Raw genomic sequence first — 72089 nt, forward strand, 5'->3', positions numbered from 1 at the left:
TCTTCGCATTCAAATGAAAAACCGGCATTCCATGTGTTTTGCAAATGATCGGAAATAGAAACATCTGAAAATGAATTTTTCAGAGACGAAACAGAATTGACAGAATCGTGGAAGATGTAGGGATAAAGTGGATGAGGTGCAGACAGAAGGAGGCCATCCTTTGCCGTAGTTTCTTATTCAGACTCCCACACATACTCATCAAAAATAATAATGCAGGTTGGATGTTCAACTCCAATTCTGTCCAAAACTTGATCCTCATGAACATCACATGTGGGATCTGAGACAGATGAAAAAAACACACCGAAATCCGGAGGATAAAAGGGATTGAAGGACGAAGGATGAGTAGGTAAGACCACATGAAAATTATCGGCGTTACAGTCCAAATCTACGCAGAAATCATGAGCAGGTAGGGTAGGAGGAGATGGTGATAGATCAACAGGTGGATTCTCAACTTCTCCCACCTCAACCAGCGAAGCTAGAGTTGTTCGATGAGAAGGGGACGAGGGTCTCTTGGGACAACAACCTTGTGTGTCTTAGATTTAGAATCTCCAACACCGAAGTATGTTAAGAGATGCTCGAAAGATTCTAACTCATGTGGATTCTAAAAAATGTGAACAAGATATTAAAATATTTCATCCAAAAATTCCTCGTCAACTTCATCTTCAGGAAATTCATAACAATAGTGAAGAAAATGATCATGAAAATCTTGAAGAGATTCGTCAGGTGATTTTCGTAATTTTAAAATGTTTCGATTAAGGGAATTATAGTTGTAAAGAATGAAAGTGCATCTTAATTCTCTAAGCATGTGATCAAAAGAGTGTATAGAGGTTGCAGGCAATGTGTGACACCATTGCTTTGCATGCCCTTCGAACGTGAAAGTGAACAACCCATAGGGAATATCATCAGACAATACATCATGTCTATCACAGAAGTTAGCAAAGGCAACTGGGTGCCTAAACAAGGTTTTTCCATCCTTTCCATTGAACTTATTCTGGACAAGTCATCTAGAATGCTCGTCGGCACTTCAAAATCAACAATGTGAGAAAAACATGCGAGGACTATGATTTGGAAAGAAATCACGAAATATGTGCAGAAATTCAAAATAGACTTCAAGGGCTCAACTTGTCATTTGTCCCTCCTTCTAGTGCCAGAAATGTTGACGGTGTTGGACTTGCCAACAGTTAGGGTATCTCCCCGATATGAAGTCCAAACTAGACCTCAAACTATTTTGAGTAGGAGTCCCAGCAGTGGGTGGTAGTGTAATTCCTTGACCGTGGTAGCACGCAGAGGTAAGGATGATAACTTTTGGTGAGAGCAAGTGTGTGACTCTGCGGAGAGTCAAGTGCGATGCATGAAGGTTCTAACACACGGAGGTGAAAAGGAAGTGTGCCCCTTAGAAGCCTATAAGAGTACGCAGATTGAAAGAAACACATGAGCATAATGACATCATAGGCTAAAATGTTGAATAACACACAAATTAAAATGATGAGTTAATCCAACAATACGCATTCAACAAGATTCGTACAATTGTATACAAAGTCGTTCATAAGCAAATGCATAAGTTAAACAACATACATTTCCAACGCAACTAGAATAGTCCAACTACATTAACAACATATGCATGAAAGCGTGATGGCTCTTATATTATTATTATAAGTGAAAGTTCCATCCATACATACACCATTGAAGACCACTAGTCCCAATAGGTGAACATTACAGTCAAGAACACCTGCTCCTCCAAAGAAGTATACTTGCTCTACATTATGGAGAAGCCAAGACTCTTCACAATACTACCAAGCCTCTTCTAAGCCTAAGCCTAGCCAAAATCTTGGCTCCCAAAAGCCCATTCTATGAGTTATGAGGTTCTATTTATAACAAAGGGTGGGGTGACCCTTGACATTCCCCTTTGTGACTCTTTGACTACCCTCATGACTCTTCAACTTCTTTACAAGTAACTCATTACATAACATGATGACCTTTCACATTCCACTAATGATACTTGGAATTTCACTTGCAACATATTTACAAATAATATTACATTTCCACATGTACCCATGTAATACAAAATAGGCTAGAGACCAGCTAACAAGACAAAACACTATGATTCTGAAGTTTGAGGAAAGAACAACTCGGCAACCTTCATTTGGTGCTTCTCGGTCACATATTGATGCCAATCTTGGTACTATATGATGGTGTCCCCAAACTGTTTGATGGTGTCTTTCTGAAAGCGGACCCTTGCCCCCATGGCATCCAAGTATATGGTCTTGGAACCTATATCCAACTTGTTCTGAAGCATGTGTAACATGATATTGACCTTGACAGGACCACTGATGTACTTCTGCATGTTGTGTGCATTTAGCTCCAAGTCTTACCTCGTGGCCTCTTGTCTTAGTTGATCCATGTACATCATCAATCTCTAGTCAGACTTGGTTCTTGGTTTTAGCATCGGTGAGGGAACCGGTTGATGGGATCATGTGCTTTCTCACCATGACATTCAAACTATTGTACAATGGCACATATGAGACTTGTATGTTGCTAATGAATGGGGTGAGTTGCTTGTAGTTCTGGATCAACATCCAGACCTTTTCCTTCTCCATCTCTACCCATGGCTTCATCTTCTTTACTAACTCAAGTGGGGCCCCTTTGTACCGTATTCTCCACTCGTGTACATGGGTGATGGCAACATGTATGTTCTTGAGAGTTTGAACAAACTCTTTTCTCCGCCACTGTAGGCCATGCACATTGACAACTGCTTTATGCACGGTGAAAAATCTATCATAGAGCTTCCGCCTGGTACCTTCAAGTGTTGATACTTCAGAAATTATCATTGTCATCATTTCCCCCATTGCGTAAATTTCATTTTGTGTTGATGCTTGGAGTTTTTCTACCTCTTGCCTCACAGCTTGCAAGTTATTTTCTAGTTGTTCATTCTCAGCCGTCAAGTACTTAACATTTGAGCTTGTTGCTCCTACACAGGCCAAGTTTTCTTTGGCAAGGGCAGTTGGATTCTTCCTAGTGTCTAGCACTATCACCCTTTCCTTGATGAATGCAGGTGGTGAATGATTATCCTGAAAGTGCTTCCTCCATACCTGTACAATCTTCTTTTGTAGCTCAACAAAGGATAGATTGTACACATCCATGACTGGATCATCATCAAGTAGAACAATATATCCATGCTTGCACAAGACTGGTTCTGACACTGGAGGTGGTGGAGACTGAGAGATGACCTCTGGTGCTCTCGAGATAAAGTCACTGTCTTCATTATGTGGCGCTTGTTCTAACTCCATGTATGTCACCTCAATCAATTACTCAATCTGCTGAGAAAGCTCCAAATCCTACATCTATTAACCCTCTTCCTCAACTATTGATTGTTCTTACTCATCAACCTGTATGGGCATTGTTTGCTCTGTCATCACGCCTTTCCTTTTCTCCTCTTCCTTCTTCTTCTTCTCTTCTCTTTCTCTCATCCTCAGCTCTTGTTATTCCTTCAACTTCTTCTCTGTCTCTTGCAGCTTTAGTTCTGCTTCCTACGACCTCTACTTTTCTCTCTTCCTTCGCTCTACTCTCTTTATTCGTTACTCCCTTTTTGCTTCCATTGCCAAATTTTCCTTCTCCAAGATAGGATTTTCCTTCATTTGGTAGCTTTTCTCTCCCTTTGGGTCCTCGACAACCTTCCTCTTTCCCTTGTCCTTCACTAGTTTCATATTGCTTATGTTGTTGTTGCTTCTTGGGATGCTACTATCTATAGAGTAGCCTTCCAAGTTGTTTCTATACTGACTGACTCATGGATTTTGGATACATTGTAACAATACCTCCAAGGGTCCTCCTCGGGACAATGACATGCCCCATGGATCCATGGAAAGTACACTCTCGCATAGCGGTCCTTGCAAATACTGTGGGGATCATACGGATTAAAGTCTCGGGTACTAAACTTGAATTTCATTATCTCCTTAGCCTCAACATCTACATATTTCAAGCTCTTAATCTCGTATAATCTGATCCACAAAGGAAGAGTGGGCCATGGTGATTTCTTCTTCCTATGTAGTCCTGCTGACAACCTGTGGAGAGGTGATATGAAACTTCTTGCATGATTAGATTGTCAGTGGCATACCTTGCTAGAAAATGTGGAGACTTCTCTCCACCAAACACTCCGATGAAGGTGCCTCCTGGTGAGGCATACCAATCTTGCAATGTTTACTATCACCTCCATTGCTTCTTGGGATAAGCAAGGTGGATCCTGCTCAAAGATAAGCTTATACAACGAGATGATAAAATGGTCAACTAGCCTTTCCATCACTCATCGATAGTTGTAGTTGGAAAGAAACTTAAAATAGAGGTTGAGAATAGTCTCTTTTGGTGTCCATGTCCATCTCATGCCAGGGAACTAATGTTGGGCACAAATTCAATCTAGTAAGTATGCTAACATATAAAACCTTGCTTGCTCATTCTTAGGCAGATTTTGGGCATTAGCCACATGGATCTTCAACTGATGAGCCAACAAATATGACCAGTTGAATGGATTCCCATCACTCACCAACTAGTCCAGTAAGACTACCCACCCTTCACGGAAGGATTTTTTTTTTTCTCTTGACCATATATTCTACAGGAAAAGATGATCAAGAACTGGTAAGCCTTTTTAAGGGACTTCATCTTGTAAACATGAATGGGTGTTTGTCTAAACTTTGATGGATTTCTCACCTAGCGCTTGACAATGTCTCTAGTGTTCACATGGCTATCAGCTGCATAGGAAAGTGAGTCCATGTGCTTCATTGGATTAGGAAAGTGATACATATGTTGAAAGTTCTTTGGCCTGAAGGTGGCAAGCTCTATCACGTTGGCACTGCTCAATGTTATATTTTGTTCATCTGTGTGTGAGACAAACCAATTGATGATGTCTACACGTGGGAAGACGAGATACATGCTGAAACCTTGTATAAGTTTGGCCACTGGATATTGAGATAAACATGTCGGTCCTCTAAGTCTTCCTTGAATTTCTTTGCAAAAGTATCTTTGATTTGCTGCCATTTCAATGTTGTACCTTTCTCAATGAATAACTAAGTATCCGGATAAAATGGAAAAAGATGAATCAAATATAAATTTGATTGTTGTCTTTCAGTTAATTAGTTTGAAATTTTAGGTCAAGCGAACAGAATTGGTAGGCATCAATCGATCCGTGGAACGTATCAAATCTTTCACATATAAGTTCATTATGAGATGAGCCCACTCATCTCACAATGATATAAAATCATTTCGGACAGATCTATTGCCGAGTAGAGATCTATTTGTAACGGGGCAGAAAGCAGCTTCTTTTGGGTCGCTGTCCACATAATTTCTAGACAAGGGGTAATAGTTTCTTTCTTTTGTCCCAACCCAACAGACTTCTTTATTCTATTGTTTGTTCCAGAACGCATTCCATGAAATATGTGTAATCTATAAAATAGTGGGGTAGATTAAAGCAAACGTTGGTCCAGATGTAGATCTAATATGCATAGCCGGTAGATTGCATTTTTGTGATATGTTACCAGAACGGAACTAGAGTCAAGGAAGAGTGTTTGTCCCAATATGAAAATCTTGGGTCTCAAAAACCATGTGATGATCTTAGGTGAAGAAAGAGAACGAACCAAAGGTTTGCCTTTAGCTAGGATGGATCAACTCCAGAGAATTTCTCTGCCCAGGTATTCGGAATATCCGTCGTACTTGCCACTTCTATGGTTCAAAAATAGGCTCGATTTACCGCACATAACTTATTGTAGAGAATCCTAGTTGATCAAGATCTTCGCCCCGATATTTAGCAAAGGGATAGATACATCCGGGATTTTCGATTGAACGGAAATTTTGTTCAACCCCAACGGGATGCGTTGTGTTTGGATGGAGCTAAAAGTCACATGTCCGATCGATACCTTGACTGCTCTATGGATTGCTTGGAACATATGATATTCAAGAGAACTCTCGAATTTTTTGAAGAACTAGCGATAAAAAAAAATGTTTATACGTTGGAAGCTCATGGCTTGACCAGGCTTGACCTTACCTGACCTAACCCTGACCATCCACAACAAGGAAGCGATATTGATGAACGCTCCTCAACAACCAGAGGGAAGCAATTACTAGCATTGATTCCCAGCCTTTGCTCCTTATTTCGTACCTTGCTTTTCTGTCTCAGTTAGCAGTGCCTTATCTGTTACCAGTGCTCATTCTTAATCGGTGTGATATCGAGCAGTAGGGCTCCTTCCTCATGGGGCAAGTATCAATCAATCAAAATAATGGGGCGTATGTAGTTGTAGGCGTGACTTACTTCCATAATGGTTTCCACCTAACTTACCGATACAGACACTGAGGTACTACTACACTTAGAGCTACACCATGCCTACACACATGGATTGCCAGGAGGTACGTGACACTCATAAGCCGTAGTAGCCAGTTGGCAGTATGACTCTAAGGTCAGCATGAACCTATAGTCAATTGGGAGCTCTACTCAGTCAGCATCAAGCTCTGGTCGGTGGTGAATGAATGAAGCTCTAGTCCGTGTATATTCGTACATTACCTGTTCTCCGTGACCAGGAAGGATTTGTACGCACCTATTGGAGATGATCCCCCGTGCCCCGTAGGTGTTCATACCAAGTTATCCGTGATCGAATGCCAGTCGGCGATCTATACCTATCTACCGATCTATACCGATACTCAGTATGATACTAACGTTATTTTCAATAAAAGAAAGATATTATTTTAAATGAAATAAAGATGTTATTTTCAAGCATACACGTTATGTTCAATTAAAGACAGACGTTCATGGGGGTACTTCTCTCGTTTGGCGGAAATATCTTCTTTATTTATCTCAGGTATGTTGGCTGGGGGTATTTTCCTTCTTCTCGGCCATTGATGTGGTCCTTCTCTCATGGGTATCCACTAATGGGTAACTTAACTCAGGGAGATCCTTTGATGTGTTCCTTTTATCGTGGTCTATCGGTAAGGGTACTTGGGATGGGTGTAGAAAGAAGGGGAATGGACTTTCAGTGTATAACCTCTTCCTGACTGTTCCGATACGACCAGCAGAATGTCATTGTGCTCTTCGTGCCGACTTGGGTGAACATCACTATATAAAATCTGTTGGCACCTTGTCTACAATGTGTGTGAGTTTGGGGAATGGGCACTACACCTCACCTACTTACCCCTGGCCGCTCCTCCTTCGGGCCAGCAACAGTAGCAGCATTCAGTTCTCTATCTGTTGAACTCAATCTATTTCATTTGGAGAAAGATAACCACCCGAATCGGGATACCATCAATTGGAACTATAACTATATAAAGTTCTGGCCTGGTCCGAATCTGGCAGGCAATTGATAAAATCAATATCTGATAAGAATTCTAAGCTTGCATTATATATGTCATTATACTAAAATTGGCTCGGCAACTTTGAAAAATAGGTGCAGCAAAGATCATGCATCGGTTCCAAAACATCCAAGAAAGCATTGACACCTGAAATCGAGTGCATTAACAAGCGGCATTGACTTCTGGGGTCACTTCTATCGGAAGATGTGGCAGTTGTTTTTGGAGTTTGGAGTTTGGAGTAGGGGAGTGTGGAGTTGTAGGTTGGGGTAGGGCCTTATCTGTGGATGTAACCTCTTATTGGGCCATGAGAAGGGGAGCTTATCGGGACGAGAGCTGGGAATGTTGGGGCCTTGAGAGGGGGAGTTTCTTAGGCCGTTAGAAGGGGAGTTTAGGGGTATGAGAGCTGTTGGGTATGATCGGGACATGAGATGCGGATATGATGGGTACCTTAGCTAAGATCAAGTAAGAAATCTAATTAGTCTGTTAATGAAGGGGATGTTAAATTGGGAATGATGTGGACGCCTCTCTCGGAAGATGTATCAGTTGGAACGCCTATTTTGGAAGACTCATCAATTGCCTTTGTCCACACCTTCCCGACCAGCCTAATCAGAAGACTAATAAATTATAAATCAAATCCGTAGAACTTAATTTAGATGCTTGTAAGTAAAAAACATGTGTTCTTACTGTCTCTATTCAAGTAGGCAAGCCAAGTAGCCCAGTCAAGGTAGGAACTCCTGCTCTGTAGGGGGGCCGAGGTGAAAGGGTCTAGGGATGTGATTCCGTCGATTTCGGGGTTGAGTTGTAAAAAGAGGTCAGGGGCTATTGTTCCGTCGATTCATAGAGCAATTTCCTCTCCCTTATGGTTGAGCCTACTTGCGCATCCTGAAAAGCCAATTTGAATGAAAAAGAACTTCATTTGAGTATCTCTGATGATCCAACTCCTTGAACCTCCTAAAAACCAATTTTGTATAAATCAAAATATTGAATTAGGTGGTTTTGTGAAAACTGTTCCAAGGCAACTTGTTGCCTGGTCCAAATCTGTAGGCAATAAACAAAGATCTATCCAAGCTGGACACCTCCCTCCCTGACTGTCATTACCTGACTTGCATGAATGAAACCATGTGTCTGTTTATGATCTTGAGGTGGATTGTAAGTAATGCATTATAAATGAAAATGCAACTCCAGCAGCGGTAAGTGAATTCGAGGTAGAGCTCGAGGTATAGAGTCAAGGGTTGAGGAAGAGGTATAGTTCTAGGGCTACGGTTCCATCAATTTGATCTATATTTGGCAGGATGGATTCATACGCTTGCCTGGGAGGGAAGGAAGGAACTACTTGCCCGCTCTGATGAATGAGATTCCAAGCATCATTATATACGTCATTTCTGAATTATATAAGTCATTTCTAAATTATCTACGTGCTTTCATCATTATATATGTCATTTTAGACCATGAAAGGTCTGGAGGGCTTGCGCTTCTGAGGGCAAGGTACGTTAGTGACTCGACCAACGCCTTTTAGTTACTTATTTGAGAGGGGCACCCAATAAGTAAAATGAACCCGCTTGCTTGACGTTAGGAGGGCAAGGAACTGACTGAACCTAAACTACCACATGCTCATATATAACTAACTACAACCATACCCCTCCTATTTATTCTCTGGCGGCTTCATAAAATAGAGATGTGCACCTCGGCGAGATGGCGTAATTACATATATAAAACACTCTGCTTTGACTCATTTGACTCATTCCCTTCAATTTACTTATTGGGTGACCCCTATCAAATAAGTAACTAAAAAAGTCACTAACGTACCTAATTGATAGCTCAGCTTCTCAGAGATCGAAGTCAGTAAGGTACGTAGTCGCTTGTCCGCACCGGGCAAGGTCCGGCAGGGCTTGCTTGATATTAGGAAAGCAAGGACCCATTAGGGGGCTCACTATTCATATGGTGAGGGTGAGCCTGCCGAACTCTCGACCAATGCCCCCCCACCCAATAAGTAAATTGAAACGTAGTGCTTGCTTGACGTTAGGAAAGCAAGGACCTGTTAGGGGGCTCACTATTCATATGGTGACGGTGAGCCTGCCGAACTCTCGACTAAAGGCCGCCCCAAATTCACTTATAAGGAGAGGGGTCCCAATATAATATAAGGCCGCCATCGGGAGCGCTCAAACCTCCACCTCCTCTCCTTATCAGTCAAGCCTGCTTGTGCATCCTGAAAATGCTATAATAGGAGGGTGAGGCAACGAACGCTCGACCACCGGGAGAGGTCAATTTCTTGAAGAAGAAAGAAGTTATTTCGTCATGAGTTCACGTGAAAAGATAAAGCACCTAGATTTGAACCAGGATTTCCCACCCCGATGAGGGGGGTGTCTTTCCATTGAGACGATGCCTTAATTGGCAGACCCTCAGGGGGGTCTTTATAGGCAACTTAAGTATAGGACTTAAGAGAAAGGAAATGACCGCCTCTCTGATCAAGACTTTACGTGCCCAGGTCAGGTAAAGTCTTGATCTCACCAAAGAACTGGTCTGGCTCTTCCATAATATTGAGTAAGCCAGCCCAGAACCTCAAAGTGGGAAGGGCCCGCCGCCACTCCCTTCCTCCCCCCCAGGAAGTATAGATGGATAGGCCCGCCTATTCCTCCAGGGGCCTTAAGAGACAGATGAAGCAGAAGTTTTCATCTACGTCACTCCATAGAAATCTAATAAATCTCATTTGCTCCCCTTTCCCTCTCCCATAGGTCGAGAGTTCGACAGGCTCACCCTCATCCATATGATGGATGAGCGATAAATCCCTCACCATCGAAATAGTGAGTGATGTTAGCGCTTGGAATTCACCTAGGCTGAGATAGACAAACTCTCAAGGCTACATCAAACCATTTTACCTCGTAGCTAGCCCTACGAGGTATGAGAAGGCTCTCTCGGGTCAGATTTGATAGATCTTTCAATATGATTAGGCTGACCAATTAAGAATAAAGATTTTAGGCTAGTAAATTGATAGGGGGGTTGATTTAATGATTTTTGGGGTTTTTGGTGGCAATTGGAGGGAGTGCAATTCAGGGTGCGGGGATTGAGCACAGTTTTTGCAGGGGGATCTTTGGGGCAAGGTAGGAGTGGGCGCTGATGCCTTAATCTGAGATGGATGATCAAGGATGATAGAGGAGGAGCTAAAGAGGGAAAACAACCATTTTGAATCCTCTCTAGACAGTAGAAAACATAAATATTGAACAAACTAAAAAGCTGAGCATGTCAAAGCATGAATTCAAACTTTACCACTTCATCTGTCCAATTAGAAGCAAAAGAGAGATGTGGAATACATAAACAAACTTACAAGAACATGTAGAGAACACACCATCAACACATCAATCCACAAGAATCCACAATGATGTCTGCAAAACCCTGGCCTTCCTTTCCTTAAATTGCAGAAATAGATGTACAATACACAATAAAAACTTTCTCCCACAAGAGTCCAACCATGAAAATGAGAAGGAGAGAGCATAATATAGACCATCTAACTCCTTTCCCCACCTCTAGGGGTCGAGCTCAGCTTCCTAGGTGCAGTTTGAACTAATTCTAAATTAAGCACTAGATAATAGGCAGTCCAACAACTTGCCTCTATTACTTAGCTAACTGATTCATGCATTAATTATTCACTTTTTACATCAAGGAAGCTTCTAGAAGGGTAAAGAGAGATAAAATCTATCAAATTTCCATGAAAATATTACATTTATCCATCATCTACAAGTAAAAATGGTCAACCATAGTCAAAACAGTGTTTTTTGACAAAAAAGGTCAATTCTGGTAAAGTTGGCTCGAATGGTCACGCCCCCTGTTCAAATGGTCGCACCCCTTTGCAGCTACTTTTGAGTGGGTTCCACTGATCCAAATCAGGTGCAAGATGGCTCATTGGAAAGATTGGTCTGTCTACTTTCCATCCCAAGTGGAATTTCTGAATTTGGAGTTGTTTTGCCCCCTCAAAAACCATTTCTCCCAAGGTCACTTTCTGCAACTCAAAAAGTGGGCAGAAAGTCATTTTTTTGATGTATTTTGAGCTTTTGGAGGCTCAAATCTCAAAATCAGGCTTCTCCCAAGTATTGGTAATTTTTCTCTTTGCATGCCCTTTCCAAAAATGCCAAGTTTTCAAAATTCCGAGCAGTCCTCCAAAATGGTCTCACCCGGGGTGAGACCATTCCAATGGCCAAAACCTGTAAATTGCACAAAAAATTCACAAATGACAAAATTTTCTCCAAATTTCTTGAAATTTGGGCTGGGAGTCCCCAATCAAGTACCATGATCAGTCAAAGAGGCTTTGGCCAAAGTTTGGAGTGGATCGGGCGTTTTCCTTCGTTTTTGTGCTTTAGCCAACCGTCCTTGGAGCACCTTCGTTCTCGCCGGTATTTTTGACATTTCTCTCAAACCATGACACCTGTGTAAAAAGTGAAAGAGGTTTTTCTTCCTTGGCATGTTGTGGACAAAAACCTCTCTCAGTTTTGCAAAATTAATCTTTGATTTCTCAGAAACAGCTTTTGAGTGCAACTTGTCCCGATGTGTGAAACAAGGGATTTTGTCGAAATGGAGCGAAATGAAGGGGATAGGGGGCTTCTAAATTCTTGGGGAAATTTTTGGGAGTGCGGAGGGATGTTAGGAAGCAGGGGAAAGTGGAATCTCAGAGATTGAGTGAGGGGAAGGGGTCGAAAAGGGAAAAACACAGGTCAAACCTAGAAAATTGCCAGGTTGTAGCTAGAAACTAGGGTTTGTGCAAAAATGAGGAATTTGGCGGATCTAAGGGATGGGAAGTGTTTGATAAGGTACTTTAAGGATAGGGGAAGGTGTATGAACATCAGGAAACAAGTTTTGCCGGTGATTTGACCATCCAAGAGAAATTGCCTTCAAAACCCTAGGAGAGGGGAATGAGCTTGCCAAGGCACAACTGAAGCATGAAAAAGATGTAAAATGACTCATTAGACACTGACATGATAATGACAACCCTCTGAATGATGATAGGCTCAGCTGAATGATGACATGGACTGACATTTGGGCAAACCCTAGACCTAATGCCTAGTGACCAAATTTTGCTTGAAGACTCACTGAAATGACAAAATTTGACCTTGACACTCCAAAATCACTTTGTAAGAGCACATTTGATCATTGGAGGAAGGTTGGAAAGGCTGACACTAACAAGTGACTCTGTCCCTCTCCTTAACAGTCGAGCCGATGGCGGCCTTATTAGTCGAGCGTGCTACGCACCCTGCCGGTCCTCACCATCGGAATGGTGAGCCCCTACCGGGCCTCTCCTCTCCCTTATGGTCGAGCACCTAAAGGTGATGGCGGCCTTAACAGTCGAGCCGATGGCGGCCTTATTAGTCAAGTGTGCAACGCACCCTGCCGGTTCTCACCATTGGAATGATGAGCCCCTACCGGGCCTCTCCTTAGCAGTCGCGCCCCTCTTCTTAACAGTCGAGCGTGCTTACGCACCCTGTTGGTCCTCACCCTGTCGGGGGCATGATGGCTGCCCGTTGGTAGAGACTGAAATGGGGGCATGATGGCGGCCTTAACAGTCGAGACTGAAATGGGGGCTTGATGACGGCCTGTTGGTCGAGACTGAAATGGGGCATGATGGCGGCCCGTTGGCCGAGCCATTCTTCCTCTCCCTCACCATATGACAAGTACTTATCTCCTTGATATTTATGCGAAACTAAAGTCAACGAAATCATACGAGTTAATATAGATTTATTAGGGCCTTCGATCCACATAAGTCTTACGGTCTTTACCTGCCTGAGAGAGGGGGGGAACCACCTTACTGGATAATAGTAGACTGCCCGAGTGTCAATGATAGGGTAGGCGTGGAGAGCTTTTTTCGGGGAAACTTGCAAGTACAGTTTGGGGGGAGGCGGATGTACCCGAACAAGGGCTAGGCTTCGACCCAACCTTATGAGTATTCAGACTATAACAGTTCCGATGAACAGTCACCAACTTTTGACAGTTATACGATTCTAGAGGATGATTTAGAATTGGGTCAATCACGTTTATTAGAAGTGGACAATCGAGTGGTTGTACCAGCCAAAACTCCTCTATGTATGATTGTAACGTCTGCTGATATACTTCATAGTTGGGTTGTACCTCCCTTAGGTGTCAAATGTGGTGTTGTACCCGGTCGTTTGAATCAGACTTCCATTTTGGTGCAACGAGAAGGAGTTTGCCACGGTCAGTGCAGTGAGATTCGTGGAACCAATCATGCCTCTACGCATGCGCCCGGATACATAAGCCGACTGCTAAGCCCACTCTGGCTCAGCCGCACCTTCTCGAACAGGCCAATTCGGTTCAGGTGCGAGCTACCTAAGGAGCTATTATAGCGATATCGTGGCTAGAGCAGTAGGGAATAGAGGAGCCTCTCTAGCTAGTAAGAAATGAAATAATAAGGGGGGGGGCCTCCGGTGGAGTGGAGCGTAGGAGATGGTTAGGACAACGAACTCGAAACGTGGAGCCTGAACCGAAGCCCGAGGATATAGCGATTAGTGGGCCAGCCAATAGCGCCCCGCCGCAGTCAGTGGCATTACCTTCCGCGACACTCACTTGAGGAACCTCATAATTTGTTACGGCAACTACGATCGATAGTGAGTGAAAGAACCCTAAGCTGAGCTAGCTCGGGCTTTAGGGGAAATATAGGGCGCTAAGGTCACATAAATTTGACCGGCCTTACGCATAGCGAAGCTTACCTGAGGCTCAGGTGTCTTGAGCATAACGAAGACATTTATTTATTCCCCTCAAAGAGCGAGCATATTGAAGGCCAGATCAGGCGCATAGCTCAGGATAAGCATAGCGGCATAGCCCTTACCTTCTCAGGTAACTTACCTGAGCATAGCAAAGGTAGATCTTACCTGAGCTCTGCTCAGGGCTCTCATTCATTTTCGGCCTTACCGTCGCCGCTATGCTTAATTGATAACCTGATGTTATGCCTTCTCGCAGGGATAACACAAATTCACACACGCTCGCGCAAGGACCTAAATTCCCATTAGGAGGTTGAACCAAGGACCTGTGGAAGTCGGGGCTACCCCGTCCCCATGGCAACCAGTGTCTTGAGGGAGGAGTTCAGAGGCCTTCTAGTAGCACGGACCTATGCCTCTCTAGGTCATGCGAAAGAGGATAGTCCAGGATCGTACTGTTCCTCTACAGACAGAGACAACAAACGCACGGATTTGTACCTCTACGCGCAAGCAAGCTAATCTCATTAGAAAGAAAAACACCACTCAAGAAGTAAAACCAGATCTGTAAAGGTATTGCTATTAGGAGGGAAATGGTAGAATGATGAGTGCTTAGTGTAGCTGAAATGAATGATGATTTGATCCGGCCCGGCTTTCTTTGTTCTTCCTCCTACTTCTGTAAAACCCGATCAATAGGCGGGTCATGGATGCGGGCCGTCAATAACCGGCGGGTCATGGATGCTGGGTCGTCGAGCAATTATAGGCTAACTAAGTTACGGCTTCCCGCCCCTATATTCCATATCCCATATCTCTGGATACACAGATGCAAGATCAAAGCCAAAGAATTCTCGCTGCTCCCTCCGGAAGAGAAGTGATTTCGCCTCTACGTATACAAAGCATGGCCTAGGTCAGTCTTATAGTAGCCTCTGAGTTTACGATGGCTAGCTTTGGAATTATGTCTTTCGAGGTATCGGGTTCATTATAATGGATGTTGGGGCTTTCTATTAAGGTGATCCAAGTTGGGGGACCCTCTTATCGAACCAATCTATTCTTTTTGCTTGCTTAGATTTAGATATACCGAGCCCCCCTCCGCTGGCCAGCCAATGCAACAGTCTATCTTCGTAATCATAACGGGTCGATCCTCCATTTTTTTCGTTTTAGCAACTCATCCTACTCCCTCCTCAATAGCTTCCCACGCACGACAGAGGAAGGAACCAACCCGAGCGCTTTGTGGAGGACCAGGACGATTATCCCTGTGAACCCAATTGATAGCTTACGAGTTTACGTCCATCCCTGGTCAGGTACAGTTCCCTTTATGTTCCTCGCCACCCTTCCTTGTAGCCATCACCCGAATTCGCGCAAGTGTATCTGCATCCCAGGCTTTACGAGGAATGACTTCTCGCGACCAGGCACAATCCCTACACCTAGGAGCACCCTTTCCCGCGTATCCATATAATACTCGAGTAGGCGCGTTGAGGTTTGACGTGTGAGGTACCCATCGAAGCGGAGTACCCCACAATCCCAAGAAATAGATAGATGTCTGTTATCTGACGGGTTCGACCGGAAATGCTATGCCTACGCACAAGACTACCCTTCTTCCCGAGAGCTTCGCGAGGACTACTCAATTTGACGACGACGGACGATCCGCCCGTAGGGGGTTTACTGCACAAGGCTCCTGCAGAGGGTGGGTACCCCAGCGAATATAAGATGCTCAGCTCCGCACAACATAGGGATTAGCACGCTTTCGGGAAGAACATGAAATAGTGAAAGATCCAGCATGCGAGACACGACGAACATGAGAAATTCGCGAATTGGAAATGCTATAACATACTCTTTCCCATAACTTTCCGTACTGGACCAACCTACTGAAATGCAAATAGGGATTAAAAATGTGGTCAATACCACAGAGAATGGGGGATACCATCTATACCCATGTACAAATTGATGTTTTCATAAGGAAGCCATCGAATGGTTCCCACAAATTGGGATTCGGCCGTAGGAGAATCAAATTGTATCTTGGGAACAGGGGGGTACGAGAAAGTGAGAAGAGAGGCGCACAGACCAATGAATCGTATCAGTCATATTCTTGAATTTGGAATGGAAAGAGGAATAATGCTCCCCAGCACGGGACCTAGAATAGGACCACTTAGATCGGAATAGCATTCACGAAAAGGTAGTAACATACGAATTGAACATTGAAGGGATTAGTTGGCAATAAAGAAAGATGAGGTGCCTAGTTTCAATAAGAGTCTATCAGTGCAGTGCAAGTCAGCTGAACACCGTTGATAAGGGGAAGAAGAGGGAAGGCTTTTCCGGGAACTCATACCCACCCTGTCCCTTATCAATATGTCCTCCCTCCTGCTCCATCTCCCCTGCCCGAAGCTGCTATGGGCATATGTCATTATGCATTTCTGCCGTAATTACACTTTAGCGGACAACGCTCCTATGGGCATATGTCATTATGCATTCATGAATTATAGCAGTAATTACGGCATGACTCGATATATGTCATTTCGCTTTAGCAGACAATGCATATATGGGCATATGTCATTATGCATGAATGAATGAGATATGTGTCATACCAGATTCGATCGATAGAGAGTGAATGCATATATGGGCATATGTCATTATGCATTCATTCGTTATATACGTAATTACGCTTGAGCACTTAGCATGATTAGACAGGAAAGGAATTCGGTTTGGAAGGCAGGGTTCATATAATATATGCCCGGTGTTGATCTGCTGCCGTTGCGGGTGCTGCTGTTCCGGCTGTTGGTTCTGGTGGTTCGTGCTAATGATGGTGCCTGCCGTCATTACTGCTTCCAAGGCTGGTGCCACGGTTGTTGCTTGCATAGGGCTGGCTGTCAACACTTCTTCTGTCGGTGGGGACCGCCTTTGGGGGTTTGAGGGTGCTCCCTCCCCCTGGCACGGAACTGGGCGGGGGTCAATATTGGTTGGAGGCTTTCCCCCCCGCTTATTGGCTCGGTCATCAATAAACAGCATAAAGACGTTAGGTGCTGAGGGTCATTAGGCATAAATACATAGATAATAATAGATATACTTATCCCTGCGATCCCGATTCTGTTAGGTTTCCTGAAGAACATGGTTAGCATAGTTCTCTTAGTTCCATTAAACGGGTGGTTATCATCCCAACTTGTCCGAGCCGGGATACCCGATTACTCCATATGGATGGCCCGAGAACGTATCCGCAACTTGGTCTGATCATTGACTTGATCTGCTTTCCTCCCATCATTTCCGCTAGGTTGTTCTAGGGAGGGCTCGGGGCCCGATGGTGGCTTAGATAGCTGAGATAAGTCAAGCTGAACCATTCATTCATCGAGTGCTATATTACATATGTTATTTCGCAAGCAACAACCTATGTATGATGGCAGCCCCCTTGTCAGTCGAGCTGGGACTCACATAGTCGGTGGGCTTCAGGTCAATTGGGTCTGACGCTTGACGGAGCGGCCAACCCCCCACTCACCCTTCCTATATACAATGGATAGCTATCGAGTGTTTGGCCGGTGTTATTCATTGATTGATTAGCAAGAAAGTGAAGTTGGGCAATCAGGGCGACGATAGGACACCTCGAAGGAACACCGGGTACAAAATGAGATTCTATTCCTTGCCCCTGGAGGGACAAGCGGCTTCGCACCTTTATTTGCGGGATTGATTGGCAAAGTACGAGGCCTCGGAAAGAACCCTAGCTTTTCGAGCGATTCTGTATCTATTCGAGCGCGCGCGTTGACCCCCTAAACCTGTAGAGCGTGGATTACTCACTCTGATCCCGCGTTTCCTATAGATTCGATCTCTTCTGCGTGAAATTCTCATATATAGACTCATGGATGCAGCATTGTTGGCCATCTCCGTATCATGTGTTTCGTGCCTTCGTCATCATAGGGGTCGAGTGTTATAACTTGGTCCCGTCCGCGTGCTCGCTCACTCTACAATTATTGTATGGAGCCTCATTATGACTTATGCTTCTGTTTTCGCTGATTTACTAGACAAGGAGTATTCTTGTTGCAGACACTTTAGATCATATCCGGAGATGGGGCCCAAGTGAATTCATTCCGATATCTATCGAGTAGTAGGGGGCGGGATTGAAAGGCAAGTCCGATCTGTGCTCTGCGGGAATATCTCGAAGTGTACTTCCTACCGACCCACCTGAGCGTTCAGATCCCGATTCAATGAAACTAAGTTAGGGGTTGAATGCAATGCGCATCTTTATATGTGCACATCTGAGAATGGACGCGCACATGGGCGGGAAAGCCTATATGTGTGTGTGTGTGTGTGTGTGTGATAGCCTTCCATAAGCTCAAGGCATGCGCGACAGCATCAGTCCCTCCCAGAACAGAAGAAAAGATCCGACTGGCAGCTCGTGTTCCGATTCGACTCGAAGACGCCTGCCTAGCGTCTTAGTACATTAACAGGCCCTCTCAGGTGATCGGTGCAAATATCATTAGGAAAGAACTTGGAAAAGCGATGCAGGGATCAATAAAGACCGACCAACCATTAGAGATCAATCACGTACCAAACGCGGCTACCTTTCCGACCGATCAATAGAGTCAATCATACACGCAGGTGAGCGAAGCGTATCGAGAGGATCAATTGGGCATGGCAGAGGCACGAATTATGGGAATTTGTCGTTGTACCGAATTCATAGTACTACAGGGGGGCTTCCTGGAAATGGAGGGTTAAGGCTCTCTTGCATATAATATGAAAGGTTCTCTCCCGTCACACGTCTCACTAATTGACCGCTTGCGATGAGTGCCAGGTAAGAATGAAAATGTAGGCGAGCGCTGGCCGGGGCTAATACTGGTTGGTATCGATGTATAAAATCACAGTCAATCAACGTAGGGGTTATGTATCGCGTCTTCCACCATGCAATTATCACCTACTTGGAATGAACATACAAACTAATCATCAGTAGGGAACAACCGCGGCCAGCAATACCATAACCTCTAGCAGACCACCTAGTCACCTGCAAGGGATGCACCCGTAGGCGGTGACCCTACCAACAACTCCATAATGAAAGCGAAATTGTCAACACTGGAGGATGCGTAAGCAGGCTCGACCATAAGCCCCCCCACCCAATAAGTAAATTGAAACTCGACCGTGATATTCGAAGGTTTACTGCGCTCTTCATCTGCTACGCTTGTCTTAGCTCAGACCTTGGTCGTCGTAGTAGCTTGTATTTTCATCCGTAGTAGCTGATAGTAGCCCAGAACCTCCAAGTAGCTTGTCTTTTCTTCAACCCTTCGACGATCCCGTGGAGTTGTCCCTAAATCTTGAATAGAATCTATTTTACACTTTGGTGGGTGACTACACTTTCTAGGCGCTTGGGCGTTACTACACTTTAGGCACACAACACTCCCCATAGCAACACACAGAAGCACCACTCATCGGGCCGGGGACAGGCGAGCAGGTGAAACACGAACAGACCGACCAAACTAGGCTTAGCAAGCAATCACCGGACCCAGGCTGATATATTATGAACATTGAATTCACTGATAGATCAAGATTGCTAGATCACTTTGGGCACGATTATTAACCCTTTCTCCGCTATTCGGGAGCTCGGGGCAAAGCTGATTGGTGTTCGCTGATCGAGGTTTGATTGTAGTTAGATACGAGAATTCGGCATCGTTCTGATCCCTTCGCATCCGTCACCAAATTCAAGAAGGCGAGGGCACGGGGGCAGGGAGAGCGGGAACGGGACAAAGCCAAGTTAGGGCGATAGGAACGGGGGAATACATAGATATGGGACGGGTAGGGGTACAAGGCGAGGGGAGGACGGGGGGTACGAGCCGCTAACGGGACCGACCCACCAAGTCCAAGAGCCAGAGCATGCTATTATTCCGAACTGCACATATTGGAGTTGAAACAAATAAGTGAGTCTGTATACCAGATGGTGCCCAGACTTTCAACAACTATTCCTGAAGAGGGCCCTTACCCTTTATATCTCATGTGCACTGGGGCACCTGAGGAAATTGAGCTAAAGTTTTGGGAATACCTGGATAATGTAATCTCAGATCCCTAAGTACTTGCATTTCCAAATCCGGCTCGAGTGAGGGAGCAAAAAAGTCAATTGGTAGCTGAAGGTCCTATGGATGGGCATTCAATTGATGAGAAACCAGCATCTTATATTATATGACGGAAATTGATGATTGATACTGTTAGATAGAAGGTGTGTAACAAGGGGTGGGGAAGACGCTGCATGTTGAATCAAAAGGATGAAAGTTCAAATTGGGGAAAGCTCTCAAGCCATAACTTATACATCTGCAAAGAAAGTAAAGCAGCATATTGAAGATGAATTGATAAAAATGAGAAGATGATGCCAAGTGAAAAGATTTCTTAAAAAAAAAACTTGTTTTGTCTTTACGATAAAGTTCAACAGCTTCCAGTTCATCCCAGCTAGTTCAACAATTTCAAACACAAATTCTGAGGGAGGCAGCCTTCCTTCGATCTCTGAATACAGGCCCTTAAAAGCCACTACAAAACCTGAGCAGGGGTGCTTTACTCAAATGAAAACCCGGTTCTTACGGAGTGCTTAAAATGGGAACAACACTCCCTAGATTTCTGAGGTGAATCAGAAATAGGTCTTCCGTGGATCAGAACAACCCAGAAGATCTCTGAATACTAGCCCTCAAAAGCTAAGAACTTCCCAGGCTATAAGGTTATTACGGGATCCTTCTATTTAGAAAGTCTTTAGAACAAGATCCCCCTTCTTATGATTTCTGAGGTGATATCAATAAAGATAGGTCTTTAGGGTGGGCTTTGAAGTTCACCCTTTGATCTCTGAATAATGAAATCAGCTCATCTAAGAGCTTTCTGGGGGGGTCCGTTTCTCTCTGTTTCTCGGTTCAAAACAATGTATTCGCCCCGGAATCAAACGTACTTCATGCCTTCTGTATGCTCTTCCGGATAAGACATAACACTGAGCCATACCAGAGTGAACAAGGAAGAGTCTCAGAGGGTTGGTTGTCCATGGCTCAACTTGTTGGGACATGCCCAGTATGGCACTTCAATAAAGTTGAAGAGAGCTAGCTATTTACTTAATATATATTCTAGCTCGGAAAAGCAAGCATTTGAACAAGGCTAGTCCCTGATGGGTCAACGAAGCAAGCCTTCCGACTCCGGCGGTTAGGAAGTCGTTACTTAGTTGTTCGCCGACAGCCTACTCAATCAAGGTAAGCCGACCGTTCCAGTCTGGGAAGGTTACCGGAGTAGCTCTTCCTTCTGATATTTCCAAATTGATGCTCCGTCTCGGGGAATCATTTACTAGGTTCACAGATCAGTTGGTCATATGGGCAAGAAGGTGATTCAATGTATGCAAACAGCACGAGAACCCCTGTTGACCGGTGCCAAGGAGGGTGTCAGTATACCAGGAGGGGAATCCGATGAATGGCCAAGCCTGGATAGGGAACTAATTGCCCATAGAACCGAAACCACCCCAAGGGGCGTGTTACTCCTAAACTTGCCCAGAAGAAAAAGAAAGTAGAGATGATCCCTCCTTGATGGCGGAAACACTTCCAGAAGCACTTTGTGAGTTCAGCTTTAGTCCTCTTTTAACCAGGAAGCACAACAGCTTTGAATGAGAAGAGATAAGAAGAAACCACCTTAAGGGGAGGTCTGCCCATCTATAGGGGATTTGATGGGCCTTACTCAGCGAAAAGAGGACCTTCTAAATAGTCTAATTTGGATAATCGGAATAGATAGATCTTGGGGAATCTGGCTTGCTTAGATAAAGATCTCATAAGTAAGTTATAGGTCCCCCTTAGCCCTAAATAAAGGGTTTTTATTTTTCCCGAATTCAAGTCCTCGACCGAAGGAAGAGACCTTCTTGACTACTTCCTGGGTATTCCCGGCTAGAGTTAGGTCAGATCTCAACCAGAGGGCCAGATCTTAAGTAAGTGCTTTACCTTATGGGATATTAGTTATAGATAGTGCTTTCCCTATAGGAGATACCTTATTCCCATCTTGGCCTGAAATATCCTCCATACAGGGGCCAACAGAAGAGGCTTGGAAATGGGCATAATAGTGCCTGCCTGTTTTGGACCCTGAATAGGGAGTGATTTATCTGAGCTAATCTTCCTTCTCTTTAGGCAGGATATTCGATATGACTCCCATACCTTCAGGGGAAAGGTAAATATGAGTTCTCGACCAAAGGCCCGGTAGGGACTCACTATTCATATGGTGAGGGATAGCCCATAAATGAAATATATGTGCTCGACCAGAGGAAGAAACCTTATTGCCCTCCTTCTCTTTAGTAAGGAGATGAGCTTGGAATTCCATGCCCTAAAGGCAAGGTAAAATGGACCAGATATCCTTCTCATTGACACAGCATGGAACTGTAACAATCCCCATATGCGCGTCCCATCTCCAAGTCCACAATCGGCAGACACCCGCTTTGCTTTACATGCTCCTAGATGATCACCTACATGCTCCCAATACATACGTCCACCAGCGTCTCCAGACACATTACCCTTACCCCAAACTCCTACCTTAGGCACATGAACAACCCCAACTCGATCAATAGCACGATCCAAACTCCGCAAACCACACATAAACCTACCTCACCCATATATTTGCAAGTCACCTGATGCAAGAACAAAGACTTCTATTTCCTCAATCGGGACTTCTCCACGGTTCAAGATTGATTGGCTTAGAAGCATAACTGTCTCCACGATGTCTCAAGCGAGCTACGGCCCAACCATGCTAACAAGTGCAAATCACCACCGGTCAAGTGCGAAAGGCTTCGGGGACCACGCTAACGGTCAAGTGTCGCTACTCTCTATTACTCTATCAAATGCCATTTGAGGAGCTCGCCAGTAATCCCAATAACATAATCACCCTCCAAAACGTCTATAGACGACGCAAAAAGGTTCTGTTTTCTCTCTATTGGTTCTACCCTCTCTAGCTATGGATCTTTTCTGTAAATACGCACTTAAGAGCAAATCATAGCGGCAAGACATGGTAAAGCATAGCAGCAATACGCACTTACCAGCGTAGTAGCATAGCGCACCTGTATGGTTCTGTATGGATCTGTATGGGTATCTCTTCACTCTTGATTGATTCACTCAATATGGATCTGTATGGTTGGTTCTTAAGCATAGCAGCCGAAAAAGCATAGCAGCAATACATGGTTGTGGTTGGTTCTGTGCAGAAAGCGTAGCAGCAATACGCACTTGAGAGCATTGCAGGAAGACATGGTTCTGTATGGATATTGATTATGATGCTACGGTCAAGCAAGGGGACCACGCTATCAAGTGTAACCTATCAAGCCAGTGCAAATGGAAAAGCTAACATATATAATGTGGCAAATGGATAGATCTGGACAACCGCATGCACATATATAATGTGGCAAATGGGTCGATAGAGATTGGGAAAAGAATCTCTATAGTAAGGAAGAATAAGGCACTCCTTCCACGATGTACGAGCCGGGGGCGAAATGAAGAAGCAAGCGAAAAGGAAGCATAAATCAATATTGAGCAAATTACTTGCATCGAAATGAAAATGGACTGAACCAACTGTGCTGCGAGGGGGAGGAAACATGATGGAAGTAGAAAGAGGCGCTGTTGAAGGACCTTGGGAAGGGGGTGAAGGACGCATCTGCAATGGAAAGAGGGGGATGACCGATCGAACTGATTGATAACCAACATCAATTCGAATGGAAGCGAAGGATGCGTAAGCAGGCTTGACCACCGGGAAAGGATGCGCAAGCAGGCTCAACTGATAAGGAGAGGATGCATAAGCAAGCTCGACTGTTAAGGAGAGGACCGGCAGGGGCTCGACTGATAAGGCCGCCATCGTGAGTAAGCGAACTCTCGACTAGTTATAAGTAGTATTGTTCTTGGCTAACTAGAAAGTCTGAGCTATTGTACTATGTTTAGTCTGAGCTTCATGTTTATCCCACTGCTCCAAGATTAGCTCTTACCATTGCTTACTTCCTGCTTTGTTCGTATTTTGGTGGCTTAGTATGGGCTTACTATATTAAGATGACTAATGATGTCCATTGTTTCTATGTTATTAGTGCTTACATTGTGTCCACCTATCATAATAAGTCTAATGGATTCCCCTTAGTTCTAGTGAACACGGTTAATCATATCCTTTGACTCGGTTGTGGTTTATCTAATCTAGTATCATACTAGTCTAAATCCCATTGGGTTGACTACTATTACTAATATATATATATTACAAGTTAACTAACCAGTGCCTTCAAGTTATTTTCTCTTTAAGAAATAAAATTGTGTTTGCTTAAAATGAAGTGAAATGATTTCAAATGGAAAGCCAAAGTAATCCTAAAAAGTGAAACAATAAATTTTTAGCACAAGATATTATAAATGTTTTTAAAATGAATAAGTCTACAAATCAAAGCATGGAAACTATCTTGCTCAAAAGGATACAAAAAGAACTCAAATGTTAGACCAAGATGCAATTAAGTTTGCAACCCAAAATAATAGTACTTAAAAGTGAAATTAACCATTCATGACAATATGCAATTAAACCAAAAGATAAGTCAATTTCCAAGTAGAAGAAAATTAAACTTGTTGCAAAATTAAAAGAGATTACAATGTTTGTATCCAAAGTGCCTCTTGAAATAAGATTTACATGTGAGACTTTAAACCATAAAGATAGCAAGAACTTTGCAAATAAAGAAAATGTGATGGAATTTTGTTCTTGGTTTATTTTATTAATTAGTGCTAAGGCAAAGTTACAATTGAATTCTAGTCCTTAGACCTCATCCTCACCTAAATATTTGGATCTCACAGTAAGGAGTCAATAGAGGTAGAGGGCCCCTAAAAGTTTATTCAACCAACTTAAGTTGGAGGTAAGTTTTAGTGATACTTGGGGCATGTAAATAAATTAACCAAACAATGAGAATTAATTTCGACTTCAAATGTACTTGCTTGACATGAAATATAGCATTACTTTATGGGGGGAATTTTTCCAAATACTTGTTGCATTTGAAATGTATTTAATGGTGAAGCATAAGTAAATTTGGAACTATGTTCAAGCCAAACAAGATCAAGTAAAAAGTGCTTGCACGCAAAAAATCTGAACTTGTTATGGATTTAAAACATGTAGTAAATTAAATTAAAGTGCATACAAAATGAGTGTGATGCATGTTGTGTTAATTTCCCACTTAGATTATATGCATGCAAAATGAAATAAACCAACAAAGTCAAACCCACGCTCCCAAAATCAGAAATTTTATTAGTTGTTATAAGAAGGAAAAGACAATGAAGTCTTCTCTAAAATCCAAGGAAAGTCTTAATAAATTGACATCAAACCATAGACCTTTCGTCGCTGAAAATTTACGCAATTTGAGACCCACAAAAGCTCAACAAAATGCAGATTTTTTGAAGACGGAGAAGAGAAGATAAGTCTCCTCTATGGCCACGGCCAAGAGAGATAAAGAGATGGAGAAAATTAACTCCGCCTCCCTCAAGAAGAACATGGTCTTATCCAAGATGAATTCAGCTTAAAGGTGGAAGTAATCGCTAAATCTGATCCTCAAGTTCCTGCATGCAAACTTGTAAGTAATTTTCTGATGATGAATCCTGCAAGTAGTTGCAAGAGAACATGTTAGAAACAATCTACAACAACAAATGTTAGCTCAAAATAATTACAAAGTATGTTACAAAACTAATCTACAAGAGGCTAGGCCAAAGAGTATGAGAAAGCTCTCCCCTTTGACTAGCCATGACTTAGCTCTTTCAAATAGTCAGATATTGATAAATGAAGTACAATATGTAAAAATAATTTTTTCCAAGTTTGATATTTTGGTGCAAGAAATAAAAGTTTTAAGAAACTTGAAAGAATCCCTGCAAGACACAAATAAGATATAGATGAGACTTTGGAATTCAAAACATGCAGGTTCTCCTTGAATATTTTTCAAGAATGGGTTGGTTCCTCTAAGAATTTCCCCTCACGCTTGAAAATATTGACCAAATAATGATTCATCTACAAAAACTTCACCACAAATCATTAAATTGACATGAAATTAAATAAGTGCAGTGGAAAAAATTCTTAGAGATACATATTATCCACTAGAAGATTTATTTTCCTAAAGCAAATAATTAATTTTTATGCTAAAATGAGATAGTTGCATACTAACAAGACTTGAAACAAGCATGAAAGAAACATTGACATAAGAAAATAAATAGAAGCATAAAAATAAGTCAAGAATTTACCACACATGAAAGGAGAAGATCACCATCATGCTTTACCCCAAAGGCTGTTGTATTATATTGCAAGAAGTGAATACAATCTTGCAGAGTCTCCTCAAGCACAATAGCTCGTATCACATGATACATATGAGAGCACATAGCCTCATTATATAGACAGTTAGGAGCAAATCCCAAGGAATAATGCATGTGAGAACTGAACTTGGATCAAATCCCAAGGAAAGATAAGTCAAGTTCGATGTGGAGAAGATAGAGACAGAGCAAAATCGAATTCCATATGTGCACATCAAGGGAAATTGAATTCCATATATGGCATAGTAAGCTCATCCATGAGTGAATACAAGTACCATAATAAATCTAGTAAAAAAATGCAAACTCGAACTAAGTGATGCCACATATGTAGATGATCCCAAGATAGCTCTGCGTAGGTCCCCGGAAACTGCGTGATTCCTCCATGTGCAACTCATAGTTGGGCCAAGTGAAACTCGTAATCCTTAAGAGTGGAGTGCTAAGCGTAGAAGAACCTAAGATAACTGTGAGATGAGGCCCCACCTAATCTTCAGTCCAAATATACCATAGAATATTCCTTTTGTGCATGAGATCCTCTAATATATTTGATTTTCCACATGTGCAACTACTGCTTTATCTCTCGAAACTTCGATTTTATGAAGTAATGGTGTATTTATGATGTAGTGTGCTCAGTCATCTTCCACATGTCCATTGACTCAGCTCTTTGACTTAGGATAATTTCTAAGTCATTTCCACGTTATTTTGTCACATGGAATAATTTATTTCTCTCTATTTTATTTAATTCTAACCTAATTAAAAGCCACAATTTCCACTAAACTTAGGAAATGTGGGTTTTGAGGGTCCAAAACACATTATTAACCCCTCAAAGTGTGTCATAGTAAAAATTTGAGGGTGAGAGGTATAATTTTTATTGCTCATAATCCATACAAATTCTTTAGACTACACTTTTTACAATTTAAATACAATTTTATTTACGATTTTTGACCTGCGGGAAATCTAAAAAATTAAAAAATAACTACCTAGACCTAACCAAATTCCACGAAATTTTTTGTGTGATCTAGTATGGTAATATATATCAACTCTAGACACTAATATGTGTTAGGGGCTCAACCTTCAAACTTTCACCCCAGATTTAGGGTAAAAAGTGAGTGAAAAAACACAAAAAATTACCCGCCTCTAAAACATAAGGGATAATTAACCAGATAAAAGGAACACTCCAAGGTGTACTCATTTTCTGATCGATTCCTAACATCTTAGGCCTGTTACAGACTCAAAACTCATCATTACTAGTATCACTTATTACAATTCCCCACAAGGTGTGGAATTTGGGTATAAGAAAGATTATGAGAAGATAGAAGTAGAGTTAAAAAACTATGTTGATTGATGACATCTGATGGTACAAGTGTCCTCTAGATCATGATTGGGCATGGATTCTTTCAAATAATCTCAAGTGTCATCCCAGTGGTCAACAGGTTGACTATTTTTGACTCAAGGAAGAAGGACCTCGGCAAGGAAGCTTTGTGTCTTGGTCTTGGAGTGGAAAACAGGTCAAGGGTCTTGGTCTTAGTATTCGTCAATTGGAGCCTCTATAAGAAGAATAATTTGTTCGGGTTTTCCTCTCAAGTGGGAGAGGTTTTGGCCGTGGTTGATAGCTTATATAATCTATGTCTCTTGTCTCTTTATGGTTTATGCATTGGTAGTTGTTTGATGCATAAGAACACTATAATAATCTAAGTAAAATAAGATCCTAATCTAAGTAAAAAACATTCACAAGTAGTTATCTAAAGTAAAGAAATCATCTAATGTTAATGCCCTAGTATTCTCAACATGGTATTAGAGCTAAGGTGAATAATTCAAGGAAGGGAATTTTGTCAAGAGACACTTAAGGATTAAATCTCTAGGAAGGCATCAAAGAAAAGATCATCTTGAAGTCAATATCTACAAAGGAAGCATCATAACCCTAGATCAAAGAAGATGTCTACAAAGAAGTATTAGGATCATGATCAAGAAAATAAGGCCAAATCCCTAAATCTACTCAAGCTTAATACTATTCATCCAAAGAAAGCTAGATCAAAAGGCGTCCTCATCAAGATTCTAAGGCGATCTCTCTCTCAAGCAAGATCCCTAACATTGAAGACATCATCAGGAAGTCATCATCGATATTCATCAACAAAGACTCTGTAATGATGCCTCCCCTCATATATGACCACTTTCACCAGCTACCTGGGGTAAACATGAGATGAGGGGCTACAATGACAAGACTCAACCTCCTAGGTGACCTTAAGGAAGTGGAATTGACGGAAACCCATAACACAGACCTTCTATACCTGCTACAAGATTCCCAGAAGAGTTCCCAATCATCCCCATGACCAGTCCCTAGGTCCCATTGATATTTTAGACCATTAAACCCATGGACACTCCCTTGATATGGACAAGGGTATGTCTGGGAGGCTCCTGTCACTCCCATAGCAAGGCATGGGTGTGTCTGGGGACTTTTCTCCTCAATCATGTGCTTGCAACTCTGAGATTTATGCCACTTTTCAAGCCCAGAATCCAGGTCATTTCCCCGAAACCCCAATAGCTTTCAGAATCAATAATTTACATGACAATAAGAGTTGTAAGCCAAAAATTGGCTCTAGGACTAGGCCTGACCATCCCTAACTGAGACTGACATTCTGTCAAACACTTGGCATCAATGCAATCTACATGACATGAATACAAGATAGAGCATAAATGACTGATAACTCATATGAGACTTGAAAAAAAGGATCACCACCCTCTTCCCTTAACTGTTTTGACATCAACTAGGTCTTGCATCCATTATTCTTTCAGTTAGGGTAAATACATGAAATAGCCATGACTATAACCAATCATCCAACCATGCTTATTACCAACACTAAACCATGTAAATAATAATGAGATAACAACCATTATAATAACAAGTACAAAATAAATAGAACTTAGCTTTTATTAAACATAGGTAAGACCTAACCAGGTCCGGGACTTCCACGTACCACCTGACCATAGACATGACTGAACCAAATCTTTCTTTCATCTAGTCACCCCTGTGCCATATTCCAAGCATGAATATGGTATCTCATGGATAAACCAATCCAAAAACAACCAAGGGAATCCAGAGGTTAAACCACCTCCACCCTCACAAAACTATGATCTCACCAAACCGGCACCGAGACCACAAAACCAAACCGAGCTTGGAATGCCTTCGGACTCCATTAATATCCTTGAGGAATTTTATATTTCCTTGTCTCTCAGACTTTACCGCAACCCTCACCAGATCACTAGGCCCTAAACTAAGACTCCACCCTTAGGCTTTACCGTGTATCCTACCAAAACTGGTCAAGGGATTCCTAGGCCTTTATGAATTTTCCTGAGACCGCCTTCGCCCCAGATTCCAAAACCATCCGGCAATTCCGAAGCTCAAAATCGAGAAACAATCCCATCACACCATGGCTAACCAGAAAAAGGCAATGCAAGGTTGAAAACCACTGTCATAACTTGACAAGGCCATGCCACCAACAGTTAGAGAACCAAATACCAACATGCAAAGCCATGCATGTCAAAACCAGCTAGGAAATTACACATGCGATATGTTACTTGCAAGTATTCTTGTTGAAGTTGCTTGATCCTGATCTTCCTTGCTTGCTCTTTGTTTTCCTTGTTCTTCCTTTGCTTACTTTCCCTTCTTTTCTCCAAAGCTAGAATGCTCCAAGAAAACTCTAAGTGTCCAAGAGTGAGAGAGAGAGAGCTCCAAAACTGAATTGACAAAAAGTTACAAACTGATCCTAAGAAGCCTTTTTATTAATGAGGGCTTGTTGTAGTGAAAACACAACACCTTCATTTTGTTCTATCATAATAGACATGGGGACCCTTTTTGCATTGTATGTAGAATTTGAGTGTGATTACTTCATTTCAAGTCTAGTTTTTCTTTTATCTACACTTGTTTTATTTTTATATTTCACCTAAGTTTGATTAAGTTTGTTTGTTAATAAAATTTGTAAATAACTTTTTGTTTTAAAAATCTTCCATTAATAAAACATAGCCCCTGAGACCAAGATCTTCATATTATTATTAGTGCCTATATTTTCCAATTAGTGGCTTTGACTTATATTATAAAGCGGATGTGTTCTTTTTTATAAAGTGGCTGCGACATATCGGAATGATAATAGAAGATCCCTTTCTAAATCCCTGATATCATAAGTCCTGGCCCCATTTATCAGTGGTTGTAGTTTATTGGACGGAGGACGGTTACACAACATTTTGTCATTGTCCCTGTACTCCCCGTCTACGATCTTGGAGGACCTCTACAGTGTACCTGACATGCTTTCCTATCATGAAGAAACTCCCATTGTGTCCCTCTTCATGAGCAAAATAATTCCATTTTGTATCATTTCCCAAAATTCTTCTGTGTCCTCCTCGCGCCGATATGTAGGGATTACAACTATCCCTAGCACTGATCAGATCGACTGAGCCCTTTCTCAGTCGCGTCGATCCTCTTTTGGAAAGTTTTTTAAATATGGAGCTGAAGCTTCCAGCTCTAGAAGCTTCATAACGGAAGTTTGGTAAATGGTTAGGCCGGATGGAGTCGAGGAGGTCAATTTGGGCTCCTTTCCCCTATTAGGATGGAACTAATCCAAGAGATAAGGCCTTCTCCCATGAGAAGAGGAACCATCTCCCCTCCATCCAAGCTATATAAACCTCTCTTTTTCCCAAGCACAAGTTAGCTTTTAGTCCTAATTAAGTTCTGGCTGAAGTTTTGATTTTGGAGTAGTCAACAAGCTACCCATAGTTTGTAGCTTTCTAGCTTGTGTTTAAGGGAGAATTGTGAGTTTGGTTTGGTGTGAAGACTAAAGGGAAGAGCCTTGAGACTACCATTTTTGAGGCTATCCATGAGATGTTATCAGAAGTATGTGGGAACCTGGATATGTCAGAGGAGAACAGCAACGTCAAGACATCATTTGTAATCTCTTCTTGAACTAATATAGATGCAACTATCAATTGATTTCCTACATGAAATGTCATCTCACATATTTATGGCTTAATGTTTCTTAACCTGTTAAGTAGGTTGAATGCAATTTGTATGTTATTACGTTTGTTGTTTGTTTTTGTTGACTTGTTTCAGGTGTTCGAAGGAAGGAAACGGAAGATATTTGGAGCGAGGAAGCAAGGTCGTCACCAAGCAGAATAGCGTACTAAGAGGTGGGCCCTCTTATTTTATTCTACCTTAAGGAGATCTTCCATTTATTGTTTTTTTGTGTCTAGACCCGCTCTCTCGGGCTAGAGTAATTGTTTGTGTCCGCACTTAGAATTTACTTGCATCACCAATTGGCGACTCTACTGGGGAAGCCAATCCTTCTGTTTGCTTGTTTGTAATTTCATGGTTTTGTGTGAACTTTTCTAGTATCGCCATTTCCCTTTAGTCTTGTTTGCTTTTCCTGGTTTACTGCTTTAGGTTTGAAATTTACAGTAGCAAGTCTGGTCTTAGCCTTTAATTTTTTAATTTTTTTTCCTTGCATCCTCGATCAGCGCACTTATTTTCTTAATAGTCGCGTCGATCAACGCAAATTGCTCAAAAACATTCGTGCCGACCCCTTTGTGGCACTTGTTGTTAGTTTGGCAGTCGCGCCGATGCCTATAGGTAAAGATTATGGTTTTTCCTAGATCTCGGCTAGTGTGTCTTGCTCTCTCGATTTCTGCCTCTAAGCTTGTTTAGCATGTGTTCTCCCTGACTGGAAAGCTTCATTAGCTTGGTTTGTGTGCTTGTTTGGTTTAGCCCACCCTCTGATGTGTTAAGCCTGGCCCTGTGTGAAGTTCTTTTTTATTTTTTCTTTGAATCCCTCGATCAACGCTACTTGTAGCCTGGCCAATCACATCGATCAGCCCATTAGTTCTAGTTGTAGTCTGGCCAATCATGTCGATCGTGCTGATCAGTGCTAGTTGTCAGTTAGGTAGTAGTGTTGGTCTCTAAGTTAAGAAAAAATCAGAATTTCCCCCATTCCAGTGCCATTGTGTCTTGACCCTCAGACTCTCTTCTTCCGCCCAAAAGTAACTAGGATGCTTTGTTTGTTGGTTTTGATTGATTGATTGGCTTGAAGTTTCATTGCTTGATTTTTTTGAGTTTGTTGGATGGTTTCTATGACCCAAGGGAATCTAGGTCAATTACCGTTCATTTGTTTGTTAACTCATTATGTCAAGTTTCTAATTTGCTGCTTCATTTAATCCATCTTTCAGTCGCAACATCTTCATTGCTTCATTTTCAATTCAATGAGTGAAAGAGTCGCGTTTGTTCTCTTATTTCAAGTGTCTCTTTTCTCTTTGCGAGCATAGATTACATTGCTTGGTTTGTCAATTAAATAATTTGTGTATTTGGTTTATGTGATTCAGGTAAGAAGTTGCTTTTAGTTTCATTTATCATGCTTTGGATTTGATTGATGCTTGTTCGTTCAGAATTATGAAAATTTTCATTAAAAGTGCTTTATGTGAAAGATTCATTTTGCATTTTATGAAAAGAAGAACATCATTCTAGTTTACTTAAGCGAAAATATTGCATTGGTAGCGTCATTAAGAAGCTATAATTGCATCATCATAAGCATTGGAAATGAAATGAAACTTATTTTGTTGTTAAGGGGAGATTCAGTGCATTTAGGAGATTTATTAGAGAAAGACTTCATTCTTTGATTGTTGCATTGATTTTGTGTTACCTATCTCTCAATTAGCGTTAAATTTCATTGAAGACAAATATCTCTTCTCTCACATAGCTGCATGTAGGATTTTTGTGAGATGACAGCGGTAGGGCCTTGTAACTGAAACCTAATTCAAGATCAACTGTTAAAATCTATTGAATTAACCTAAGGAAGCATTGAAAATTAATGCTCACATTTAATGGTCTAGGCTAGAGACGTGTTTCGGCGTCTTTAAACCTAGCAACTGTCGTTCGCTTCGGCATTAGACAACACTAGTACGGACTTTTGCTCCCGATACCGTCATGTATATAAAGGGAGACCCCACTAGGTTTGTGATCCTTTATCCATTGGAAGCCGAGTCTGCCACCTTGTAAACATGATACACTAAACACAACATTCGGGGAGATTGCCTGCCTGTACTTCTCGGTTCGTTCGGAGTTATTTTGTAGTTCATAGTTACCTGGTAATCCTTATGCCTAGAGTACCCTTAGTAGTCATTTGTTATCTTTACTGACTCTTTAAATTTGAAAAGATCATCGAGCACTTGTCCTTTCGAGCCCGTTAATTTTGAAAGCGACTAGAGTCACCTTTCGTCCTTTTCTCGACTCTTAAAATATGAAAAGGAAAAGTTTTGTTTCAGTATCTTAAAATTAATTGCCCACAAAATATTCCTGGTTAAAGTTATTTTCCTTATTGTTTCTTTAAAAGTTGATTCCAATGGCAACATTCCCAGAGTGTACCAGTCAAGGGTTCCCCTCCGATGGGAATCCTACTCCTTTTCCTTCTTTTGGAAATGTTGGTCCTCCTTATATGGAAACATTGTCCCTCCCCAGGTTAACCATTGGTTTACCTATCTGGTTATTTTCGACCTCGGTGGTCCCGAGTGTCCTGACTCTTGTGCAAATGTCTCCTTCATTTGAATCACATCACGTTGATTCTAAAGTTGACCTCTCACCTTCTTCCTCTATTTCTTCACCTTCCTCTTCTACTTTTCCTAGTGAAAGTTTCAAATCTAGTAACTAGGAGGCTAAGAAGAAGAAGTCAAATAAGTGAGAGGCCAATCGTGCAACTATTGCTCTAAACGCACTTCCTATTGACAAACCTTCCAATCCTCCACAGAAGCTTAGATTCCCTTTCAAGTTGTGTAAGGGTGACCATCTCCTTCGAGTCTGTCCTGGTGTCCCTAGAGCCTGAGAGGTATGGTCTCAAGACTTGAATCGATCATCCCCGTCAACCTCTGGAGATCATGTCTATGCTACACCTTCAACTAACGATGGTAAGAAGAAAGGGAAGATAAAATTATTTTGTAGGTGATGTGAAGGAGAGAATCTTCTTCACCTTTGTCCTCTTATGGATAAAGCTTCTAAATTTTTGGAAAACCTTGTAGCTCCTCAACCCCAACTTCTTGTTGGTTATCAGAGGATTTCTTCTAACCCTCTCCTAGTTGGTAAAGAGATTGACTTGGATTCATCTCTTGCCCATCCTGCTCTTCCTCTCTTCTTGAGCATGACTCTCTTATGTCTGTTTCCGACCAACCTTCGATCGAAAAGAGTGTCGACTTAGATCCGCTTTCAATCCAAAGAGAGTAGTGATCATACTGCTCACGTTCTTCTCATCTCCTCAGATTCTCATGAATCGAAGAGTGACCCTCCCATCCCAGTTGTTCAAGAGAGTCCTTCTCCTTCTCCTGTAGAGCATGGGGCCAATCATATGATACCCCCACCAAGTAGTTATGTCGTTTCTTTCGATTAGATTCAATTGATTGTGTTCTGCCTCCCATCTTATGTGCCTTTGCAGATTATAGTACAAGCCTATAATATGCTAGTACATGGCACTATATTAGATGAAGGTGCATATGTTAACATCATGTCTTCTACAACTTGGCAAGCTTTGGGCTCCCCACAGTTTTTGCTTGTCGCTCAGAATCTATTAGCTTTCAACAGAGGAACCAGTTAACCCTTGGGGCTCCTTCTGAAGTTCCCTATTACTTTGGGAGGAAAGACCGTCTATATAGACATGATGGTAGTCCAAGGTCCATTAGATTTCAATATTCTCCTTGGACGCGACTATGTTTATGTCATGGGAGCTCTTGTTTCTTTGCTTTTCTGTTTGGTTTGTTTTCTAGATGAAGGGAGAATAGTGACCATTGATCAATTGTCGTTCATTGGTCACCAGGTGCCTCCTTTGCAACCATCATCCCCTATTGGCTCTTGTTTGCAAGGAGTACCTTCCTCTGCCATAGGTCAATTATGTGGCTACCCATTCCATCTCCGCATTTGTTGATGATCACACAAATGGTATATTACATTGTGTATTGGGGGTTTTGGAACCTGATCTGTCTTCCATACCAAATGAAATGTATTCCTCCCAGAGCGTGGTTCTTCCATCTAGTGAAGACCTCTTGGGAGCTATGTTCTCGTATGGTTCATGAACAGATGTGGTGAGGATAGTTCCTAGCCTTATGTCTGGCGACAATACTGGTGACAAGGAGTCATGAGGATGGTTACTTGTCTTGTGACAACCTCGTTAAAAAATGAAACAAGGGTCTCGAGGATAGTTCTTTTACTGTGTCAACCTCATTAAAAAATGAAGCACATCCCTTTTCCAAATCAAGTCTTTGATTAAGATCTCGTAAAATCCCAGTCGAGTCTTTCCTGGATCTCGAAAGTGAACCTTCATTCCATCCACCTAATTGACTGAAATGAAGCTTGGGGGGCATGTACTTCGAATTGAGTCATTATGTCGGGGGCATACAAACTTATCTCAAGCATATTTTTTCGTTTCAAGCTTATGTAAACATGAAACTAAATCCAAAAAGAGTTATCCATGGTTCAAGCTTATGTAAAAACGAAACCATGCTTGATTTATATCTCATGATTGTCATTTTAATCAGCTAATTTCTGCTAGATGAGCCTTGGTTGTTTTTCCTTTCCCAAGGAACCGCAACAATGAGTGGTTTTATTAGCTAGCCTCTTGACCATTACATGTTTTGAGTAGTTCCTCCATTACCGGAACAAGTTGCTACCCTTTATACCACTAGTTCCTCCAGGACGAGTCACCTTTAAGCTCTTTTCTGACTTGTAAAAGATGAAAAGATTGTCGAGTGTTTTTTTCCCTTTTTTGACTCATTAAAGAGAATAAAAATGAGGGGTCTACTTTTAGCTCTTTTCTGACTCTTTAAACATGAAAAGGTTGCCGAGATTTTTTCATTTTGAACTCGTTAAAGGCTGCAAAACGTCGTGCGCTCAGTATATGTTTACCCCTTTTTCAGGCTCAAGAGACACAAATGTACAAAAGGGGACCATGTGGAGTTTTATTTTCCGTGTCTTTTTCAAACTCTCTAAACGTGAAAAAGATATTGAATTACACCTTTGTTGGACTCGTTAAAACATCAAACGACATTGGATTCATCGCCATGATGAACATGAGCTTCTCCTTTCTAGGGCTCATTAAACTTACTAGGTCGGCTTCATCCGAAGGATGAACTTATAGTGCGAGCACATGATATCCCCTTCAAGCTTGCAATAAAAAATAATTGGGGTACCTTCCAGAAATGGTGGGGGAAATTGGAAATATTATCAATTGTGTCGGCATCTCACTCTTGAACATGACACTTTCTATTTCGTGTCGATTTGGGATATCCTCCTTTCATCAATGACCTTCTTGGGTTGGGTTGTTCATTTTTGCCTTCCATTTGATCTCTGCCACGTCATCATGACCACCGATCCTATGAATCCAAAAGCTGCCAAACTACAGAATCGTGTCGCCGATATGTTCAAGAGTTAGTCCCTCTGTAGTTACACTTACTCTTGATCCTTTGTATCATCTGAAATCATTTGCATCCCTTTGTCTCGTGTCGATGATTTGGGATACATCATGGCCGTCCTTCGACACGGTCGCTTCCTGTCGACTTCAACGCATTATCCAAGTAGCTGGCCGAGAGACTCCCTTCCAGTACCTTAGAGCTTGAATGCCCTGATGGCAAGTTCTTTACACTTGATGACAAGTTCACATCATTGGCTTTCGATCGGGTGATTTCATGGGTGTTCGACATTAGTTCCTTTATTCATATTCTGTGAGCTGTGTTGCCAATACCTTGAGAGCCATTGTCATTATTGGTGATTTCTCTTGTTCTTGTTAACAATTCACATCATTGACCGGTAATCAAGTGACTCCTGGCATGTTCAACTTCAACACATTCATTCGCATGTCAAGATTTGTACTTTGATCGGGTCGTTTGGAGCGCAAGACCCTGGGCTAAGATTACACAAGTCCAGGTTGTGAGGCGATGTGACATGGTCATGTTGATATACATGTCTCTTTCAGATGGATGGTTGCGACCATACCATGAGTTGTTATATGTGATCCTTCTCATTATCAGGTGGCTATGACCATACCTTGGTTTCATTATGATCCTTTCCACTAGATGGTTGCGACCATGCCTAGGATCCATTTACATGATCATCCTCTGGATGGTTGCACCCATACCATGATTCATGTATTATTATTTAGAGTTTTCAGTGATGTATATGTATCTATGCTTCCTTGCAGGTTTTCCGATGATGGACTCTAGTTCCCCACTTCCACTTGTAAATCATTTCACCCCTCACTCTAGCTCGACCTTCATGCTTTAGGGGGCATCTGTTACACATCATTTTGTCACTGTCCCTGTACTCCCTGTATACGATCCTGGAGGACTTCTACAGTGTACCCGACATGCTTTCCTATCGTGAAGAAATTCCCAGTGTGTCCCTCTTCATGAGCAGAACAATTCCCTTTTGCATCATTTCCCAAAAATCTTTTGTTTATCCTAGTTTACAAGACTAGCGCTAATGACCCATGTCCTCCTCGCGCCGATATACAGGGATTACAACTGTACCTAGCATGGATTGGATCGATTGATCCCTTTCTCAATCGCGTCGATCCTCTTTTGGAAATTTTTTTAAATATGGAGTCAAAGCTTCTATCTCTAGAAGCTTTGTAACAAAAGTTTGGTAAATGGTTAGGCCAGATGGAGTCGAGGAGGTCAGTTTGGGCTCCTTTCCCCTATTAGGATGGAACTAATCTAAGAGATAAGGCTCTCTCCCATGAGAATAGGAACCATCTCCCCTCCATCCAAGCTATATAAACCTCTCTTTTTCCCAAGCACAAGTTAGCTTTTAGTCCTAATTAAGGTCTAGCTGAAGTTTTGATTTTGGAGTAGTCAGAAAGCTACCCATAGTTTGTAGCTTTCTAGCTTGTGTTTAAGGGATAATTATGAGTTTGGTTTGGTGTGAAGACTAAAGGGAAGAGCCTGAAGACTACCATTGTTGAGGTTATCCATGAGATGCTAGCAGAAGTATGTGGGAATCCGGATATTTCCAAGGAGAATAGCAACGTCAAGACATCGGTTGTAATCTCCTCTTGAACTAATATAGATGCAACTATTGATTGATTTCCTACATGAAATGTCATTTCACATATTTATGTCTTAATGTTTCTTGACCTGTTAAGTAGGTTGAATGAAATTTGTATGTTATCACGTTTGTTGTTTGTTGTTGTTGACTTATTTCAGGTGTTCGAAGGAAGGAAACTGAAGATAGCTGGAGCGAGGAAGCAAGGTTGTCACCAAGAGGAATAGCGTACTAAGAGGTAGGCCCTCTTATTTGATTCTAGCTTAAGGAGATCTTCCATAGATTGTTTGTTTGTCGCTAGACCCGCTCTCTCAGGCTAGAGGAATTGTTTGTGTCCACACTTAGAATTTATCGGCACCACAAATTTAGTCTTCACACCAAACCAAACTCACTATTCTCCCTTAAACATAAGCTAGAAAGCTAAAAACTATGGGTAGCTTGCTGACTACTCCAAAATCAAAGCTTTACCCAGACCTTAATTAGCACTAAAAGTTAACTTGTGTTTGGGAAAAAGAGTGGTTTATATAGCTTGGATGGAGGGGAGATGGTTCCTCTCCTCATGGGAGAGAGCCTTATCTCTTGGATTAGTTCCATCCTAATAGGGGAAAGGAGCCCAAACTGACCTCCTCGACTCCATCCGACCTAACCATTTACCAGACTTCCGTTACAAAGCTTCTAGAGCTGGAAGCTTTGGCTCCATATTTAAAAAACTATCCAAAAGAGGATCGGCGCGACTACGAAAGGGCTCAATCGATTCGATTGGTGCTAGGGATAGTTGTAATCCATGTATATCATCATGAGGAAGACACGGGTCATTAGCGTCGGTCTTGTAAACTGGGATAAACAAAATATTTTTTGGAAATGATGCAAAATGGAATTGTTCTGCTCATGAAGAGGAATCAATGGGAGTTTCTTCATGATAGGAAAGAATGTCGGGTACATTGTAGATGTCCTCCAAGATCGTAGACGGGGATTACAAGGACAGTGACAAAATGTTGTGTAACAAGGACTAATGCAAATATCACATGCCACATAAACCTCCTCCTCTCCCTTATATCTGAAAATCCCATATTATATTTTTATTATGTGTCATCATTCAAAACCTTTGATCTCTGATACGCGATATTCATTCGCCTTCGACTTCCGATAATCATTCACCTTCGATATTCCTAAAGGCCTCTGCGCTGATATGTCGATATATCACTCTGCCAATATTTGATCTCCAACACGTTTTTCACTCTGATATCCAAATCCGATATGTGCATTAATGTTGATTAATCATAATATCACATCCACCCATCTAATCGAAACAATTGTAAAACCTTCAATATTAAACCTCTGATATTACAGACCCGATATAGTTATCAAAAAGAGTTGAATATGATTTTGCATCTGCTCCATATCAGAGCTACCCAATATCACAAATATTTTGTGTTGTCTCATTTCAAAAGTTGCGATGAGCTTTTCTTCGATACCACACGGTTCTTGCCACTTGTCACTTCCATATGGGGTTGTTGTTATAATAATTGAAAATTCTATTTTAATGGTTTTGCGGGAAGTTTGTGTGTTTAGTTTTCGATTTGGTTTTCGGTTAAGTTTAATATTAGAATTAATTAACTATGTTTGACTGAAACAGGGATGAACCTAGGGTCGATAAGGAGGAAGTAACAGTTCGATCCGAGATTTTTGAACACTCTCTACCATGTGGCACAATGTAGTTCTAAACTGGAAAGATTGTTGTAACAGGGATTAAAAAGGCCAACATGTGGGCATAAAATCAATTCTTCGACTAAAGAACATCACTTCATTGCAACGATTTCGAAATTCAACTTTCCATTTCTCGAGAGAATCAGGGAGACTGTTAGCTCTATAAATATGTATAAATACCCCTATATTCAATCTTGTTAAAGGAGGTCACGATCACACACAGGGGGGCTATGTAATAATTCAATTTGTTCTTTCACACTATTGTAGAGCGCAGAGAGTTTTATTGTAGAGATTGTAGAGAAGTTATGGCTCTGTTATAAAGGGACTTTGCACTATTGCAAGCACTTTCATTAAGGGTCAGAGATACTCTTGGAACTGTGGTAATAAAATTTTGACATGGTTTTAATTAATTCTTATTCTTGTGTACTATTACTGGAATGCAGGATTATTGTCTCATTGTTAAAGTTTCATTTTTGTTTTTGATATTTATTCTAAACAATATTATGTTTCTTTGATATTATGCACTATTGTTGTGTCATTGACATTTTGTTGTTGAAACTTTGTTAAAGCTATCTTTGCAGGGTAGAATGAGATCGAAATCAATCTTAATTCATTGAAGTATTCTTGTGGTGACTAATAACTATTTATTATTCATTTGCAGGCTTATTTTGCTTTCACTTGTATTAGTTAATGTGAACTACTTCCTTTAATTAATACAAAATCACATGATGAATTATATTAGTTATTTCCCCTTGTTTTAGTTAACTTGCTCTCGGATTAGGAGAGGGCTATCCCATTATAGTTCGAGATAGGTTTTTCATGTTTTATATTAGTTATGCATCTAAATCTTAGTTTGCATCAAGTCCTCTCTCAAAGAGGAAAACTTTAGTTATGGCTTGGTTGAGCCCCAGATCATCTTAAGGATCACTTTCTTACTTGATCAACAAGAGGTTTGATCTGATGTCTCTTCTCTATTAATAGGTGAAAGTCATATTTTAAGCCATCGAAGATAAAGAGAAGATATTGGACCTAGTTTAACCAGTCATGACCACCATTTCAACGGAAAAGGAGTTGTTCTAAGTTCCTAATCAGGTGGTCTCCCTTAGAATGTTGTAGGCATAGATTTTTGATCCTTCAACATTTTTGGCACTAGAAGGAGGGTCTGAATACTTGTTTACTTTTCGAGTTTTTGTATTTTAAGGTTTTTATTTTAATCATAATGGATCCTCTTAAACTTCCCATTTGGAGTTGTATCTCTGGACGTGCATCTGCTAATACTCCACCAGAAATAGTAAGACACTTGTCAAAGGTAAAGTTTAATGGTAAGAAGAATGCTTTTGTATTTGATCATGCCTTACAATTTATTCAAAAAAATTCAAATTCTACTTTTCATGATATTGATGAAGGTATTCTATGCAAGATTTTTACTCTTACATTCTCAGGAAAAGCCAGAAACTGGTGTCAATCTCTTCTAGTTGTTTCTATTCATAGTTGCGATCAATTTATCACAATGTTCCTTTACAAATTTGACGGTTATGATTATGAACAGGTATGTGATGAATTAGGATATTTACAAATATTTGAAAATGAACCTCTCTTAGACTTCACTGTTATATTTCAATTAATTTTCTTGAGATTCAAAGTTGAAGATAAACATTCAGGAAATGAGCTGAAAGATTGATTTGAATATATTTGTTCTCTTCCTCCCATTTCAAATCTGTATAAAACAATTTCAAGTTTTGATGACTCTCCTTCAAGTTCCAATAGTATTATCAAAAACTATGATATAGAGGTGCATATCAATCATGATGAAGTGGCCTCAACCATGTATGATAAATTATTAAATCTATTACACACCTCTTACAGCGTTAATGATAATCACGCTAATGAACCTTTATCACAAAGCTTGCAAGAATTTGATAAACAACTACAAGAAGAAATCACAAATAAATTTGAAGGACCATCTACCACGAAATTCGAAAATCACTATGAATTAAATTCAGAAAATCAGATTATAAAACAACGAGTACAAGAATAAATTGGAATTTCCAATAATATGCGACCTACTATACAAATTTCTAAATTTGATCATGTTGATCAAATACAAAATTCAGGGCATCCAGAGAACATTCTTCAAGAAAGCACAATTATCCAAGTAAATGATCTGGAATCTGAAATTCACAATGAAGAAAATGCACAAGAATTCACAAATAGAGATATTTTAAAATTCATTGCTTCTGATTCTCATTTTTACCTCTATCCTAATATTTTTGTTGATATCAATTTATCCCCTCTTTACTTTAATGTTGTTTTAGAAAATAGAGAGGTTGATATAAATAAATTGTCAATTAGTTTTCATCAAGATAGAGAATCATTCATTGATCATTCTTCTGGCATTAATGAACATGTGCTCCATATTCCTTCTTGTTTTGATACATCGGATGAGAGTGAAGAGAATTTTAATGAATGTTCTGAAGTCATTTACAATAATTACTTTGACAATAAGGATGTTGATTTATCATCTTATACATTAAATCCTCATTATCAAAGTAAAATCATACTTGAAAATGAAGATAAATTCAACTCAGAAAGTGTTTTGACTAGTTGACATTTTCAAACAATTGATCATACTCATGATTTCAACATTCAAGAACCCATTCCAATCTATGATTTTTATGATGATCAAATTCTCACTTCTATTCATAATTATGATCCTCTCTCTAATTCACAAATTAGTGTTGGAAATCATTCTAATTCCATTATTCTGGCCAATCCTTGTGAGGAGGAAATCACTTCAAACAAGTCCCAATTGTGTTGTAACAATAGTGTAAATTATTACTTGATTTCATTATTGTTCCTTCACTTATTTTGTTTGATTTCAGATCTATTTTATGTTTTCATTTTTCATTTTTTGATGTCAAATGCTAGCATATTGAGAAGTTCAATATTGAACATTCAATTGATGCATTGCCTGAAAGGTAAAATGAAGTTTAAAATCATAATCATGAACATCAAGAATTATTACTCTTCCAATTTCAATTGATGTTCATCTCTTATCAATTGCTTCTTTCTTCTCAAAAGCAGTGCCAAAAATAGAGTGTATTCTTACAACATGACCAGCCATCTAACACAATTGATGATCTTCCATCATATGTACATAAAAATAACAATTTGATGCAGGTCATTGCATTTAATAGAATATTTTCACAATCTAACTTGTTATCCTTTTCTTTAGATCACTTCCAACCTCTAACTAATATCCATCCATATTTTTATAATCCCATCGAGATCTAGTTAGAAGAAAATCTCCAAGAGAGGGTGAATGTAAATAAGATACTTCTTTTACATACATTAACAATAGTTGTACATAATGCTTTGAGATTTATTTCTTTTGGTTTAAGTAGATTTATTTCTTTTGTTACTAATGTTTGATGTATATATTCATGCAGAAAATAAGATGCTTGAATCGCTTCATTGGAAGTATGATTTTACTTAGTCTTAGTTTACTTTTTAGATTAGGATTAGGACTAGTTTAGAAATTGGTTTTAATTTGAATAAGAAGATGGTTTTGAACTTTGATTAATACATGGGAGAAGATGAAGATTCATCGGGTAAAATTATGATCGAATTCTTCCAGGTACACATTTATATGTTCATCCTCATCTGGTTTGAGTTTTATTTCAGTTTTTTCTTTCCTGATTATTCCTTTCTTATATTTTCTTGTTCTTCTTGCAGATTCCAATGGATTTGATTTGTAGATTCAACTTTGTTGGCAACAAACATAACAAAAGAACAATCATCATATGGCATTAGGGAGTTTTCTCTTTTCTAATTTTGCTTACATTTTGAAATCGATTATCAGTCTTATTCTTAAAGTTCAATCTTTAAAGACTCGCAAACTATCTTTAAGCAAGATTTGTAAAAGTAATAAAATCCTTGTCAAAGCATACAACAATAACTCTAAATCAGTAATTATGCTTTGAAACAAAAGAATTTTATTAACAAGTCATCCTACAAGATAAAATCAACATAATCTTATTTTTATGTTAATTCTCTATTTATCTTGTAAGATGTGTCTCAAGGTTTGATGCAGGAGCATGTGACTCAGGGGGGAGAAATCTTCCAAATTATTCCAAAAATCCAAAAAAATATACAGGCAAGGGAGTGGGGTCCTTTAGCCTGCAATTTCTATGCTTTCTTAGCTAAAAATAGAATAAATTCTAGCAATAAATCATGCTATTTGTAACTGAGCTTTTCAAGCTTTAAATCATCTTGTAAAGCATGCTTTTCTTTGTATCGGATAAGGACCGAAAGGGCTTATCCTTAGTTATAAATAAAGAGGTAGCGAGGCCCTCATCAGACAGAAGAGAGGGGCGAGCGCCATAGTATTATTTTGGAAAAATTTGTTCTCTCGGTGTCTCTTATTAAACGACTCTATGATATGCATGTGTAGAGTAATATGTACTTGTCGATTATTGGATAGTGCGACGGTGTTGAAAGGTTCCTATTTCCTCACACTGCAAATGTTGTATGTTAATCATTGGATCGTTTCCCTTTTCATTTTATGGTTTATACAGGCTCAATTTTATAATAGCGCATATGTCTCTGCTTATAGCAAGAACTCTTGCATAATTTCATTAGTGGCCATGGTATATTTGAAATCTTATAACTTTAATTTCTTACCCACGTTGATCTGAGACCATATCGGCGTCAAGAGGTTCGTTGGAACTGATAGTTGAATGCCCGATTTACAAAGCCTTCTGGTCCGAAAGGAGCCATAGCGTGACAAAGGGCCGAGTTCCAAATTTGGAGCCGAATTAATATAAAGTGCAACATATATGTATCGCTAGGTCCGTTATCTCGGAGGTAGAAGAGTTGTTAAGTGAGTCGACTGCCGAAAAGTGGAACCACCGATTTATTAAAGGCCGTGTATTAGTGCATCGGATCCGCTGATTCGAAGGGAAGAAGACCATCGCTTTGGCGATTGCGACTTATATATATATCGGCGAAACTAGCATAGAGGGCGGCGATACATAACTATCACCGATGCGATACATATACACAAGCCTTTGCCCATGGTAAAATTCTGTCTATAAACGTCACCGATGCAAGAGGAATATATAACGTGAATATATATTTGTTGTATGCGTAAGTCCACAAAAAGGGATATTTCTTTTAAGAATTCCCGAAAGCCACTGTTTGATAATAAAACATGACCGTGGTGTTTTTTTAAAAGAAATGAAATATCAGTTTAATGACTGATGCACCAAGAACTGAAGAAAGGGAAATTGATCAAGATATAGAAGAACTTGCAGGTAGATTAGGGAGATTGTCTTTAACGCCTGCACCCAAGCCATCATTAGTGGTATCAGAGCCAACAACTGACATTGAATTGAATCTCAGGAGCAGAAGAAGGATGGCTTTCAGAGTTGGAAGAGGATGAGGACGTGGTGGAAGAGGACGACCTGCTGCAAATGCTGAACTAATGGAAACAGTAGAAGAGCTGCGAGCTAGAGTGGATGCATTAACTTCGGATAGAAATATAGATGATGGAGATGTCAGTGAGCCCGAAATTGAAGCTGCTGAAGAGGAGGAAGTTGTACAGGTTACTCCTGAGATGAGATTCTTTCAGTCAGTGTTGAAATCCACAGCCAGGCCATGGAACCAATTAGTACCGATATATCAAGGAGGACTGAATCCAGAAGAATTGATCGACTGGATTAACAGCATGGAGAAATTCTTCGATTACGAGGAAACAGAGGATGAGAAGAAAGTAAAGTTTGTTGTCACCAAGTTAAAAGGCCATGCAGCACTCTGGTGGGATGGTGTGCAGGCGGAAAGGAAGAGACTTGGTAAACAGCCTATCAAGAACTGGAGCCGAATGGTAGCAAAGTTAAGAGGTAAGTTCTTGCCAAGTAATTATCAGCAAACATTGTTTAGACAAATGCAAAATCTTAGACAGAGAGCTTTAACAGTAAAAGAATATACATAAGAGTTTTATAAAGTAAGCATAAGAGCTGGAGAAGCCCAAGACACAGATGAGAAGGTAGCTAGATATATGAATGGCCTCAGGATGGACATTCAGGATGAGATAAGTCTGCTGTCTCCTAAAACAGTAGAGGAAGCTTATCAGATAGCGCTGAAAGCTGAGGAAAAACTCATAAGGAAGCAGTCTGCCAAAGGGAGAGGGACTTTCAGAGGAAAAGGAAGTCAAGGTGGTAGAGGAAGATCTACAACACCTAGAGATGGAGCTAGCAGTAGCTCAACCCAGCATGCACCCAGAGAAGGTGATGCAAGAGGCAGAGGGAGTTTTTCCAGAGGAAGAGGAGGCAGAGGAAGAGGCAGAGAAATAAGATGTTACAGATGTAACAAGCTGGGACACAGAGCTTTTGAGTGCCCAGAGAATGCAGACATAAAGCAGAGGAATGCAATTGTTGCTCCAGTTGAAGAAGAAGCACCAGCGGCAGCGGTAGCAGAAGAAGAAAATACACCAGAAAGAGGAGAATCTCTGGTGGTTAATAAAGTCTTACTTAAGCCAATGAAGGAGGTGGCTGCTGAACCGCCACAAAGAAAAACTTTATTCAGGACAGTGTGCAAAGTCCAAGGAAAATGTTGCCAGATGATCATTGATAGTGGCAGCACTGATAATTTGGTCTCTACAGAAGTAGTGGAGAAATTGAAGCTGAAGACAATGAAGCACCCAACACCTTATAAGGTGTCATGGTTACAAAAGGGACATCAACTGTTGGTAAGTGAACAGTGTGAAGTGGAATTTCAAGTGGGCAAGTATAAAGATAAAATTGTTTGTGATGTGATGCCTATGGAAGTGTGTCACATATTGCTTGGGAGGCCTTGGCAATATGACAGAGGAGCCATACATGACGGGAAGAGAAACACCTACAAGTTTGGAAAAGATGGTGTTAATCATACATTGTTGCCTTTGCAAGAAGAAGATGTATCGGGACAGAAGACTGATCCAAAAACTATGTTACTTGGAGGGAAGGAATACTTGAAGCAGATTGAAGAAAATGAGGTAAATTTTGTTGTAATTTGCAATCCCAAGGTAATATTGAATTCTACTAAAATTTCTGAATTACCCATTGAAATTCAAGAAATGTTGGAGAATTATTATGATATTATTGTTGATGATTTGCCTAATGAATTACCGCCAATTTGAAAAATCAGTCATCATATAGACTTGATTCCTGGAGCAAGTCTACCTAAAAAAGCAGCGTATAGAATGACTCCTGCAGAGAATGAAGAAGTTAAGAAATAGGTGCAAGAATTGCTTGACAAGGGGTTGATTAAAGAAAGCCTGAGTCCTTGTGCAGTGCCAACAGTGCTGAGCCCGAAGAAAGATGGAGGCTGGAGAATGTGTACAGATTCAAGAGCCATCAATAAGATTACAATCAGGTACAGATTTCCATTACCCAGAATTGAAGATTTAATGGATTGCTTGTCTGGCGCAAAATATTTTTCAAAGTTAGATCTTAAAAGTGACTATCATCAGATAAGGTTAAGAGAAGGGGATGAATGGAAAACCGCTTTTAAGACCAATGAAGGATTATATGAATGGAGAGTGATGCCTTTTGGGTTGTCCAATGCACCAAGTACATTCATGAGGCTTATGAATGAAGTTCTTAAAGAATTCATTGGTAAATTTGTAATAGTATATCTGGACGACATATTAGTTTATAGCAGATCCAAGGAGGAACACTTGAGGCATTTAAATTATGTTCTACAGAAGCTGCAGCAAGAAAAATTATTGTTGAATCTGAAGAAGTGTTTATTTATGAAAGAGGAGCTAGTGTACTTGGGATTTGTTATCTCAGCTGAAGGATTGAAGATGGATCCAGAAAAGATCAAAGCAATTGTGGAGTGGCCTTCACCCAAGAGTATTTTTGAGGTAAGGAGTTTTCACGGTCTTGCTAGTTTTTACAGAAAATTCATTAAGAATTTTAGTAAGATTAATGCACCTATTATTGAGACCATAAAGAAAGATAAACAGCCATTTACGTGGATTGCTGAAGCAGAGAGAAATTTTCAGCTGTTGAAGAAGAAAATAACTGAAAAGCCTGTTTTGGTTCTTCCTGATTTTAACAAAACTTTTCAAGTTAAGTGTGATGCAAGCGCAGAAGCAATTGGAGGAGTTTTAAGCCGAGAAGATAGACCAATAGCTTATTTCAGTGAAAAGCTAAATGATGCAAAAAGGAGGTATTCTTCTTATGATAAGGAGTTTTACACAGTTGTGCATGCACTAAAGAAGTGGAGGCATTATTTAATGTCGAAAGAATTTATTCTTTATTCAGATAACCATGCATTGCAGTTTATAATGCAGCAGCCAAAACTCAGCCAGAGACATGCTAAATGGGTAGAATATCTTCAAGGCTTTCATTTTGTGTTAAAGCATATAACTGGACAGTCAAACAAAGTCGCAGATGCCTTGAGTAGGAGAAGTGTATTGCTGCAAGAAAGTCAAATCCACGTGCTGGGGTTTGATTTTCTTAAGGAATTATATGAGACCGATTCAGATTTTAAGGAGGCATTTGAGGCTTGTAAAAATCCTGTTTTGGCGGACAGGAGCAAGTGGCTGGATTATTTTATACAAGATGGACTGTTATTTAAGAAAAATCAGCTGTGCATACCCAACTGTTCAATGAGAGAGAATTTAATCAAAGAGAAGCATAGTGGAGGACTTGCAGGACATTTTGGTAGAGAGAAGACCTTTGAACAGCTCAACAGATTTTACTTCTGGCCGAAAATGAAATATGAAGTAGAGAAATATGTAAGAAATTGTAAAGTCTGCCAGTATGCAAAGGGAAGGAGCCAGAACATAGGGTTGTATAATCCATTGCCAATTCCAGATAGGCCTTGGGATATGGTAAGTATGGATTTTGTGCTAGGATTGCCAAAGACTCAAAGAGGCTATGATTCAATTTTTGTGGTAGTGGACAGATTTTCAAAAATGGCACACTTTATTCCATGTTATAAAACTAGTGATGCTTCTCACATTGCTAACTTGTTTTTTAGAGAAATTGTAAGATTACATGGATTGCCCAAAAGCATTGTTTCAGACAGGGATTCAAATTTCGTTGGACATTTCTGGGGAACAGTATGGAAGAAGCTGGGAACTAAATTAAATTTCAGTTTTGCCTATCATCCACAAATTGATGGACAGACTAAAGTTGTGAATAGAAGTTTAGGCAATCTTTTGAGGAGCTGTACTGCAGAACATCCAAAGCAATGGGATCAAGTGTTACCACAAGTTGAATATGCATATAACGACTCACCAAACAGGAGCACAGGACAGAGCCCATTCTATATTGTTTATGGAATGCACCCAAGGGGAATATCTGAATTAAGGAATTTGGGAAAAGAAGAAATGAGAAGTGCAGAAGGTGAAGACTTTGCTTCAAGAATGCAGGTGATACATGAACAGGTGAAACAACAGCTACAAGACAGCAACATTCAATATAAAACCAGAGCAGACATGAGGAGAAGAGAAATGAACATTGAAGTTGGAGACTTGGTTTTAGCGCACCTCAGAAAAGAGAGATTTCCAAAGGGAAAGTATAATAAGTTAAAATCCAAGAAAATTGGACCATGCAGGGTGCTAAGGAAATTCTCTGCAAATGCTTATGAGATTGAATTACCACCTGGTGTGGGAATATCACCAATTTTTAATGTTGTAGACTTGTACAAGTATGAGAATGAAGCTGTAGATGATACAGCACAGGATCAAGAGACTCCAGAGATTGACTGGGTAAAACAGTTACCCACAGCCAAGAATTTACAGCCAGAAAGAATTCTGGACAAGAAAGTGTATAAGAAGACAAGGGCACGAGAGTATTTCCAGTATCTGGTGAAATGGAAGGGACAGCCGATCGCTGAAGCTACTTGGGTTACAAAAGACATTCTACAGAAATTGGGCAAATCTGTAGATGAGCTCATGGACAGGAGCCCATGAAGAATTTTGTCCTCAGGAGTCTGATGCGGGAGCATGTGACTCAGGGGGGAGAAATCTTCCAAATTATTCCAAAAATCCAAAAAAATCTACAGGCAAGGGAGTGGGGTCCTTTAGCCTGCAATTTCTATGCTTTCTTAGTTAAAAATAGAATAAATTCTAGCAATAAATCATGCTATTTGTAACTGAGCTTTTCAAGCTTTAAATCATCATGTAAAGCATGCTTTTCTTTGTATCGGATAAGGACCGAAAGGGCTTATCCTTAGTTATAAATAAAGAGGCAGCGAAGCCCTCATCAGACAGAAGAGAGGGGCGAGCGCCATAGTATTATTTTGGAAAAATTTGTTCTCTCAGTGTCTCTTATTAAACGACTCTGTGATATGCATGTGTAGAGTAATATGTACTTGTCGATTATTGGATAGTGCGACGGTGTTGAAAGGTTCCTATTTCCTCACACTGCAAATGTTGTATGTTAATCATTGAATCGTTTCCCTTTTCATTTTATGGTTTATACAGGCTCGATTTTATAATAGCGCATATGTCTCTGCTTATAGCAAGAACTCTTGCATAATTTCATTAAGTGGCCGTGGTATATTTGAAATCTTATAACTGTAATTTCTTACCCACGTTGATCCGAGACCATATCGGTGTCAAGAGGTTCGTTGGAACTGATAGTTGAATGCCCGATTTACAAAGCCTTCTGGTCCGAAAGGAGCCATAGCGTGACAAAGGGCCGAGTTCCGAATTTGGAGCTGAATTAATATAAATTGCAACATATATGTATCGCTAGGTCCGTTATCTCGGAGGTAGAAGAGTTGTTAAGTGAGTCGACTACCGAAAAGCGGAGCCACCGATTTATTAAAGGTCGTGTATTAGTGCATCGGATCCGCTGATTCGAAGGGAAGAAGACCATCGCTTTGGCGATTGCAACTTATATATATATCGGCGAAACTAGCATAGAGGGCGGCGATACATAACTATCACCGATGCGATACATATAAACAAGCCTTTGCCCATGATAAAATTTTGTCTATAAACGTCGCCGATGCAAGAGGAATATATAACGTGAATATATATTTGTTGTATGCGTAAGTCCACAAAAAGGGATATTTCTTTTAAGAATTCCCGAAAGCCACTGTTTGATAATAAAACATGACCGTGGTGTTTTTTTAAAAGAAATGAAATATCAGTTTAATGAATGATGCATAAAGAACTGAAGAAAGGGAAATTGATCAAGATATAGAAGAACTTGCAGGTAGATTAGGGAGATTGTCTTTAACGCCTGCACCCAAGCCATCAAGGTTTATTCTCTCAATTATCTTCTTTATGATTTGATAAGCATTTTAGTCTTAGATGGATTTTATTTTCATTTCATTTCACAATAAAATGGAGTAATGTATTCTCGTTTAGCTTGGCATAATCATTGGGCGAGACATTTTTATGCTCTAATTTATATTAATGGAACCTAATCCCTAAGGATCACTTCAATGAAGATGCTTTTGTTTATGTTCATTTTCAGCTTTCCTAACAAAGTAGAGTAGTTGGTTTTTGTTCTTTGAGTTTAAAACTTTCCATTATTTGTTAATGAACTATCTTTAACCCCGATCTTTAAAGAAAGTAAAATACATTTAACAACAGTTACTGAAAGTCATGAGTTCTTTTTGCGAGCAAGTTTAGTCAAGAGAATAGTAGTCAGCTTAAAAAAATAATGCCGTCCCTTTCTTTTAAGGAGTAGTATGCCACCCCATCTATTAAGTAATCTCTAAAAACAAACAAACAAACAAACAAACAAAAAATGGTCAATTGAAGGATAGGAGATCTCTTCACTAGCCGACCTAACATGATCATAAGTTCTACCATTGTGACATTACCATTATTGGTCACCAAGCCAAGGTAATGGCTTTCGACCGCAAGGTTGAAGGACAAGAGGTCTCATCACGAGCCGAATTGTTCACCATGTTAGATCTTGTGAATGGAATTGTCATTACAGTGATATTTAAGATGATCTTTTTCAACTATGCATTTATTCCTAATAGATGGGACATTGACACCTAAAAGGGTTAAAAGACATCCCTATCGAGGCTATAGACGCCTGCTGCCAGCAATGACCATGCCTATGGTATTGAAGTTAAATTAATACTATGTTTTCTTGATTAGCTTGTTTACTCGAAAATTGATGTCCAATTAAGTTGACTATTGTACATATAAATTTATTGAAACATTAAATTCATGGGGTAAATTTTTACAAGTTCATGCACAATAATGGTATATATATTTGACAACATATAATAGCGACAAAATGGTTAAGATATCTAAATTTGAGCATTTCAAATTACCTAATTATAACTCCTTGATTTTTAAACTAAGTTATGCATCTTTATGACAGAGATAATTGCTTCTCCCTAGTGTGTCTTCATTGTTGTAATGAAAATATAACACCCCCATTTTATTCTATCATAATAGACATGGCGACCCTTTTTGCATTGTATGTAGACTTTGAGTGTGATTACTTCATTTCAAGTCTAATTTGTCGTTTATCTACACATGTTTTATTTTGATCTTTTGCCTAAGTTTGTTTGTTAATAAACTTTGTAAATAAGTTTTTGTTTTAAACGTCTTAGATTAATAAAACATAGCCCCTGAGACCAAGATATTCTTTATTATTATTAGTGGCTATATTTTCCAAATAGTGGTTTTGGCTTACATTATAGAGCGGATGTGTTCTTTTTATAAAATGGCTACGACATATAGAAATGATATCGAAAGATCCCTTTCTAAATCCCTGATATCGTAAGTCATGGCCCCATTTATTAGTGGTTGTAGTTTATTGGACAGAGGACTAATGCAAATAACACATGCCACATAACCATCCTCCGCTCCCTTATATTGGAAAATCCCATATCAGAATTTTATTATGTGTCACCACTCAAAACCATTGATCTCCGATATGCGATATTCATTCGCCTCTGACCTTTGACTTCCGATAACCATTCACCTCTGATATTTCCTAAAGGCCTCCGCTCCGATGTGTTGATATATCACCCTGCCGATCTCTGATCTTCGACACGCTATTCACTTCGATATCCGGATTCGATATGCATATTAACGTCGATTAATCAGAATATCATGTCTGCATGTTTAATCGGAAAATTGTAAAACCTTTGATATCAAACCTCTGATATTACGCATCCGATATAGTTATCAAAAATAGTTAAATATGATTTCGCATCCGCTCCATATTGGAGCTACCCAATATCGCAAATATTTTGTGTTGTCTCATTTCAAAATTTGTAATGAGTTCTTCTCCAATACCACACGGTTCTTGCCCCTTGTCTCTTCCATATGGGGTCATTGTTATAATAATTGAAAAGTCTATTTTTAATGGTTTTTCGGGTAGTTTGTGTGTTTAGTTTTCGACTTGGTTTTCGGTTAAGTTTAAAATTAGAACTAATAAGTTCTATTTGGTTGAAACAGGGATGAACCAGGGGTCGATAAGGAGGAAGTAACAGCTCGATCTAGGATTTCCAAACACTCTATGCCATGTGGCACAACGCAGTTCTAAACTGGGAAGATTGTTGTAACAGAAATTTAAAAGGCCAACACGTGGGCATCAAATCAATTTTTTAGCTAAAGAAAATCACTTTGTTGCAATGATTTCCAGATTCGACTTTCCATTTCTCGAGAGAATCAGGGATACTGTTAGCTCTATAAATCTGTATAAATACCCATGTATTCAATCTTGTTAAAGGATGTCACGATCACACATAGGGGAGCTCTGTAATAATTCAATTTGTGCTTTCGCACTATTGTAGAGCGTAGAGAGTTTTATTTTACAGATCCTAGAGAAGTTATGGCTCTGTTATAAAGGGACTTTGCACTATTTCAAGCACTTTGATTAAGGGCCAGAGCTACTCTCGAAACTGTGGTAATAAAATTTTGACATGGTTTTAATTAATTCTTGTTCTTGTGTACAATTACCAGAATTCATGATTATTTTCTCATTATTAAAGTCTCATTTTTGTTTTTGATGATTATTCTAAATTGTATTATGTTTATTTGATATTATGCACTATTGTTGTGTCATTCACATTTTGTTGTTGAAACTTTGTTAAAGCTATCTTTGTAGGGTAGAACGAGATCAGAATCAATCTTAATTCATTGAACTATTACTGTAGTGACTAACAACTATTTATTATTCATTTGCAGGCTTATTTTACTTTCACTTGTATTAGTTAATGTGAACTATTTCCTTTAATTAATACAAAATCACATGATGAATTATGTTAGTTCTTCCCCCTATTTTAGTTAACTTTCTCTCTGATTAGGAGAGGGTTATCCCATTTTAGTTTGAAATAGGTTTTTCATGTTTTATATTAGTTCTACATCTACATATTAGTTTGTGTCAAGTCCTCTCTCAAAGAGGAAAACTTTAGTTGTGGCTTGGTTGAGCCCCATATTAGCTTAAGGGTCACTTTCTTGCCTAATAAACCAGAGGTTTGATCTGATGTCTCTTCTCTATTGGTAGGTGAAAGTCATATTTTAAGCTAGTGGAGATAGAGAGAAGGTAACTAGACCTAATTTAACTAGTCGAAACCAACATTTCAATGGAAAAGGAGTTGATATAAGTTATCAACTGGGTGGTCTCCCTTTTAATGTTGTAGGAAAAGATTTTTGAGCCTTCAACAAACCTCTATTTTCTTCATTTTCCATTATTTTCCTTCAATTTCCTCCTCACATGCAACATATGACCTTTAAACTTCCTTTTCTCCTATTTTCCTTTATTTTGATAAATAAATGTGCCAAAATACCTTTTTTTCCTTTTTAATTCCCTAGCCATTGCCTTTTCCAATTTTCCTTTGCCATAAACACATCCAGTGATGCCCACTAGGATATCTCCCAACATTCAACTTGGAATAAGTGTCCCTTAATCGCAGTCTACTTTTCCTTTATTAACTTTTATTACATGAACTTTTAACCAGGGGTTATTACAGAGCCCCCCCTGGGGAACACCATCCTCAGTGTTAAATCACACTAGGAACTCAACAAAACCTCTGAAAATCAAACATACTGCCCATAGAGATTTATAACTTGACTGTTGCAGTATTTATAATGAATGACTTGCTCAAAAGAAAAACATCATGACAAGATCACAACCATACCACTTATTGGAGATTTATAACTTAGATCATGTCGTTATATACATCCATATACATATGTAAATATACCAAAAATCAACAAAACATATACCAAACATCATACCAAAATTGTTTTGTCTCCACTGACAAACGAAGAAGGATACATGGCCCACATTTGATCTGCCATCTCCCATGTAGCTTCTTCGGGCCCAAAGTGCTTCCACTGCACTTTAAATTTCTCTATGGCTATGTTACTGATCATGAGTTGCTTCCGCTACAATATGCACTGAGGCCCCGGTTGGAATTCTCCTTGTTGATCCACCTATAATACGAACCAATCAATAACATGATCAACATCCTTTATATACCTCTTAAGTAATGAAACATGGAAAACATCATGGACTTTCACTGTTGGAGGAAGTGAAAGTCGATAGGCCACTGGTCCAATCCTCTCAAGGATATCAAAAGGCTCATAATACTGTGGTGCCAACTTGGCACATGATCCAATCCTCAAAGAGCTCTTCTTGGGCTTGATGCACAAATACACATGCTTCCAAACCTGAAACTCCTTGAATCCCTGTGTTGGTCCACATAAATCTTATGTATATCCTATGCTACCTTTAGATTCTTCTTTATAACCTGCATTTCCTTTTCTATGTCTGTCAACATATCTGGTCCAACAAGTACCATGTTCACTAGATCACTCCAACTAATGGGAGCATTACAACTCCGCCCATACATTGCCTCAAAAGGACTTACCCTCAATGACTCCTGATAACCATTTTTGTATGCAAACTCAACCAATGGAAGATACTCCTCCCATCTTCTATGTTGGTGCATCACGTACATCCTCAACATATCCTCAAAGATCTTGTTGACCCTCTCTGTCTGTCCATTTGTCTACGGATGATAGGTTGTACTGAAGGCCAACACTATACCCAAACTTGCAAATAGCTCCTTCTAAAACTTGGAAGTGAACTTCGCATCCCTGTCCAACACAATCTTCTTTAGTACACCATGTCATCTCACTATCTCCCTAATGAAAACTTGTTCCACCTCACTAGTTGAATATGTAGTCTTCACTGGAATGAAGTGAGCTACATTGCTCAACCTGTCGACCATGACCATAATAGAATCATGATGTCTCGCTGTCCTCTGAAAACCTGTAATGAAATCCATGTAAATGACCTCCCATTTCCATTATGGCCACCTGGATGCTTACATTTTTCCTTTACTTGCTAACAATCCATACATCTAGCCATGAACTCTGCCACTTCCTTATTCAAATTCAGCCAATAGTAGAACTTTTTCACCGTCATCAATGTCTTCTAATATCCTGGGTGACCTGAGTATGGCTTGATGCGAAACTTCCTCAAGAGAAACTTCTTGATCTCACTGCAATCCAACACATAGATCATGTCCCTGAATCTCACCAAACCATCTGCCATGAGACGATAGTCTGCATCCTGATCACCTGTACTTGTACATGTACTATGTTGTAACCTGTGCATAATCTCCATATACCTATCATCTCGTTGTCCTGCCTGCAAGATCCTATCCTATAAATTTCTCCCATAAGAGATCATAGTTGTTATATGATTCACCTGTACCTTCCTGCTAAGAGCATCTGCAACTCGATTCTCCTTTCCTTTAATGTATATGATCTCGAAGTCAAACTCACTAAGGGTATCCAACCATCTAGGTTGCCTGAAATTTAGATTCAACTGGTCAAATAAGTATCTCAACCCACTATGATCGCTCATCAATACAAATCTCTTGTCAAGAAGATAATTCCTCCACATCTTCAATGTGTGAATAATATCTTTCAACTAAAGATCATGAGTCACGTAGTTTTTCTCCTGCTCATTCAACTTCCTGGACTCATAGCACACTACCTATCCCTCCTACATAAGGACACCACCAAGTCCTCTTTTACATGCATTTGTACACACTATCAACTCTTTATCTGGATATGCAATCTTAAGGACTGGAGCATTAGTCAACAACTGGTTTAGCTACTCAAAACTAGTTGCCATTCTTCTATTCATTCGAACTTCTTACTTTTCCTCTGCAAGGATGTCATAGGATATGAAATGTGTGAGAGGTTCCTGGTGAACCTCCTATAGTAACCTACTGATCCCATGAATGATCTCACCTCATCCACATTCTTAGGAGTTTCCCACTCCATGATGGCCCTTATGTTTTTTGGATCTATTGTCATGCCTTCCTTGGAAACAATATGTCCCAAGTAATGCACCTCTCTCTGAAAGAAGTTGCACTTGCTAAGCTTGGCATACAATTGATGTTGTCTTTAAATCTCAACATTGCTGCTAAATTCTCGGCATGATCTTATTCACTCTTGAAGAATATCAAGATGTCATCAATGAATACAATAACAAACTTGTCCAGATAAGGACACAACACACTATTCATCAAACACATAAATTTAGTTGGGGCATTAGTCAAACTGAATGGAACTACAACAAACTCATAATGCCCATACTTGGTCCTAAAGGTAGTCTTGTAGATATCCTCTTCCTTGATGTGTACTTGATGGTATCATGATCTCAAGTCGATCTTAGAGAATATTGTTTCTCCCTTCAACTGATCAAACAAATCATCAATCCTCGGTAATGGGTACTTGTTCTTGATCGTCACCTTGTTCAACTGCCTGTAATCAATGCACAATCTAAGAGTACCATCTTTATTCTTTACGAACAACATTGGTGCACCCCAAGGTGATATACTTGGCCTATTGTACCCCTTGTCAAGCATCTCCTTCAACTGCAATTTCAACTCTACCAGTTCTAGGGTATTGATCCTGTAAGGTGCCTTCGATGTTAGTGCTGCCCCTGGCACCAACTCAATAGAGAAATCTACTTCCCTATGAGGAGGTAACTCTGGAATCTCTGCTAGAAACACATCCTGATACTGCTGCAATACATGGTACCTCTTGAATATTTCTGCATCCTCAACATCTTTACCCTTGTCACTAGATATATGCACTGCAAACATCACACAACCTTTTCTGCAACTACGCTTAGCCTACATAACAGTAACCATCCTCACTGATGTAGGATTCTTCTTTCCCTGCAAAATTCTCTTTTCCCCATTATCATCTAGGCACTCAATGGCCTTGTCGAAGCAATCCACTTTGGTCCTGTGAAGGTACAACCAATCCATACCCAAAAGCATGTTATACAATCCCAATGGCAGTACATTCAAATATGTTGTTGTAGGTATACCATTTAACTCAAATGCACAATCTCTTACCCAATGGTGAAGTCTCTTCTTCATACCTATAGCCAACTGCACCAACCAAGATTCTGCATGAACTTCTTTTCTCAAACCGCACTTATCCACTAGGTCAAGATTAATATAACTATAATTAGATCCAGGGTCAATCAAAATAGAAACAACTTGATCACAAATCTTACTGTCCATCTCACTGATAGATGCTTGATGATCCGCCAGTCTACTGTCCACAGCTGCATAAATCCAAGGAATGTTATGACCAACATCCCCAAATGTATGTGCCTCCTGAGCACTATAGATATGGGGTCCACCACCCTGATACTATAGACCATCCCACTTACGATGATCCATACCACATATCCAACACTGCAACGGTGCTCTACCATCACCTCTAGTATACTACTCTCCATGTCCCTTCTCAACTGTATTGAACTTCTTGTAAGGGACCACATTTTCTTTCTCACCTGCATCTTGAGGTATTCCCCTCTTTGATGGCCATTTTCCTTTAACTTTATCATTTCCTTTCAAGTTGTTCTTAGGTGCAACTTTATGCTTCGACTGCTCATAACAATGTTTCAGCTTTTAGATGGCCTCCTCCAACGATCCAGGATTATTGAACTCAATCCAGCCTTTGTATACTTCTGGATGTCCACTGATGAATCTATAAACCTTGGCCTTCTCATCCTTGAGTTAAGGCACATAACTCAATAGCTCCAAGAACCTACTAGTATACTCATCATTTGTCATGGAACTCATCTGCAACTCATAAAACTCCTTATCTCTATCATCATAGTACCTTTCCAAAAAATACTTCTTCTTGAAGAGCCTCTCAAACTCATTCCAGATCAATTAATCCTCCTAAATACCTTTAACATTCTTCACATCCTCCCACTAGATATTTGCCTTGCACTTCAGACTAAAAGTGGTTATCTTTGCTTTCATATTCTCTGTATAGCTACACAATCTAAATAATTTCTTCAACCCAAGCAACCATGCCTCAACATCTTCTGACTTCTTCATCTCTCCATCGAATGTAGGTGACTTGAATTTCTTAAACTCCTCAAGCAAGTACTCACCCTTCCTATAAGGATGATGATGGTGATGACTACGGTAATGTCTCCTAGAAGAGGAACCAGAATGATTCCCATACATACCAGTCCTCCTGTCAGGTGTGTCTAATGATCTACCACCTCTAACTGTTTCCTCTCTATCCAACTTGTGTCTGGACCGAGACCTGCAACCATTGGCTCCATTGGTCTTTTCTTCCTGCTCCTGACTGATCCTCATTTGTCCCTGTTTTTGCAACTTTGATAAGCTTTGTAGGATAGCTACATTAATCTCTATCTGCTTTTCCTCGGCCCTTACAAGTCTTTCCTGAGCCTCAACCAACCTGTCATTATCTGCCTTGCAACTTCTTATTTTAGCCCTTAATCTCATCAATGTATCTGCCATACCAGGAGAATTCTCATCTCCTTGCTGCCCAACTGATCTGTAGGGAGAATCACGGGTGCTATAGTCTACCATTTTGTTCGTCATCCTTGATTCTCTTCTTCTTGCAAGTATATCATGTTAGAAAAACCAAATAGATACCAAAATAAAATCCATGCCTTATTGTTGTTCAAGGGAGGCTTATCTCATCTACAAGATTAGTCCACATTATCATGTACATGTATAAACATAAGCATATATGGATATGTGACAATATCAACACATAACATCATTCATGACCATACCTATAGTATACCATGATCCCATGCATGATGACAATGACCTTGACAACATCATACTTTTCCCATAGAGAGTGCAACCCGCTCTGATACCACCCTGTAATGATGCTTCCCCTCATATTTACCCACTTGCACCAGCTTGCCTATGGTATACATGATATGAAAGGCTACTATGACAAGACTCAACCTCCTAGGTGACCTTAAGGAAGTGGAATCATTGGAAACCCATAACACAAACCTTCTATACTTGGTACAGGATTCCCAGAAGCCTTCCCAGTCATCCCCATGACTAGCCCTGGGTCCCACAAATTTTTTAGACCATTAAACCCTTTGATGCTCCCTTGATATGGACAAGGGTGCGTTTGGGAGGCTCCAGTCTCTCCCACAACAAGGCATGGGTGCATCTGAGACTTTTCTTCTTAGTCTTGTGCCTGTGACTCTGGGATTTGTGCCACTTTTCAAGCCCAGAATCCAGGTCACTGCCCAGAAACCCCTGTAGCTTTTAGAATCCATAATTTACATGACAACAAGACTTGCAAGCCAAAAACTGGCTCCAGGACTATGCCTGACCATCCCCAACTGGGACTGACATTCTGTCAAACACTTGGCATCAATGCAATCTACAGGACATGAATACAAGATAGAGCATAAATGACTAATAACTCATATGAGACTTGAAAAGAAGGATCACCACCCTCTTCCCTTAACTGTTTTGACATCAATTAGGTCTTGCATCCATTATCCTTTCAGTTACAAGTAAATACATGAAATAACCATGACTATAACCAGTCATATAACCATGCTTATAACCAACATTAAACCATGTAAATAACAATGAGATAACAGCCATTAAGGCCACATAATAACAAGTACAAAAGTAAGAGAACTTAGCTTTTATTAAACATAGGCAAGATCCAACCAGGTTTGGGACTTCCATGTACCACCCAACCATAGACATGGTTGAACCAAATATTTCTTTCAGCCAGTCACCCCCATGCCATATTCCAAGCATGAATGTGGGATCTCATGGATAAACCAATCCAAAAACAACCAAGGGAATCTAGAGGTTAAACCACCTCCACCCTCACCAAACCGTGATCTCACCAAAATCAACACCGAGAGCACAAAACTAAACTGAGCTTAGAATGCCTCCAGACTCTATCACTATCCTTGATGAATTTTTCATCTCCTTGTCTCTCAAGCTTTACTGTAATCCACATCAGATCACTAGACCCTAAACCAAGACTCACCCTCAGGATTTACTGTGTATCCCACCAAAACTGGTCAAGGGATTCGTAGGCCATTGGGAATTTTCCTGAGAATACCTCTGCTTCAAATTCTGAAACCATCCAGAAATTCCAAAGATCAAAACCAAGAAATAATCCCATCACACCATGGCTATCTAGAAAAAAGTCAAGGCAAGGCTGAAAACCACTGTCATAATTGTGTAAGACCATGCCACCGACAACCATAAAACCAAATACCAACATGCAAATCCATACATGTCAAAACCAGCTAGGAAATCACACATGCAATATGTTACCTGCAAGTATTCCTGCTGAAGTTTCTTGATCCTGCTTTTCCTTGATTGCTCTTTGCTTTCCTTTCTTTTCCTTGTCCTTTCTTTGCTTGCTTTCCCCTTCCTTGCTCCAAAGCTAGAATGCTCCAAGAACACTCTAAGTGTCCAAGACTAAGAGAGAGAGAGAATAATGAGAAAGCTCCAAAACTAAACTAACAAAAGGTTACAAACTAATCCTCATAAGCCTTTTTTATCAATGAGGCCCTTATTTTCTTCATTTTCCATTATTTTCCTTCAATTTCCTCCTCACATGCAACCTATGACCTTTCACCTTCCTTTTCTCCTATTTTCCTTTATTTTCATAAATAAATGTGCCAAAATATATTTTTCCTTTTTAATGCCTTAGTCATTGCCTTTGTCAATTTCCCTTAGCCATAAACACATCTAGTGATGCCCACTAGGATATCTTTGCCCAACATTCAACTTGGAATAAGTGTCCCTTAACCGTGGTCTAATTTTGCAGTTATTAACTTTTATTACCATGAATATTTAACCAGGGGTTGTTATAGACTCCACCATCAAAGGATCCTAAGGGATCTCCCTCAATGTGGGATCAAGGATCATTATTGAAGAACTATCTTCCTCAAGGGGAAGTTTCCTATTCTCTGTATCATCATGAACATCAAGGAAGCAACAAGGGGAAGGAGCATCCCATCAAGTAAGTATATTTATGTCCACATATGAATCTGTGAAAAAAAAAATTTGTAAGGGAAGCAACAATATTGTTGGGGCTTCAAACTATCTTCCATGGAAGAAAAGGACAAATATAAATTTCATTGAAAATGAGGTTATGGAATATGTCAAAGGATCAATCACCAAACCAGGAAAGGAAGATGCTCAAGCTCTTGCAAAGTATATGAAAGGGGAAGTTAGGGCTCAAAGGATTCTCACAGAATCCATCAAGGATCCCCTCATCCCATATGTATCAAAACTCTAACTTCAAAAAGAATCTATGACAAACTGGTAGAGTTGTATTCCGTAAGCACTACTCGAGAAGTCATCTCATTAAGGCAAGAACTCTACAAGCTGAAGTTGTCAAGGGAAGATGGAATAGCCTCATACTTTATGAGGATATCTGAAATTCAAGATCAACTACAAGATCTGGGAGAAGTCATGTATGATAGAGAAATGACTATAGTTGTATTAAATGCACTACCAAAGGAGTGGGGTAAATTCAAGTATTTATGTGAAGAAAGAAACTACTTCATTCCAGGATCTATGGTCATTGTGAAAAATTGAAAATTCTAGACTAAAGGCCAAACATGATGTGGGAGCAGGTGAGAAAAATCAAGTTTATGCTACAATGACAAGAAGAAAGGGAAAATTTGGAAAGTTTGGTTCTTGGAAAAAGAAAGTGGTGTGTCTATGGGCACTATAATAGAGGTTGTCCTAAGATCAACAAGGACAATAAAAAAATAGGAAGAGAAGAAGTTGATATCACCGAAGAAGTGGAGGGAGTTGAAAAGAAGAAGTCCAAGAAAGAGGAAGTAAGAGATCTCTACTATGACTGAGATAGTCTTCCTCACTTAAGTTCTTCTCAAGTTCCTGAGTCTTCTGTTGTAAGATACGACTATTGTGATTCACTAATAAAAATGATGGGATGCATCATGACATCATAGAAGCATTGAAAGCAAGAGCTCGTGACATCAACATAAAAAAGCATGGCAGTCAACTATGGAAAGATATAGCTCTTGGAAACCTCATTTGTAACATAGGTGGAACTTATGGGAAAGAAAGAAAAATGTCATCTAATACAAGGATCATCATACATCTATCAAAAGGAAACATCTTCTAGATGGGGATACTCTAGATCCTCAAGATTCTCTTATGGAATATTCATCAGAAGGTTCACGGATCAAGAGAGGAAGCAAGTGTTTCATCAAGAATTCCAAACTTGTGGAATTCATGGGATGATGGTATGATGCCATAAAAGGAGAATCAAATCAAGGGATTGAAGCTCTTTCAATCAAGGAAGTTGTTGTAAGAAGTATGGATAACCAAAAGGAAAATGAGGTATGTATGCTTGTATTCAAATAATGAAGAGTCATGGCATATGGTTGCAGATAACATAGATCAATGATCTATCCTTAGAGCATGATCAAAAGAAAAAGGATCTCCTCCTTTGAAAGGATGCATGAAGGCATGAGTCACACATTATCTAGATTGAATCAACATAATATGTTCTCATATGTAATATGAGGTGGTTGACAACAACTCGAGGAATTCTAATTAGAAATTCTTGGGAATGAAATGTGTGAAGAAAGGAAGGAAGAGATCATGGGATATGAAACCATGGAAAAAGCAAATCAACATCCAAAATATCAAGAATATTTGACTAAGTTATCTCCATAAAAGATATGAAGGCTTTAATGGAGTCTGAAAAAGAAAGAGACCCTTGACAATATATATCTTTGGGAGATGTGTCAATCTGTATGCAGGATGCAGATGCAACTAGAAGATGTCATGATGAAAGACCATCACAAAGGTATTTTGATTTAATTTGCATTCTTTTATTTTTGAACAATATCTAGATAGGCTTATGCAGGGCTACCGAGGGAAGATCTATGGATATCATCCACCATCGATGCCCATGTAGTAGGATGAAAGATCCTTAAGGAGACATGGCATGAAGAAGGCAGCATGTCATGAAGGAAGTCCAGATATGAACTGATGGATCACTTTTTGATGTTGACATTATTGACTCGGAGATGAAAGTGATGGGAGGTCTATACCCTATAAAGAAGTTCCAAAACATGAAGACTCCTGAATGAAGAAAGAAGTTCATGACATCGTAAGGAGGAGTTCTTCAAGCAGTTGGTTGTCCCATCTTCTCCACTTGAGGAGCTGTTGTAGGTCCCTAATTAAGAGGGAGCCTGGAAACAAGTTTCTTACTTGGAAGAAACTTGCAAGCAAAAATTCCTAAGCCAAGAGGGAGCTTAGGTACATTCCTTCCATAGGAATGAGTACATTCCTTTACTGGAATAGATATGTCCTCCCTAATTAAGAGGGAGTGGTAGACACACCATTCTTGTCTTCACTTGGGAAGATAGAATGGAGGATTGGGTAAACATCTGGCATCCGATGCTCTTTGATAATGAGTTAAGGAATCCAAGATAAGAGTAGTCGTAGAGGACCAATATTCTTTGAGGACTGGGAATCTAAGATAAGAATAATCCTGGTGGAACACACCTTGAGAACTCAGGTGAGGTATGTTCCAAGAGAGACAATGATGAGGGTGTCTATACATCGATAGTCTTGCCAGCATTCTGCTCAGATCTCATGGAGAGATAGAGCTATTAGCGAAGGCCTTACTATGTGACAATGTTGATTGATATGATGCTAAATGGACGGGTTACCAAAATGACTCTTCTTATGAGAAATTCTTCATATTGAGAATAATTAAGTACCATTAATACCTCCCTAATTAAAAGGGAGTGTTGAAAAGTGTAACTAGGTTAGGTCTTCATAATGACATGTGTAAATGTGATTTTATGTAATTAATGTAAAGAAGAAAAATAAAATTATTTTTGTAATGATTGTCTCATGGGTTTCATGAGCAAGGGATTTTATTTTTAGTAATGGATCCCATTGTGAGCCCTTAGGATTGGTCATAAAGTCAAAAAGAGTGAATGTCATGTATGAAGAACCCTTCTTGGGCATGTTACATTTATATATGAGTCAATGAAAGTGTCTAATATCCCTCTAAGACAAGCATAAGTCACCTCCTTCATGTCGGCTTCAAAAGAATAATAAAATCTCCCAAAAGGACACGTGGACTCACCCTAAGTTCATGTTGGCTCATTACGGAGGCTCCAATGACTATAAATAGGCAGCTCGGCCTCATTTCAGAACACACAGTTTCATTGAAGCAAGTCTGAAATCAAAGGGTGTGAATATTACTTAGGAATAATCCTAATCATCAACGAAGAAAAAGGAAAGAAAAGAAAAGTCTTTGATTGTATTTTGGGTCTATTTTGACCTAGGTACACCTCACACATGTGAGAATCTGTTGTTTTGTGCTATAGGGAGAGCGAGTTACCACAGTCACATTGTGAAGACAACTTTTGGGTTAGGAACAAAGAAGGTCTCAAGTTGAAGCGTCAAGAAGAAGTCTCCTTCTAGAGTGAGGAAGACAAAGGGTCAAAGTTGGTCAAACTCATGTGCTAGGATTTCTGAATAGAGACAAGAAGTACATTATTGAACTAAGGGACTAAAATTCTAAAGGGTAGCCGAGAAGAAGGAAGAAGCAAGAGGTTTGACTATCATTGACTCAAGGAAGAAGGAACTCATGAAGGAATCTTTGTGTCTTGGTCTTGGAGTGGAAAATAGGTCAAGGGTCTTGTCTTGGTATTTGTCAATTGGAGTCTCTATAAGAAGAAGAATTTGTTCGGGTTTTCCTCTCAAGTGGGAGAGGTTTTGGCACTGGTTGATAATCTATATTTTGTGTCTCTTGTCTCTTTATGGTTTATGCATTAGTAGTTGTTTGATGAATAAGAACACTATAATAATCTAAGTAAAATAAGATCCTAATCTAAGAAGTAAAAATCATTCACAAGCAATTATCTAAAGTAGAGAAATCATCTAATGTCAATGCCCTAGATTTCTCAACATCAGTCATATAGCCACCTGACTGGACCGTTTCCTCGCTTTTGACCTCCTCCTCTCGGTGAATTTGGTGCTTCAATCCTTTATCCTCCCCTGGAGTGGCTCCGATCATAGATCCATCCACCTCCATATTTCCCCCTCCCTGAATGTTGGCCCCATCCCGTTTTGATTCTCACCTCTCTAGTTGGATTCCAAGGGTTTTATTGAGTTGGTTGGTTAATCATGGTCCCATTGGGTGGACGGAATCGAAATTCGCACTTGGGAATCCATGATCAAAAGTTTGAAGAAGGACATTAAAGCTTGGCTCACTGAATGCAAAGCTGAAAGGCAGTTTCCTATAAAAGAGACAGAGTAGCAACTTGCGTTAATCCAGGAGCATATTGAGGACGCACCTATCTCCTCGGAGGTACTGCAAACAGAAGTAAATACATTTTAATAAATTCCACTCCCTTCTTAGGAAGGAGGAATATTATTGGAGAATTAAATCCATAAGCACATGGCTCCATGCTGGTGATCAGAATACCAAGTTTTTTCATAAGTAAGCCTAGTATAGGGAAATCAGAAATACCATCTCGCAGATTTAGTATGAGGGCCAAGCTATATCAGAGTTTAAAGAAATGAAAGAATTTGTTGTCCAACACTTCCAATCCTTGTACCAATATGATAAACAAAGGGATCGAAATTCAGAGAATTATATGTTAGAACATGTGCCCACCCTAATTTCCGAGGAAATTAATTCTCAGCTCACTGTGCCCCCTTCCAATGAGGATATTATGAAGGTTGTCTTTTCCTTTCTCTCGGATAAAGCCTCGAGACAGGACGATCTTTCAGCCTCTTTTTACCAACACTTCTGGGAGCTAATAAAAAAGGATATGTGCAGAATGATAGGGTATTCTCTTAAACACCTTTGTATTAGGGGAGGAATAAATTCCACTTTCTTGACATTACCCCAAAGAATCCAACCCTTCTACCTTCTCTAGGTTCCGCCCGATTTCTCTCTGCAATCTCTCTTATAAAATCATCTCGAAGTTGTTGGCCTCTAGGATCAAACAAATACTTCCCAATTTAATCTCAGTTAACCAAGGAGGATTTGTTCCTAGTATACAAACATTGAAAATATCATTCTGATCGAGGAAATAGTGGACACCAGTTGGAAAAGAGGAGATTAGGGGATGATAATCAAGCTTTATATGGCAAATTCTTTTTAAAAGGTAAGACATGAATTTTTACTTGAGGTAATGCATAACATGGGATTTGCATCAATCTTTATCCAATGGTTGGCCCTCTGTATCTCGTCCCCCTGGATAGGTCCCCTAGTCAATGAGAGGGTTGCAGGTTTCTTTTAAGGCATCTAGAGGGTTGAGAGAGTGATTCCCTTTATCCCCTTTTATCTATATCATAATGGTTGATTCCCTGAGTAGAAGGCTAGAGTGGGAAAGAGAAATATATAATCTGCCAACCTTTAGATTTATACCAGGGATAAATAGCATAAATCATGGGAAGTTTGTTGATGACACCATGCTTATTGGAGAAGCTTCAACTTTAATATCCATGAGATTCAAATATACCTTAGGAAAATTCTTAAAGGCCTATGGAGGCACAACATATGATAGCAAAATCCACATCTTCACTTGGAACACTACTGCACAGAAAGATAAAAATATTGAATATATTTCAGGGTCCAAACTTGTCAGGGACTAGAAGGAATTTAAGTATCTTGGTATCCCAATATTCTTAAAAAGAACTTCCCCCAAATAATGGAAAGGAATCCTGGACAAAATCAAAGAAAATTTGTTGAATTGGGGGTTGTCTTGGCTAAATAGTGTGAGTAGGACTATCCTAGTGAAGGTTGTATTATCATCCATCCCTTTGTACCAATTTTCTGCATTACTGGCTTCTAAGTATTTTATGCATCAACTTAGAATCTATATAAGAAAATTCATTTGGGAAGGGGGGAAACAAGAAACTAAAAAAAATCACTTGGTGAACTGGAAGATTGTTTTAGCCCCGAAGCAACATGGGGGGCTAGGAATTCAAGACCCCTCCCTGGTAAATCTAGCAATGACTATTAAGATCTTCTGGAAATTTGATACGTGGGAAGATCAATGGTGGGTGAAAGTCTTGCAAGCTAAATACCAACAGTGGAGTATCCAGGGAGAAGCCAATTCTTCAAATCAAGGTTCTCCCATTTGGAAGTTTCTTTGATCCTCCTCTTTACTTATTTTGGACAACCTTAGCAAAATCCTTGGAAATGGTAGCTCAATCAACCTCTGGATCGATTCCATTCTGGGTGACCCTCCCTTAGGGTTAGACCTCTCCATCTCCCCTCTGAAGGAACATCTTCTTCAAGTTGGATTTATCTTCTTGGATCAGATATCACATTGGGATGAAAAGGGAAATTGGAGGGGATGGAGGTTTGACAATATCCATGCTCACATGTTGCAAATGATGGAAGCTCTGAAATATCAATTAAATGGATGCAATCTAATTAGGAAAGAGGCATAATATTTCTAGGGGTGGAGATCCTCTTCTTATTCTGTGAAGGATGGTTATACCCTTCTCCTGTTTAATCTCCATATTCCTCTGAATTCATCAATCTGGAGAAAGCTTTGGAAGTCTAATTCCATCCCCAAAGTAAAATTCTTTTGTTGGTTACTACTACATAAAAAAATTATCATTGCTGATAATTTGAGGAAGCGAGGAATCGTTGGCCCTTCTTGGTGTCCTCTTTATGAAAAATCGGAAGAAAGCATCCCCCACCTTTTCCTCTATTGTCCCTACACCAGAGTTATCTAGTCTCTCGCCTTGGGTCCTCTTTCTCCTAAAATTTGATGGCCTCCTGATATAGTCTTCTTCTTTGCGACTTGGCCGAAATATTATTTGGGCCCCCTGTTGTTGGGAAAAGTATCCAATACGGAATGACCCTATCCCACTCTAAGGGTGATAGTTCCTTAGCAACAATCAAAGCAAAGCTATCTAAGATTACTTCTTTATGAGATGTAAAAGGGGGAAGAAAGAGATCCACTAACTGATGTCTTCTGCTAATGGTTGATCCAATCTTCTCTCCTTGCTGCTTGCTCCCAGCTCCTTGCTCTTTCACGGGCCCAGCTACACCAAGATCCTGCAAAATAACAAGAGAGGGAAACTACAAGAAGCATACATTCATAATTGATTCAAGGATTAGAATAAATCAAATACACAAGTACAACAATACATCATTGAAACACATGCATATAGAAGAACCTCAAATGCTTTATTAATGGAAGAAAGTAAGGTTCAGGAAGTGATACAACCATAAGAGGCCCAATCCAGCATCACCTTCCCAGCGGAAAGAAATCTCCTCTTCACCTCCTTCAAAGCAATCACCCAATAGTTCTATACTAAAACCAACAGCAATTCTTTGCACAAAATTCCAGCCTTTAGATCTCATGGGAGAGAGATCCTTATATAGAGTTTTGGAGAGAGCATGAGTCAGCTTGATGTGTGACTAGTGTCCTCTCCAACTCCAGTTCTTCTTCAGTTCTTGAGTCCACTTGGAGATCCTTGCTTCCACTTGGAGTTTTAGAACCTCTTACTCATCACTAGGCGAATTCCCTGATCCAAGTGTCACTTTGGAAGCTTCCTGGGCACTGACACATTGAGGAATGAGACCTCCACATGTCAAAACTCGCTCAGCGCAGGTAGCCTTTGTTGGAGTTGACATTCAACGCAGGTAGACCATGGAGCAGTTGACATTCAGCGCAGATGCTCAGTGGAGCAGTTGACATGATCCAGAATTGACTTGTTTTTGAGTAATTTTCAGTGGAGAACTGATTTGAATTATTGTGGTTTGCTGACCTTGTTCCTCTAGGGGTAGGAACAACATGTTTAGGGACTTTGGATCCCTTAGATTATGGACATTTTATGCTTCATGTTGTAAGGCACAAAAATGTCTATAACAGTTGCCCCCTAAAGTATGAGGTCGTTTATCGGGTGAAATGCTTTATCAGGAGGATCCGAAGTTCATTCAATCACCGGGAGGTGACCTATAATAAGATACAATACAATACATTATTTTTCATACTGCTTTCATGATCTAGCTGAGGCGGGCATTCCCATGCTCAGCTTTATAAATAAATTTTTCTGTACATAGAACAGACAATCGTCTGAAGGTAGACTGATAATTTTCTGATGAAATTATCATCCTTTGAGTAGGATGATCATCTGCTGCACATGTCAATGTCTTTATTTCCTGAATATATATCGCAGCCCGGATGGATGAAACTAGATCCGGGGTCTTCAAACTCGTCCGATCTTCACTCTAAGTACAAGTCGATCCATGTGAGAATTTCTTGGAGTCGAACATGGAAAGACATCGCTTGATTACCAATCAATGATGTAAACTGTTAACAAGCGCGAGAGGAATCACCGATAATGATGATGACCCTCAAGGTACTGCAGTACAATTTACGAGGTGTGAATAGAGGACTTGGCGTCGAACTCCACGCAAAATCTTTCGGTCGAAGGTCATTGATGTATACCTGTCGCCGGAAGTGAGAAACTTGCCATTGAGGCATGCAAGCTTCAAAGTATTGAGGGGGGTGTTCCTAGATCAACTTCTTGGATAATGAGCTGATGTCGACAAGAAGTGATCCGTCAAAGGAGGGCCTTAATGAATCCCACATCATTGACACGGAACGGAGCTAATGATTGTGATGAAGGTGAAAACGATCTGTGAAATATGATTCAGGGTGGCGGTCATGAAAGGATGAAAGATGATGTATGGCAGTGGATGGGACACGGTTGACTCTTTCTGAACAACATCTCTTGAACATATAACGACACTGATGCGATGGATCGGTAGCATTACCCCAAATGTGGATGGTATGGCGAGACCATGGCGATGAGACCGGTGAATGAAACAACCCAACCCGATGTGGTACGGAGGAAAAGTGTCATGTTCAAGAGCGACTTGCTACCATTAAAGCTTTGAGATTCTCCCAATTTTTCCCCAGTCATTTCTGACCAGTACCTCTTTATTTTTGTCAAGCTTGAGGAGGATAACATATGCTTGTTCTATAACCTGCCCTTCGGGCAAGCCCATCGCTATGTTTTAACGAGCCTATCGATAGGAAAACTCGTTCTCATCTAAAGACAAGTTTGTCGCTATTTAATGTATTTAACGAGTCTAGCGACAAAGACAACTCGTCCCTTTTCATTTTTAGAGAGTCTGAAAAGGTACGTAAAGTTAACTCCAAAGGTCCTTTTTCGTCATCTAATCCCTTAAGTCCGAAAAAGTATAAAACAATACAGAAGGGATGAATGTTCGATAGTTTTATCGAGCCGAACTAGACAAGCGCTCGATCTTTTTGTGCAATAATCCCTCAGGTCCAAAAAGATTAAAATCTAGAGGAGGGATAGCTCTTCCGGTCGCTTTAACGAGCTGGAAGGCCAAAACTCGGCAAACTTTTCATATTTTACGAGTCAGATGAAAAGAGCTCAAAGAAGACTCGTATTTTGAGGAACGAGTGATAAACAGGGATAGCAGCAGATTCCAGGTACAGGTTGGAATTTTCCAATCACAGCAGTGTCACAAGGAAGGCTAGGTGAAATCACTCTCCGCAGCTGTTCCTCAAAATAGGTAAACAATCAAGTGGAGGTGAATGATCGGCCAAATGAAAAGTGGAGGTGACGGTGCAAACACGACCAAGGCTTTTATGGCTGATGAATTTATGATCTCAAATGGTTATTTACCAGTTCATTTTTTCTGGATGAGCTTGAACTCTGGGGGAAGCTTGCTCACAGCTTATG

This window comes from Pinus tabuliformis, chromosome 1_1 (assembly GCF_031772625.1).
Source record: "Pinus tabuliformis cultivar Carrire ecotype Pingquan chromosome 1_1, CPIR1, whole genome shotgun sequence".
Lineage (NCBI taxonomy): Eukaryota > Viridiplantae > Streptophyta > Pinopsida > Pinales > Pinaceae > Pinus > Pinus tabuliformis.